A 72,089-nucleotide genomic window follows, 5' to 3' on the forward strand; every position below is an offset into this window, starting at 1 on the left:
AGACTGGATTTTTGTAAATAAGCTTCAGTAGCAATTAGCTCAGCAACTTAGTCCTTATCCCTCCCCTGAGGCTGGCTGAATACTACAGTTCCTGGCCAGTGCAGATTGGTCTCATTCTGGCAATGGAGACGGGAAGCACTCAGTGTCAAACTTGCTCCCTGGCGACAACCGAAAGGCAGATGGGTAGTCATTTGGATTGCAGAATGAAGTGGAAAGCAAGTATCAATGCTGAGTGTTTCTACACTGCTGTTGCTCTGTTTGGAAAATGCCATTAACTGAAGGGCTATGTGCCAGTAATTGAAATTCATCCTTTTGACTGCTATGTGAGAATGGATCTGGGCCCTTTAAGCATTATCCCTTTGCCAGCTAGTGCTGAAGCTTTGTCTATAGGGGGCACTGAGAGACTAGAGCAAAGGGTTTTGCATCTTGGTTCTAGTGTCCTGTTTGGCAGGATCCTGCAGAATTCATGATTTTCTAGCACCAGACTCCTGCACTGCATGGCAGCAAGCAACACCCAGTGACCAGCAGCTTTGCTGGCACCGCTCAGGCAATTTTATTAGCAAAGTGTCTCCAGTGAGACACCTCCCTGTGAACCCCTTTCCCTAGCACCCTAGTGGGCAGAGTCCCAGAGTCTATGGGCCACAGCTGTGCCCTGTCAGCAAGGTCTGAGTCTCAGCCCTGAGTGATGTGTGGTGGTGAGGGGGCTCTTCTTTGGGACCTCTATCTCAACCCTTGGGGTAGTGGCAGTTCCTTAAAACTACTGTCCCTGTGTTCCTCGGATTTTTTTTTTCTCTTTTTTTTTTTTAACTTCTTCTTAGCCAGACCACATGACTCTAATTCCATGTGATTGTTAATAATTCTTATCATCAGACTTTCCCTGTTCAAATGACTCTGTGGTTTCTCTCTCCTGATTGGACCCAGACTGATACAGGTGAGGAATACATGTTGTTTCCGGTTTTCCGCTTTCCTTGCCTTATTACCCTCAGAAACTCAGAAGCGTTTGGAGGAAAGCCCCAGGTTTGGGCAGCATGTGCTGCTCCTGTACCTGCCTGCTCTTTTAACCCAAACACTGTCCAAATGCGTGTTTCAGTGACCTCTGTTTGAGGTCCAGGACTTGTAACCTGGTACTTGTTTACATTTGTAAACATTTGCTTCTTGCATGCAAATTCCAACTTTTCCCATTTCCCATTCTTTGCAAGTCAATTTGCAAGTTTGGGTCCTAAGAGTTTACATAGTTTACAAAACATTTGCTGAGTGTTCATTTTATGCAAGGCACTAAGCTAAATGCTTTTATATGTATTATCTTATTGAATTGAAGCTATACAACTACCCCATGGAAAGATACTTTTATATATGTATATTTTTTGAATTTTATTTTATTTATTTTTTATACAGCAGGTTCTTATTAGTTAACCATTTTATACATATTAGTGTCTACATGTCAATCCCAATCTCCCAATTCATCCCACCGCCACCCCCCCAACACCCCCTCCCCCGGCACTTTCCCCCTTGTGTCCATAAGTTTGTTCTCTACATCTGTGTCTCTATTTCTGCCCTGCAAACTGGTTCATCTGTACCATTTTTCTAGGTTCCACATATATGCATTAATATACAATATTTGTTTTTCCCTTTCTAAACTTACAACACTCTGTATGACAGTCTCTAGATCCAATCACGTCTCTACAAATGACCCAATTTCATTCCTTTTTATGGCTGAGTAATATTCCATTGTATATATGTACCACATCTTCTTTATCCATTCATCTGTTGATGGGCATTTAGGTTGCTTCCATGACCTGGCTATTGTAAATAGTGCTGCAATGAACATTGGGGTGAATGTGTCTTTTTGAATTATGGTTTTCTCTGGGTATATGCCCAGTAGTGGTATTGATGGGTCATATAGTAATTCCATTTTTACATTTTTAAGGAACCTCCATACTATTCTCCATAGTGGCTGTATCAATTTACATTCCCACCAACAGTGCAAGAGGGTTCCCTTTTCTCCACATCCTCTCCAGCATTTGTTGTTTGTAGATTTTCTGATGATGCCCATTCTAACTGGTGTGAGGTGATACCTCATTGTAGTTTTGATTTGCATTTCTCTAATAATATGTGATGTTGAGCAGCTTTTCATGTGCTTCTTGGCCATCTGTATGTCTTCTTTGGAGAAATGTCTATTTAGGTCTTCTGCCCATTTTTTGATTGGGTTCTTTGTTTTTTTAATATTGAGCTGCATGAGCTGTTTATATATTTTGGAGATTAATCCTTTGTCCATTGATTCGTTTGCAAATATTTTCTCCCATTCTGAGGGTTGTCTTTTCGTCTTGTTTATGGTTTCCTTTGCTGTGTAAAAGCTTTGAAGTTTCATTAGGTCCCATTTTTTTTATTTTTGTTTTTATTTCCATTACTCTAAGAGGTGGATCACAAGAGATCTTGCTGTGATTTATGTTAAAGAGTGGTCTTCCTATGTTTTCACCTAAGTTTTATAGTGTCCAGTCTTACATTTAGGTCTCTCATCCGTTTTGAGTTTATTTTTGTGTATGGTGTTAAGGGAGTGTTATAATTTCATTCTTTTACATGTAGCTGTCCAGTTTTCCCAGCACCACTTATTGAAGAGACTGTCTTTTCTCCATTGTATATCTTTGCCTCCTTTGTCATAGATTAGTTGACCATAGGTACGTGGGTTTATCTCTGGGCATTCTATCCTGTTCCATTGATCTGTATTTCTGTTTTTGTGCCAGTACCGTATTGTCTTGATTACTGTAGCTTTGTAGTATAGTCTGAAGTCAGGGAGTCTGATTCCTCCAGCTCCATTTTTTTCTCTCAAGACTGCTTTGGCTATTCGGGGTCTTTTGTGTCGCCATACAAATTTTAAGATTTTTTGTTCTAGTTCTGTAAAAAAATGCCATTGGTAATTTGACAGGGATTGCACTGAATCTGTAGATTGCTTTGGGTAGTATAGTCATTTTCACAATATTGATACTTCCAATCCAAGAACGTGGTATATCTCTCCATCTGTTGGTATTATCTTTAATTTCTTTCATCAGTGTCTTATAGTTTTCTGCATACAGGTCTTTTGTCTCCCTAGGTAGGTTTATTCCTAGGTATTTTATTCTTTTTGTTGCAGTGGGAAATGGGAGTGTTTCCTTAATTTCTCTTTCATATTTTTCATCATTAGTGTATAGGAATGCAAGAGATTTCTGTGCATTAATTTTGTATCCTGCAACTTTACCAAATTCATTGATTAGCTCTAGTAGTTTTCTGGTGGCAGTTTTAGGGTTCTCTATGTATAGTGTCATGTCATCTGCAAACAGTGACAGTTTTACTTCTTCTTTTTCAATTTGTATTCCTTTTATTTCTTTTTCTTCTCTGATTGCCATGGCTAGGACTTCCAAACTATGTTGAATAATAGTGGTGAGAGTGGACATCCTTGTCTTGTTCCTGATCTTAGAGGAAATGCTTTTAGTTTTTCACCATTGAGAATGATGTTTGCTGTGGGTTTGTCATATATGGCCTTTATTATGTTGAGGTAGGTTCCCTCTATGCCCACTTTCTGGAGAGTTTTTATCATAAATGGGTGTTGAATTTTGTCAAAAGCTTTTTCTGCATCTATTGAAATGATCATATGGTATTTATTCTTCAGTTTCTTAACATGGTGTATCACATTGATTGATTTGTGTATATTGAAGAATCCTTGTATCCCTGGGTTAAATCCCACTTGAGCATGGTGTATGATTCTTTTAATGTGTTGTTAGATTCTGTTTGCTAGTACCTTGTTGAGGATTTTTACATCTACGTTAATCAGTGACATTGGTCTGTAATTTTCTTTTTTTGTAGTATCTTTGTCAGGTTTTGGTATCAGGGTGATGGTGGCCTCACAGAATGAGTTTGGGAGTGTTCCTTCCTCTGCAATTTTGGAAGAGTTTGAGAAGGATGGTGTCAGCTCTTCTCTAAATGTTTTATAGAATTCATGTGTGAAGCCATCTGGTCCTGGACTTTTGTTTGTTGGAAGATTTTAAATCACAGTTTCAATTTCATTACTTGTGATTGGTCTGTTCATATTTTCTATTTCTTCCTGGTTCTGTCTTGGAAGGTTATACCTTTCTAAGAATCTGTCCATTTCTTCCAGGTTGTCCATTTTATTGGCATAGAGTTGCTATAGTAGTCTCTTAGGATGCGTTGTATTTCTGCAATGTCCATTGTAACTTCTCCTTTTTCATTTCTAATTCTATTGATTTGAGTCTTCTCCCTTTTTTTCTTGATGAGTCTCGCTAATGGTTTATCAATTTTGTTTATCTTCTCAAAGAACCAGCTTTTAGTTTTATTGATCTTTGCTATTGTTTTCTTTGTTTCTATTTCATTTATTTCTGCTCTGATCTTTATGTTTTGTTTCCTTCTACTAACTTCGGGTTTTGTTTGTTCTTCTTTCTCTACTTCCTTTAGGTGTAAGGTTAGATTGTTTATTTGAGATTTTTCTTGTTTCTTGAGGTAGGCTTGTATTGCTATAAACTTCCCTCTTAGAACTGCTTTTACTACATCCCACAGGTTTTGGATCACCGTGTTTTCATTGTAATTTGTCTCTAGATATTTTTTGAATTCCTCTTTGATTTCTTCAGTGATCTCTTGGTTATTTAGTAACGTATTGTTTAGCCTCCATGTTTTTGTGTTTTTTATGTTTTTTTCCCTGTAATTCATTTCTAATCTCATAGTGTTGTGGTCAGAAAAGATGCTTGATATGATTTCAGTTTTCTTAAATTTACTGAGGCTTGATTTGTGACCCAAGATGTGATCTATCCTCGAGAATGTTCCGTGTGCACTTGAGAAGAAAGTGTAGTCTGCTGTTTTTGGATGGAATGTCCTATAAATATCAATTAAATCTATCTGGTCTATTGTGTCATTTAAAGCTTCTGTTTCCTTATTTATTTTCGTTTTGGATGATCTGTCCATTGGTGTAAGTGAGGTGTTAAAGTCCCCCATTATTATTGTATTACTGTCGATTTCCTCTTTTATAGCTGTTAGCAGTTGCCTTATGTATTGAGGTGCTCCTATGTTGGGTGCATATATATTTATAATTGTTATATCTTCTTTTTGGATTGATCCCTTGATCATTATGTAGTGTCCTTCCTTGTCTCTTGTAACATTCTTTATTTTAAAGTCTATTTTATCTGATATGAGTATAGCTACTCCAGCTTTCTTTTGATTTCCATTTGCATGGAATATCTTTTTCCATCCCCTCACTCTCAGTCTGTATGTGTCCCTAGGTCTAAAGTGGGTCTCTTGTAGACAGCATATATATAGGTCTTGTTTTTCTATCCATTCAGCAAGCCTGTGTCTTTTGGTTGGAGCATTTAATCCATTCACGTTTAAGGTAATTATCGATATGTATGTTCCTATGACCATTTTCTTAATTGTTATGGGTTTGTTTTTGTAGGTCCTTTTCTTCTCTTGTGTTTCCCACTTAGAAAAGGTCTTTTAGCATTTGTTGTAGAGCTGGTTTGGTGGTGCTGAATCCTCTTAGCTTTTGCTTGTCTCTAAAGCTTTTGATTTCTCTGTCGAATCTGAATGATATCCTTGCTGGTTAGAGTAATCTTGGTTGTAGATTCTTCCCTTTCATCACTTTAAATAAATCATGCCACTCCCTTCTGGCTTGTAGAGTTTCTGCTGAAAAATAAGCTGTTAACCTTATGGGAGTTCCCTTGTATGTTATTTGTTGTTTTTCCCTTGCTGCTTTCAATAATTTTTCTTTGTCTTTAATTTTTGCCACTTTGATTACTATGTGTTTCAGAGTTTTTCTCCTTGGGTTTATCCTGCCTGGGACTCTCTGCGCTTCCTGGACTTGAGTGGCTATTTCCTTTCCATGTTAGGGAATTTTTTGACCATAATCTCTTCAAATATTTTCTCGGGTCCTTTCTCTCTCTCTTCCTCTTATGGGATCCCTATAATGCATATGTTGTTGCATTTAATGTTGTCCCAGAGGTCTCTTCAGCTGTCTTCGTTTGTTTTTATTCTCTTTTCTTTATTCTGTTCCATGGCAGTGAATTCCACCATTCTGTCTTCCAGGTCAATTACCCGTTCCTCTGCCTCAGTTATTCTGCTCTTGATTCCTTCTAGTGTATTCTTCATTTCAATTATTGTATTGTTCATCTCTGTTTGTTTGTTCTTTAATTCTTCTAGGTGTTTGTTCTTTATTTCTTCCAGGTCTTCATTAAACAGTTCTTGCATCTTCTGGATCTTTGCTTCCATTCTCTTTCTGAGGTCCTGGATCATCTTCACTATCATTAATCTGAATTCTTTTTCTGGAAGGTTGCCTATCTCCACTTCATTTTGTTGTTTTTCTGGGATTTTTTCTTGTGCCTTCATCTGGTACAAAGTCCTCAGCCTTTTCATTTTGTCTATCTTTCTGTGAATATGGTTTTCTTTCCACAGGCTGCAGAATTGTAGTTTTTCTTGCTTCTGCTGTCTGCCCTCTGCTGGATGAGGCTATCTAAGAGGCTTGTGCAAGTTTCCTGATGGGAGGGACTGGTGGTGAGTAGAGCTGGGTGTTGTTCTGATGGGCAGAGCCCAGTAAAACTTTAATCCACTTGTCTGCTGTTGGGTGGGGCTGGGTTCCCTCCCTGTTAGTTGTTTGGCCTGAGGTGACCCAACACTGGTGCCCACCTGGCTCTTTGTGGGGCTAATGGCAGACTCCAGGAGGGCTCACACCAAGGAACACATCCCAGAACTTCTGTTGCCAGTTTCCTTGTCCACACAGTGAGCCACGGTGACCCCCCGCCTCTGCAGGAGACCCTCCAACACTAGCAGGTAGGTCTGATTCAGTCTCCTATGGGGTCACTGCTCCTTCCCCTGGGTCCCAGTGCACACACTACTTTGTGTGTGCCCTCCAAGAGTGGAGTCTCTGTTTCCCCCAGTTCTGCCGAAGTACTGTAATTAAATTCTGCTAACCTTTAAAGTCTGATTCTCTAGAAATTCCTCCTCCTGTTGCCAGACCCCCAGGTTGGGAAGCCTGATATGGGGCTCAGAACCTTCCCTCCAGTGGGTGGACTCCTGTGGTATAAGTGTTCTCCAGTTTGTGAGTCACCCACCCAGCAATTATGGGATTTGATTCTATTGTGATTGTGACCCTGCTACCATCTTATTGTGGCTTCTCCTTTGTCTTTGGATATGGGGTATCTTTTTTGGTGAGTTCCAGTTTCTTCCTGTCGTTGATTGTTCATCAGTTAGTTGTGATTCTGGTGCTCTCGTAAGAGGGAGTGAGCGCATGTCCTTCTACTCTGCCAACTTGAACCAAGATACTTTTATCTTCATTTAATAGATATGGAAACTACAGTTTAAAGTGGACAAGTAATTTACTCAAGGCATTACAGAATTTAAAATACAGAGCCTAGCATATTGTAAAGACTGGCTCCTTTCCATTCAAGTTTTGGGGGATGGAGCCTATTATCCTGTCAATGCATTCCCTGTTTCCAAAGTAGGGTTTAGTGTGCATGTATTTGTATATTCCTCATCTGTAGCATGGAGATAATACCTCATTAGATTTTAGGACTGATTAAGTGTACTAAGTATATAAAGTGCCCCTGGCACATAGTGAAACTCTTATAATGAACAGAATCTGATACATAAATAAAAATCCCCTCCATTTATTTACTCCTTTAAATTTACAGAGTGCACTCATATCACATCATTTCATCCTCACAACAACCCCTTCAGCTAGCAGATATTCTTATCTCTACTTGCCCATGCAGTTCATAAATAGAATGGCTCATTCAGCTGATTTATCTAGATTTACAATCCAGAGCTTCTGATTCACCAACTGGAGAAGCCAACAGAGTTTCCCTAAGTCCTGTGAGGCACAGGAGATCTATCAAATCTACTCATGTGGGAAAGTGCCCCTAGAATAAGATGGTCCCTACAGAATGCCTTGAGGCTAAATAAGTTCTCTTATTTAGTTTCTAATGTTCATAGGTTATAGCAGTCATTGAAGTTAAACATATTTGAAAGAAAAATAAATAATTGCAAATAATTCAATCTACTATCTTAATTTCTTAATGAAAATTTGGAAAGCACATTATTTTTTCAATATTTAACCGTGAAACACTTTGGTCAAGCTCCTGAATGAATGGCATTTTGAAACTTCCTGGTGTAAGGTGAGGTCACTGGTAGAAGTTGCCTTCCAGCAGGAGAACTGTTTCCTCCATGAAGAGGAAGGGAAAGGTTGAGACCTACTGCAGTAGTCACTTGGTCTGCTCATAGATACTATGTTCTTCTCCCATTTGGCACATGCCAGGATTACTTTTCCCTCCCTCCTCTAAAGTGAGTGTAGCCATATGAATTGCTTTGGCCAATGACATGTGTAATAGTCAACTGCTCATAATTGCCCATAACTAACATATTGACTTGAGTTGACCAAACTTTAGTTAGTCTTCTCTCCTCCCCACAGACCCTTGAACTGTGGTTTGATCACAAGGTTAAGCAAGTACTAAGGTGCAGAATATACCCCTCACCCCTCTCCTCTACACCCTTAACAGCTCGTTCCAAGAATCAATTCACCACAGGGAAGGAAGAACATTTCCTGTTGAACCACCACCATCATGCTGTTTGCTGGTCACCACTGATTGCTCCCTTCCCCAGTATGTTCCTGCTATCCCTGCTTTACTTCTCTATAAAAGAAAAGCCTTTTTCTGCTTAACTTTGAGATACTTGCAGATTCTGAGGTTGAAACAGAGAATGCTCTACTGCAACAGTCATCTTGAAAAAAGTCTCTCCTCAATTAAGCCTAGATTTGTTTTTCTGTTTGACAGTAACTTCCAGGTAGAAATGTTCAGGCAAGGAATGATAAAGTATAAGTGATAATTAATTCTTTTGTGACACTACATTACTTTTACTTATATGACTACATATAAAATGTCTGGTGTGTGTGTGGGTGTATATTTTGAGAGAGAGAGAGAGACAGAGAGAATGAATATATCTTATATGTCTTGGTACTTTCTTTTTCAACTGAAGAATAACAGCAACATTTGTTAGAAATTTACTACACTGAGCTGCTTAAAGGGCATCATCTCATTAAATTCTGACAAAACTGTATGACGCATGTCCCAGAAATATTTTCATTTTATAGGTCTTAAGAAACTAAGACCTAGAATATTTAAATGTATTTAGCAAGTTTTCACAATTAGTAAGTTGCACAGATGTTCAATAGTAAAGTTTATGCTTTTAGTACTCATTCTGTATTGCTTTTCTCTGATTGTACCCAGTTTGTTACTAAATTAGTTTTTTTAAAATCATATTTTTATTTAGAAAGAATGAATTGAATTAGTTTTATATACAGGATTTTAGTGGGGAGTTCAAAAAGATGAATGGACCTCAGAATGTTCTTTAAGAAGTTTACCATTTGTAGAGGAGATGAGATATTTATGAGTAAGTAACTCTAAAATGAGGCAGATTATTAATAACATAGAAAAGGATAAACAAAGGACTATGGGAGTCCAGAGGACGAAAATATTCTTCCTAGTGTTGGAAGAGAAACTTTTAATTGTGCTTTTATAGCGCATGGGATTTGGAGTGATGAAAAAAGGCAACAATATAATTGTGAAACTGAGACTCCAGGCAGAATCTTCAATATAATATTTAGAAATTAGGTGTGATCCATAAGACTGTCATTAAAAATGAACTCAGGGTAACTTATAAAATTTAATTTATAGGTGCATAATAGTTAAAAGGGTTGTGAAGATGAAATGAGCTGGTGCTGGAGAGATGACAAGAAATTAAGTACATTGCAAAGTGTACCATGCTAGATCAATGTCCTACGGGATGGATAAATTAGATGGCTGTGACAGATCCGAATCCCTGATGACATTTTTGAGGCAGATGTTTAAATTTTCCTGCTAGCTATTTTTAATGCATAGATACAGAATTTAGCATCTCTAGACAGTGCACAAAGAGGAAAATGTCCTCTGCAGCGTGTGATTTAAAATGTGGCTTCTCTGGTGGCGCAATGGTTAAGAATCCACCTGCCAATGCAGGGAACACAGGTTCGAGCCCTGGTCTGGGAAGAGCCCACATGTTGCGGAGCAACTAAGCCTGTGCGCCACAACTACTGAGCCTGTACTCTAGAGCCCATGAGCCACAACTACTGAGCCCATGAGCCACAACTACTAAAGCCCGCGTGCCTAGAGCCCATGCTCTGCAACAAGAGAAGCCACCGCAATGAGAAGCCCACGTGCTGCAACTAAGAGTAGCCCCTGCTCGCCGGAGCTAGAGAAAGCCTGCGCGCAGCAACGAAGACTGAACACAGCCAAAAATAAAAATAAATAAATAAAATAAATAAATTTATAAATAAAATAAAATAAAATGTGGTCTTACCCTAGGTTAGTTGCCTAGTGACTTTGGCACTCCACTCAGGGAAGGACTGGGGTTTTTCATGCGCAGGGCACTTCTATCATCTGGTGTCTTCTAGAAAATTACCAGCTCCTGTTAAGAATCTAGTTTTTCAGGACGCTAAGAGAATCTGATGTCGCTGTGAAGATGAGACTTTGTATTTTGATGAAGATGGTACTTTTGACTCATTGCTTTGACTGAGCTTTAAATATAATTTGATAGTAGTCCCCTGCCTGAGGCATGTCTGACATATAGGTTTGGAACTGCCAATGAAGCCACTGATTGGCCTTCTCTTTGATGGAAATGTTACTCCTTGGTGTCCCAATTGTATTATGTATTCCCATCTCTTCTCTAGTGACCCTTCTCTCGCCTCATTATGCCTTAGTGCTTTAAGTCTGAAAAAGGGTGATTGTGTTTTAGTGGAAGTGATTTTTCTCCAGTCCCTGACCAATATTAGTGAGACTCTGGGTTTAGGCTTCCTGGGTTAAAAGCCCCAAGTCACCTCTTACAAGAATGGGCTACATATTATTATTTGAGGCAGTGAAAGATAAATAGGCTTTGGGGTCAGGCAGACAGGCTTGTGTTAAAAACTCAGCTCTCTCACTTAATATATGGGTACCTATGTTTGGTGATCAATGTATAGATGAATTTTGTTGGTTGATGTTCTGGGAGAGTGAATATCATATGGGGAAATTGGTCACTTTGGCAGTGAGAACCAAATTCTTATATTCCTAGTGTTTCCACTTCTGACATGTGTCCACTAGGCCACTTCCAGGTTCTCAGAAACTACTTTTGTATCTAATACATGCCCCTTTACTTTGCTGTCTTTCTCCAAACCTGCACTTCCATGAGCATTCCCCAAGGGGAGAAATGTCCTCTCTAAACATTTTGAACAGCATCTTAACATATCTTTTTACTGATAATAGAAAAACTTTCCTTTATATTAGATTACTTTTTTTCTTTCTCTTGTCTTCCAGGATCATTTTTATAGCATCTGAAGTGGGCCTAAGTTTTTTGTTTTTTTTTTTAAGCAATAACAACAACAACAAAAAACACTGATAGTATAAAATGTACATATATAGGTGTCTTAGCTTGGGCTGCTATAACGAAATATCATAGACTGGGTGGTTTAAGCAGCAATAAATTTCTCACATTTCTGGAGTCTGAAAAACCTAAGACCAGGGGTTGGCAGATTCAGTGCCTGGTGAGAACTCCCTTACTGACTTGCAGATGGCTACCTTCTTGCTGTCTCTTTACATGGAGGAAAGAGGACGGGCTGGTATCTCTCCCTCTTCTTATTAGGGCACTAATCCCATCATGGAGACCCCCCCACCCTCATGCCCTCATCTTAACTTAATTACCTCACCAAAGCCCCACTTCCTAATGGCATCACTTTGGGGGTTAGGACTTTAACATGTGAATTTTGGAGAGATACAAACATTCAGTTCATAATGATAGGTAAAAAAATTAGGGCTGTTACTCATTTATCCAAAAGTAATTACTACTGGGTTAAGCGTTGATCATCCTGGGAGCATTTCAAATAGTATTTTAGTCATAAAAATGAGGTTGCCCACAGCCATCGAGGAGCACATCAATTGAATTGATTGATGTCTCCCTTTCTTTTCTCTGTTACTGAGCTTTATTCCCAAACAGCTGGGCAGCTTGTCTCACAAGATGGCTCCCAGGAGCTGAATCGCACCTTTCCTGGGAGCTAAGGGAATTAGTATGTGGAATCAAGGGTATCACACAGTGATAGGTAATTACGGATTAAAGAGATGAACAATCAAATTACATTGTGTGGCAAGGGCATGCTATTTAAAATGTTTCCAATTTATGGACACAGTGGCTGATGTAATTCTCTCTGCCTCCTATTAAAATTAGCTTGAGTTAAGTTCCAAAACCCCAACCTGTCACAGGGCAAGCCCTTCCCACTGTTTGCCCTTTGCAATTATCATTTCTATTATCTGTGAATTTAAAAGCTGGGAGACTGAGAATAGAGGCTTGGGGAAATTTGATCTTGCCTACCTACCTCTTTATTTTGCCTAATTACTTATCTGCTCTAACCTACTTTCTTGCCTAATCTAATTATCTACCTACTTACCATATTTACCTACTTATCAACTTTTCAAAATATAAAGATTATTTATTAATGAACTTGCTGACTTATTTTTTCACACATTTTTAAGTTTTGATTAGTATTTATTTGACCTTGAGTCTGGGACCATTTGCTCAGGTTTGTAGTTATTTCTGGTATGTTACTAATTAGGAAAAATTCTTAATTGAGATGGATGGGCAGACTTGATTGTGTCAAATTCTTTATGAAATAGATAATATTGTACTGATGATGATGAGGAGGAGGAGGAGGAGGAGCAGGACAAGGAGGAAGAAATTATTTCTAAGCTTGTGGCAGATTTTCTATTAACTCCATGCAGAAACATTCACTCATATAGTCATTCCTTCTTTAGTGTACTGATTTCTTCCTCCATATCTCCTATTTTATTTTTCTGTATCACTTATTAAATATTTATTAAATGCTCAATATGTGCTGAGTACTACTCAAGGTGCTATAAAAGAAAGCATAGTTGGATTCCAAAGAAATACACATCCTGACACCAGAAACTTGATGTTTAGCTCAGCAGAAAAAAGGGTACTCCCAAATTTTGTGTATTTTAATAACATATATAGAAAAATATACAATATTGGTAAAGAGGGAAAAAAATCACCCAAATTTCAATGTACCAACCTAAGTACTGTTCAATGTGTGAACCCAAGACTGAATTCCTTCCAATCTTTATCCAGTGATAATAGTTTTACTGGTTGTAACCATAGCAAAGTGTAATTTTGTATCTCTGGTGGATATTTGTTACAGTTTTTGAACACAAGATATCCAACCCTTGTCTTACTTCGGAGAATTTCATAACAGACAGGATCCTCCTCCCATTATAGTAGTTGAAAATGCCACATCCTTGCTTTCCTTACATCCTCTGAACCCAAAGTCCTGCCCAGAAACAACCAGACACCCTCACCTCAGGCTGAATCAGAAACTGGTGACTTGAGATTACAGGGACTGTGCAAGGTTCCATCCAATGGGGTGGTGGCGGAAATGTCATACAGTTACATCTAGTTTCCAGAGGAGCAGCAGAAGTGATTCCAGGCTCATGTTGAGACCCCAGCATTAGCACTGCCAGCACTGCAGGTGAGATGTTTGTGCCCAGTGACAAACAGCATAGCATCTTCCTTGGACTGGGTCTGTCACATTCCTGCCTGTGTAGTTTTCAGCCTTGTTTTCCCAGTCCCCAGTGACTAAAGTTGTTTAAATAAATTCCTCATATTGCAGAAATTAGCCAGAGTTTGTATTATTGATTGCAGGTAACGCCCTGGCTGTTAACGGTGTCCTGCTCTTTTATGTTTATTTATTTATTTATTATTTTTTTAATACATTTTTATTGGAGTATAATTGCTTCACAATGCTGTGTTAGTTTCTGTTGTACAACAAAGTGAATCAGCCATATGCATACATATGGGGATATATCCCCTCCCTTTTGAACCTCTCTCCCACCCTCCCTATCCCATCCCTCTAGGTCATCGCAAAGCACCGAGCTGATCTTCCTGTGCTATGCTGCTGCTTCCCACTAGCTATCTGTTTTACATTTGGTAGTGTATATATGTCGATGCTTCTCTGACTTTGCCTCAGCTTCCCCCTCCCCACCCCGCTGTGTCCTCAAGTCCATTCTCTATGTCTGCATATTTATTTCTGCTCTGCCACTAGGTTCATCAGTACCATTTTTTTTTTTTTTAGATTGCACATATATGCGTTAGCATACGGCATTTGTTTTTCTCTTTCTGACTTACTTCACTCTGTATGACAGACTCTAGGTCCATCCACCTCACTACAAATAACTCAATTTCGTTTCTTTTTATGGCTGAGTAATATTCTATTGTATATATGTGCCACATCTTCTTTATCCATTCATCTGTCAGTGGACATTTAAGTTGGTTCCATGTACTGGCTATTGTAAATAGTGCTGCAATGAACATTGTGGTATGTGTCTCTTTTTGAATTATGGTTTTCTCAGTGTATATTAACATTATATTATAAGCAAAATCCATGATGCTACATATTTCTGACCACAGTTTAGAATTACTGCATAATATACGTGTCAACATATATTGATAGATGTAGCTATTACCCTACTGTTAGAAAAGTAACATTTAAAAATAATCATGTAGTTGATATTTTGTGTTTATAACTTAAAAAAAATTATTGATGATTATAAGAAATGTATTTACTGTGTCAAACATCTCATGTTATATGCCTTATTATAGTGTCTTCTTGAAAGTTGATAATTTATTATGTTGCCAGCAGTGTATAGGAGTGACAATTTTATTGCATTTTTATATACTTTGGGTATCATCAATGGAAAATAGTTTTGTTAATATTCTAGGTGAAAAATTGTACCTGTTTGAGATCTATCTCTATCTATCTACCTGTCTGTCTATCTGTCTATCTATCTATCTATCTATATTTGTCTGTCTGTCTAACTATATTTCTATATATCAACATTTCTGGAGTTATTCATCTGGCTGAACAAATGCGCAATGATTTGAGAGATGAATTTCAGGAGGGTTAGTTGGAGTATATATCCTGAGTTTTTCAATTCTGGGATTTCTTTGAATCTAGTTAGAGAGAAAGAAAACACTGAAACATGTTATGTATGCAAGTGCTAAATTCAGAGTAGAAGAATCAATGATGGGATTTAAGTTTTTAAAGGTATTTCACCTAATTTGTTCAATTTTTTTCTTATCCTTCTTTTTTCTCCCCTCCCCAAAGGATTAGATCTTGATAACATTTTTTTAATGGTCACTTTCTGAGTACCACCTTTTGAGAACTGCCAAACTTTAACCTGGTGTTTGCTTTTTATGCATCTCTAGAGTCTCAAGATCCAACTTTGTGGTTCTCAGAACTGAATTTTCATCAGAGTGGAACCCTATTTCTTTTGGAGGCAGGTAGCACAGGAAGAGATACGTGTGTATGTGAGAAACAGGTTGTGTAAGAGATAACCCGAACTGTGGAGCAGATAAAGGCACTGGAAACTTTTGGAAGGCAGGATCAATTCAGCAGTTTACTTGACTAACTGCCTATGATGACCTGATAAGAAAGACCACATACTCCATGGGAACCCTAATGTTTACAATTATTCCTGGGAAATATTTGGGCCATCATAAAAAGAAAAAAGTTTTGTTTGATTTTCTCTCTAACTTCATGTATAGATTTGATTGCATGAAGGAAGAAAGGCATTTAGTATGTTTTTTGTTGTTTGCTTATTTCCAGGAAGCCATCACTCTGAACCAAATGCCAAGTCAATAACGGGATTCAATCTAAAATCCTTCGTATTAAGGACTAGGTTGCATAATGTTGCTAATCACTTTCCCCATGTTATTAATTATGGGTTTGCGATAATTGAGGACACATCTCTCTTAGTCCTCACAGGAAAAGATACTTCGATCTTTCTATCAAAAAAACATTAGTAGATCAGACAGAGTCTTTGTGCCTGCACATGTCCATCCAGTGGTCAGCAGAGTCAGCAAGGGTTTTCTACTCCAAATAGGCTTGGCTCAAGCCATTCTAAATGAAAATCAAGTAGCCTGATATCATGAAATGCATAGCAAATGAAGAGTATAAATATACCTGAGTTCCCGTCTGGCTGTACTACTGACTTGCTAAGTGACTATACATACTCCTTTATGTGTCTGGACACCAGTTTTCTCAACTGTAAGATGAGAGAGCTCAAATGGATAGTCTCTAGAAAAAAGTTCCCTCTAAAACTCAGCGAGGCAGCCATTTTCGTCTTAAATTCTTTAGGGATAGGAGGCTCATATTTTCCTCATTAAATCTTTCCTCAAACTTGGCTCAGGATACATCTGTGTTATACCCAAGCCAGAAGCTCATGTTACGGGTTGCAAAAGAGATGGATCTGAAGATTTTAATGCATACACTATCTCTGATTCTCTACCATATTTGGCAGTTGTTATGTTTTCCTAGTCCTTAATGAGTAGGTGGATGTGTGGTACCTAACTCTCTTGTTAATAATAAAAGTTAATACCTACATGTTATACTGCTTAGGCTGAATCATATGACCTGAGTTGGGTTCTGAATCACATGACCTGAGATGGACTTTTATTTCCCTAACTATTAAGATTACTTTAGTTGAGTTATTTAACCCTTTGAGACTTCTCTCCTATCAATCATAAAGTAGGGATTATGATAATATCAACCTCATCAAGTAGTTTAGAAAGTCAAATATGACAAGCCACATGTATAGTATATACTGGCAGTGCAACATAGTCATTATAGCTCTCCATCCAAAACCCTTAAGGAGCTGCACTTACAGTAACATCTAGAGGAATGGAAATATTAAGACTTTTTTTCTTTATATTTTTCTTTCTACTAGGGTGAATGTCAGCAAGTCTGGCTAGCACACAAAGACCAATGTTCCCTACCTATATCTTACTTTGTTTCCGAAGAATACTCCATTGATGAGAAATATATTGACCTATATAAACTTTTCACGCCTGCAGCAGATGTGAAAAGATTATATGGAAATTGTCAGCTACATCTATTTGTGATTAGACATATATATGTGTGCATATACACACATAAACAATCATACACATACACATATGCACATATGTATAACATATATAGTTAACATATTTAGTATATAAATAAATATTCCATATATACATATACGTCTATTATACATATAGTAACTTTTTAGGTCTTTGTTGGGTACAGAAAGTAGCACGCCATTGTGGAGTTATTGGCTGCCTCTCCTAGATGTGATTTTGCCTACTACTCATACTCTTGGTGGGCAGTATGAGAGGCAGGATGTTCTCAGCGGAAGGGTGTGTCAACTAAAAAATATATGCACGATGTTGAGAAGTTGTGAGTTAAGTTTTATCTGGGGCAAAATGAGGACTGCAGCCCGGAAGACAGCGTTTCAGATAACTCTGAGAAACTGCTCCCAGGAGGCGAGGGGAGGAGCCAGGATATATAGGAGTTTTGCAACAAAGCACAGGTGGTCAGGAACGTCAAAAGATAATTGTTAATGAAAGAAAACCAGACATCTCAAAGTTAAGGAATTAGCGCTTTTCTCTGTATGGGAAGATGCAAGGGTCCGGGCTTACTGAAATCATTCCTCTGATGTGCAGCTCAGCTATCTGGGGCCAGTATCCTGACACACCCTGAGTTTCCTCAGGGCTCACCGCCCAGAGTGGCTGCAGTCGGATGGCTGCTAGATGGCAGGTATTCTTTTCAGCCCTGAGTTTCCTTGGCTCACCGGCTCACGTTGGAGGGCTGCAATCCTTGATGACTGTGACATCCTTTGTTTATTGATATGGCAGGAAATATTCCATTTCTCAGGTACCATACCCCTTTTCAATAGAGAGTAGATCCTACTGGGAAATTTTCTTCATGTGAGCTCATAACCTTGGAGAAAACAAAAACGGGTGGCAGAATACCATAGTCAAATAATAATATTTAATTAATAAATATATACACACATTTACTAACAATTTTCATACCTACTAATACATTTCTCATATCTTTAATTTAGGGGGAGGGGGCTTTTGTAAGGGTGATAAAGATGAATAAAAGGGAAAGAGATGATTTTCTTCCCTTCCCCTTCATAGCACATCTCTTTGGGGGCCACTGTGGGCCTGAGCTGAGTCCTTTCTCTAATCTTTGCAACATGGAATAATTTCTCCAGGGACCAAAAAAAGTCTAGCCTTCAGTTTTGCAATGCGGAATTGTGTTCAAGGTCATGAGCCTCATTCCCTCTTGAAATGTGGAAACATATCTCTGGGAGCCTCTCTCAAGGTGTAACCATTTGTTTTTTCCAGGAGATTAGAGAAGTTTTATTATTCTTACAGAGGAAGTCAATTAACTAGACAAATAGCTACCTCAGATCCCAAGTGAATTTTATACTGCTTTGTTTAAACTGTATAAAATTTTATTCTGGCTTTGCAGTTTCTTGCAGTATACATGTATGCATGTATTGTGTTATGCTTACTCAAAATACTTTGTTTTTTAAAATTTCCATATTGTGTGATGATGTTTTTCTTTGTTGGTAGGAGTTTTATTTCTGCAGTATTTTAAAAGTGTGATCTCATGAGAATCCTTGGAACAGTCCATGAGATAGGAGCTATTGTTATCCCCAGTTTTTACAGGAGTGGGATCTAAGTTTCAGCAAAGGTAACTTTCTCTAGGTTACACAGCTAGTAAGTTGCATGTCTGAGACTATGTTTGACTTCAGAATCTGTGCTCCTCAGATCTCTATGACACTGAATCTATACCAATGAGATGTCATCTCAAAGGTGACAGAAACAGAGGATCAGGGATAAGGCATATTAGCAACCTTGGTCAAGGCTTCACAGAGTCAAATTCAAGTTTTGAATTCCAGCGTTCTGATTTCTGGATCCGGGGCTCATTACTAAAAGGGAATTCAGGTCGGGGCAAAGAAAAGTTTGACTTTGAAGCCAAACAAACGTTACTGGAAACAAAACAGTAATACCTCAACTATTCTAAAATAGAATTGGATTCTTAGAAGTAGTGGAGCTGGAGACCGTCTACTAATCTTTAACCCTTTGTTGGGGACTATGAACTGCTCTTTCTAACTCGCAGACTGTTGCCTTTTGAGAAACTCTTGGTGCACTGCTTGGACTAAGGTTCAACTTGACTTTGTAAGGCTGTTTGTTTGCCATTTTCTATGGGCATGAGTCTCACTCAACATTAAGGACACCATCTTGGTATTAGTGACTTGATATGGAATGTCTTTCCAAACCTCTCCTTAGAATCTTTAGTGTGGATCAGATTGTGTGTGCAAGGATGAAGGCATGATTACAAAGTTTTCTGTCAATCAAAACTATCAAGGATGTTCCAAGTATTTCTCTCTGTGATAGGTTATGGTGTGTTTCTATACTCAAGAACCTTACTTATGTTTTAATTGGGAAATAAATAGCAATAAAACATTTATTGCATCTTTAGAAACAAATAGATCAGAGGTCACAAATTTGGGGATAAATAGCTGTCTCCAGCCAGTAGATTGATATGTTTGATTTGGCCCTCAAAATGTTTTAAAAATATTGAACTATTGCCTACATGTAAAAATATTTAGTCCTAAGTTGTCATAAAAATAAATAAAATAAAAAATACAATATTATTATGTTTATATATTGTATTTATACCAATAACATAATATATTATACTTTTACTTTCTTGGTTTTAATGGCAGTAAACTTATTAATATTTTCAAAATCTACTTCTTTGCTTATCTCATTTTCCATTGAGGGAATTGTCATGTTTGACAATTTCTTTTGACCAAGTAGTGATCTTAGGTAAAGATGATTAACTTCATCTTTAATGAAGATAATTATTTGAATTAGTTGATTAAGCACATTAAATGAATTTAATGAATTTCCACAAAGGTAATTCTATGTGCCCATTTTCAATTTTCAAATATTTTTGATTACTTTAATATTCTGAAAAAAATAACCATTACAATACATAAAAGCATTTGTATGGGGGGGGGCACACATTTTTCTTCTGACTCAATCTCCATTATTGATCTTGACACTGATCTTTATTTAAAATTTTGGTATATTGTTCACCAGAGATTTTTTGCATTTGATTTTAAAAATATTGAATTAAAATATGATTTATCTTGATTACTGAGGTTTTTGGCACTTGCCTCACTTGCTTAACTTGCTTCACCCTGATCCTGGCCCCACCTTGGGGCAAGTTCTACTCCATCATTGAGACTTTCCATACTGCAGTTCAGTTCTGCAGGATGACAGGATGGCTCCCACATCCACTGCCAGTGAGCTCACAGGGTAGCCTTTCTTTCCTGCATTTTTAAATACTGCTTCTACTTTAGGAAATATACCCATGTGTTTGCAGTCATATCATTCCTTGTGCACAGCATACAGGCTTTGTATTGTACTTCACTTTGCTGTACTTTGCAGATATTGCATTTTTTACAAATTGAAGGTTGGTGGCAACCTGGCATTGGAAGAGTCTAACAGCACCATTTTTCCAACAGCATTTGTTCACTTTGTGTCTCTGTGCCACATTTTAGCAATTCCTACAATATTTCAAACTTTTTCATTATTATTATATTTGTTATGGTGATATGTGATCAGTGCTTTTTGATGTCACTATTGCAATTCTTTTGGGGCGCTAAGAACTGTGCCCATATAAGATGGCAAACCTAATTGATAGATGTTGTGTGTGTTCTGACTGCTCCACCAACCAGCCGTTCCCTCATCTCTTTCCCTCTTTTTGGGCCTCCCTAGTCCTCGGGACACAACAATATTGAAATTAGGCCAATTAATACCCCTGCATTAGCCTGTAAGTGTTCAAGTGAAGGATAGTTGCATGTCTCTCACTTTTAATCAAAAGCTAAAACTGATTAAGCTTTTAATCATGAGGAGGACATGTCAAAAGTCAAGGTAGGCTGAAACCTGGGCCTCTTGTGCCAAACAGTGAGCCAAGCTGTGAGCAAAGGAAAAGTCCTTGAGGGAAGTTAGAAGTGCTGCTCCAGTGAGCACACAAATGACAAGAAAGCTAAATAGCCTTATAGCTGATATGGAGAAAGTTTTAGTGGTCTGGATAGAAGATCAAACAGCCACAACATTTCCTTAGGCCAAAGCCTAATCCAGAGCAAAGCCCTACTCTCTTCAATTTCTGGAAGGCTAAGAGAGGTGAGGAAGCTGCAGAAGAAAAGTTTGAAACTAGTGGAGGTTGGTTCATGAGGTTTAAGGAAAGAAGCCATCTCCATAACATGAAAGTGTAGGGTGAAGTGGCAAACGCTGATGTAGAAGCTGCAGCAAGTTATTCAGATCTGGCTCAGGTAATTAATGAATGTGGCTATACTAAACAACAGAATTTCAATGTAGATGAAACAGCCTTATTTGGGAAGATGCCATCTAGGACTTTCATAGCTCGATAGGAGAAGTCAATGGCTGGATTCAAACCTTCAAAGAATGATAGGCTGACTCTCCTGTTAGGGGCTAATGCAGCTGGTGACTTTAGGTTGAAGCCAATGGTCATTCTGAAAACCCTAGGTCCCTTAAGAATTATGCTAAATCTACTCTGCCTTTGCTCAGTAAATGGAACAATAAAACCTGGATGAAAGCACGTCTGTTTATAACACGGTTTACTAAATACTTTAAGTCCATTGTTGAGACCAACTGCTCAGGAAAAAGATTCCTTGCAAAATAGTACTGCTCACTGACAATGCACCTGGTCACCCAAGGGTTCTGTTAGAGATAAACAATAAGATTAATGTTGTTTTCATGACTGCTAACACAACATCCATTCTGCAGCCCCAAGGATCAAGGAGTAATTTCAACTTTCAAGTCTTATTATTTAAGAAATATGTTTCATAAGGCTATAACTGCCACACATAGTGATTCCTCTTATGGATCTGGGCAAAGTCAATTGAAAACCTCCTGGAAAGGATTCACCTTTCTAGATGCCATTAAGAACATTTGCGATTCATGGGAAGAAATCAAAATATCAACATTAACAGCAGTTTGGAAGAAGTTGATTCCAACCCTCATGGATGACTTTGAGGGGTTTAAGACTCCAGTGGAGGAAGTAATTGCAGATATGATGAAAATAGAAAGAGGACTAGAATTAGAAGTAGAGCCTAAATGTGTGACTGAACTGCTGCCCTCTCATGATAAAACTTGGACAGATAAGGAGCTGCTTCCTATGAATGAGCAAAGAAAATGGTTTCTTGAGATAGAATGTATTCCTGGTGAAGATGCTGTGAATGTTGTTGAATGACAACAAATGATTTAGAATACTACATAAACTTAGTTGATAAAGCTGTGGAGGGTTTGAGAGGACTGACTCCAGTTTTGAAAGAAGTTCTACTGTGAGTAAAATCCTATCAAACAGCATTGCCTGCTCCAGAGAAATCATTCATGAAAGGAAGAGTCAATTGATGTGGCAACTTCATTGTTGTCTTACTTTAAGAAGCTGCCGCAGCCATCCCAGGCCTCAGCAGCCACCACCCTAGTCAGTCAGAAGCCATTGACATCCAGGCAGGACCCTCCACCAGCAAAAAGACTGACTCACTTAAAGGCTCAGATGATGATTAGCATTTTTTAACACTAAAGTATTTTTTAATTAAGACATGTATGTTGTTTTTTTAGACATAATGCTATTGCACACTTAATAGACTACAGTATAGTGTAAACATAACTTTTATATGCAGTGGGAAACCAAAAAATTCATGTGACTCACTTTATTGCGATACTTGCTTTATTGTGGTGGTCTGCAACCAAACCTTCAATATCTCTGAGGTATGCCTCTATTTGACTCATGGTTGCAATGGCACATGAAAATGAAGTCTTGGTGGGAAATTCTCTCCAGAGGAGGGTGGGTGTTTTGTACTGAGCATATTTTCCTTGGGATTCCAGCTGCTTGCTTATGAAAAACAATCTGGTGAGCACTACTATAGCAAATCTGATGTGTACCTAGATGTGATAAATGTATCGTGACATTCTCACATCATTTTATAGTTATCAACACCCTTTTATATTATTTTGCCATTTTCACTTTGTGAGCATATTGGGCACATTTTATTCCATCCATTTTCAAGATGAAAAACTGAGTGTCAGAGGATTAAAAGACTTGCACTCCATCTCCAATCATCTTCCTTACAGCTGCTGATTTAAAGTCCATACAATATGAAGCTTACTCTGTCCCACCCTTACTTAAAACTTCGGAATTAGTACAAAACTCCTTAGTGTGACCCATGAGTACTTCTGTGCTCTGGCCATTTGCCCCTCCCTCAGCCCAAACACTTACTACTTCATATTGTGAACTCTTACCCTACCTATCTATCTACTTACTAGTAATAACTGACTTTGATGAACACTCACTATGTACTCCATGCTGTGCTAAGTGCTTTATACATTGTATGTCTTTTATGGCAAGATATGAAAAAGCTAATATTATTCTTCCCACTTTATATTTAATTTATTTATTCATTCGATCATTCTTTCAATAAATAGCAATTATTCTAGGTGATGGTGATACAACAGAGAACAAGAATCACATAATTCTGCCGTTGTATGGGAGGAAAAATAATTTCCCTTCTACCCTTCTAGGTTACAGAGACCACCCTGTAATAAAAGACAGATGTGCAGGAGCAAAACAGAAGTTTAATAACATGTGTACTTCCTGTATACATGGGAGAGACCCAGTAAAACTGAGTAACTCCCTGAAATGGCCCAAGCCACCACCTTAAATACTATCTCCAACTAAAGACAAAAGAAGATGTAGGGGTGGGGGAGCCAGTTATGGGATGTTACCAGGAAAAGCACAGTAAACAAGTATATGGTTGTTATACGGTGCTTGCCTTCTCTATTGCTAAGAGTTTCTAGAGATTTAGTCATCCTGGTACAGAGAGGGAGACACCTTCACAAGTAGAGATTTCTCTTATAAATGTAAATATCTCTTACAAAAGAGTAACTTCTACCTGGTTTTCAGAGTTTCTCCTGTGTCTGCTGTTTCTTAAAAATAATCAGCCTAAAATTATCCTTATGCCAAAGAGGCATTTTTGGGGGTGGATAATTCTGCTCTCCTTTACCCTCATGTTGCTTACATTCTGGTGGGAATCAAATAAATAAGTAAAGTAGGTGGTAAATTAGAAAGTGATAGAAAAATAAAGCTGTGGAGGGGATTAAGGTGTGCTATGAAGTGTTGACTTAGAGGTAGACATTAGAGGGTTTGGGGAGATATTAGGCAGGCAAGATCTGTAGAACACATGGTTAGATGGATTGCGCAGTAGTTGAGTAAGGAAAAGCTGAGTGTTGGAGATGATTCCCGGATTCACAGCTTGCATGACTGAGTGGAAAGTTGCACTATTCATTAAGATGGGAGCACAAGTTGAGGAGCAAATGGCAGGGGCAAACTCTGAGTCCATTTGTGAAGTATGTGCAAGGCGTCCAGCATGGGTGGTCCATATCTATGGAGTTCAGAGGAAACACCTGCGCTGGAGATTTAAATTTGAGAGCAACAATAAGAAACTCTTATTTACTGTAGGGTTCTCAAAGTTGGCTTGGAGCGCTTTTATCAGAAACCCCTGAGTATCTCCCCTGTAGCTCAGTGGTCCATAGACCTTCTTTTGTGTCAGATTCCCCTGGGTATAGTCCAGTGGGGAAGGTGTAGGCTCTGCTGTGTTTTAATCCCAGCTCTTCCATTTACTACTGTAAATGTAAGCAATTTATTTAACCCCTCTGTGTCTCAGTTTCTTCTTCTGTAAAACAGAAATACCATACCAAGCTAACAGGGCATATAAAAGTTAAACAAGTCCATTCATATCTTAAGCTCTAATAACACTCAATACAAGTTAGCTATCATAATTATCCCAAGAGCTTGCTAAAATACAAGTTTATGGATCCTGATCCAAGATACTTTATGCACATCACATTACAGGACAGATAAGCATCTGAGTGTGGGTTTGGCTGAGTTTCTGTTTGCAGGTGAAGAATGGAACATAATCTGTGATTCTGGGCAGGGAGCATCAGAATCCTGGTAGACTCCTTAAAAATACTTTTCCTTAGATCTTAACACAGACCTCAGAATCACAGTCTCTGGGTTCAGAGCCCAGGAAATCTCTAGTTTTTAAAATAAACCCCCCAGGGTTTGGTAGTGATGATCATCAGCCAAGTCTGGGGACACTACATTAGATGATGTGTTATGATTCTTTTTATGTCCGAGATAACTATATATCCACCAAAATCTGTGTTTTGCTTTCAAAGTAGAGCTTTTATGCTTAGAATTGGCTGTCCATCTTTCAATGGACATTTCCAGGCCGGTGCACAGGTGACTGGTTTTGGATAATGGCATGTAAGCAGATCCAAAGCTTTTAAGAAGGTGTCCTGCCCTTTCTGCCTGCTACTTATCCTTCAGCTCTAAGGATGGTGTTTCGACAAGACGGAAGGAATTTAGGATTCCTTGAAATGCATGAAAAGAGGGTGGTCTATCCCATGAACAAGAAAGAAACTTATAATGTATTAAGTCGCAGAAGTCGTGGGGGTTCTTTGTTACAGCAACTAGGGTTACACTTACTGCTCTTCTACATGAATCTCCTCTAAGGGATTAGCATACGAAACCCTGTGAGGAAATGTATCACACCAGCAGCATCAATGTGCTAGACAGACCCCGAGAATACAAAGAATAAGTGTTTGTCATTTGGCTCCTATAACATGAAACCATGTCTAAATAATGCCAACATTTCAGTTGTTATTCCTCTTTATTTTATGTTGATTGAGTACATAGTAATTAGAAAATTGTGCATTTGGAAGACATTTCTTGATCCCCAAATACCATTTGAATATAAATTATTGAAAATCAGCAGCTTTCAGATCAGCCTCACCTTCTTCTGTATTAGCTCAGATGCGGTTTAGTGGTTTTGTTTATCTTTAAATAGGAGATGGGTCGGTATTCTGTATCTCCTCAGCCAATCACCTAGCTCTATAAAATACAAAAAAACTGCTTCCAAACCATTAATTAAAGGCATGAACCTCTCACAGATTAATGGCGTAAGCATAAATATTCACAAATTATTTATTTTTAAAGCAAACTGGCTAAATTTACATATAGATTACATTTGAAAAGTGTGAAATATTATTTTCTTTCATCCTGATGGCTTATTTTTAATGGTTGTAGTCCCTGGACAAAGTGCCCCTGGTCTTTCCATCTACCTGGATATGGGAGAGCCCTAGTCCTGGGCAGAACTCACAGGGTTAAAATGCAAATTTCTTCAAGAAGGCAGGGAAAGAGTGTGTTGGAGAGATATTAACGAGTGTGAATCAGAATGAAGTGGAATTGATTTATGGGGCTTGAGAAAGTCATGCTAATCCTGTCCACTTCTCCTTTCAGAAAGAAGTTTATAGATGGGGTGGGGAGACAGTTATCAGGGCTTCATATTTGGTACCAACCTTTGGTTAGCATAATCTCATCTTGATCTTTGCTTGGGAAAGATAAGTATTTCCTTTCCTGGAGGTTCACTATACACACACACACACACACACACACACACACACACAGAGACACACACACACAGACACACCCTTAGGCCAGGCTCTCTCACCCAGCCTGACTATGTGTAGATCTGAGGCTGAGCCCTTATGTTCTCTTTTTATCTCCTTAAAGCAGAGGTTTATAAGGACCATGGATGAGTGATATTAGCATCACCTGCGAACTTGTTAGAAGTGTGACTACTCACTGCCCTCCAGACCTACTGAATCAGAAACTTGGGGGTTAGGCCCAACAATTTGTGTTTTACACATCTGATTCTGATGTACCGTAAAGTTTATGACCTGTTACTTTGGATTATCATATTTCTTATATCTTTCATTTATGACTTTGGTGACAAAACCAAATGTCTTTGCTCCTTCATTTTTTCCGGACCATATTATTTAGCAGACTCAGCTTGTTGACATACATTGCTCCTTCAAGGAACAATCCTCCATTATGACCCATAGATTGAGTGCTCTATATCAGCAATTGACAAGCTTCTAATTCACAGTAATTTCCCCTCCCTATTTTTGCTCTTCCTGACTCTACTACAGCTCTGGTTCTCCCTTCCCCTTTATCTCATGACTGTGTGATCTTGGCCCAGTCACTTGAACTCTTGGAACATCAGTTTCTTCAACTATGGGATGGGTTGTATTATCAATGTTCATATAACTGTGATAATTAAATGAGACTGTCATGTCTTTTTTGCTCTGGGTCTGCATTTTCTTCTGTCTTATCATGTTATTTCTCAGAGGACCAGGAATGGGTGTTTTTAGACTTATAAAGTGTGATGATTAATTTTATATGTCAACTTGACTGGGCCATGGGATGCCCAGATATTTGACCAAACGTTATTCTAAATGTTTCTGTGAAGGAGTTTCTAAATGAGATTAACATTTGAATTAGAAGACTGAGCAAAGCAGATTGCCCTTCCTAATGTGGATGGGCCTCATCCAATCAGTTGAAGACTTGAATAGAACAAAAGGGCTTAGTAAGAAAGAATTCCTCCCGCCTGACTGCATTCAAACTGGAACATCAGCTCTTTCTGGGTCTCAAGCCTGCTGGCCTTTGGACTGGAACTACACCATTGGCTCTCTTTTGAATCTTTAGCTTGCAGACTCATCCTGTAGTTCTTGAGACTTGTCAGCCCCCATAATTCCACAGGAATTGGCATGGTCCAATTCCTTATAATAAATTGCTTTTTATATATTTATGTATACATTAGTTCTGTTTCTCTGGAGAACCTCAACTAATGCATAGAATAACCTGTCCAGCATTAGGTGTTGTATGTTTGGCCATTCCCCCAAACCATAGGGTGGGAATCCCTCCCTCACCAATGGGGTGAATAGGAGGTGATTAAAAAGGGGGGTGAGGTAGCTTGGGAGTAGAAAAAAGAACAGGTGATACTGATTGATCAACACACTATGAACAGAATGTTAATCAATCAGTTGGGGAATATTATTCATTATGCTGTTTCTCAAAATGTGGATCCAGCCTACGAGACACTTCTCAGATTCCTAAGCCTCACCCTGGCCAATTGACTCATTCTTGGAGGTGGGGTCTGGGAAGTTGCTATTTTAATAAGATTCTCAGATGATCCTGAAAATTCTTGGTCGAGTATGTGCCCAGCTTTAGAGTAGCTTTGAAAAAATTGATAATAAGCAGAAGACTCAACAATTACCTGTAATGAGTTTTTAGTCTTGAAATAGAACTGATAATTCCCATCCTTGTTCCCCACCTGCTATCCCCACCCTCCTGCCCCAGCCCCATGGCTGCACTGGGATGGAATGAACAGACCAGCTCTGACTCTCCCCTGCCTGGGTCAGTGGTAGAACACAGCCTTGGTACAGAAGCAAGTGTGCTTAAATCACTTTAGATCCTTCTTTGCAAGAAGGCAGGTAATAACTTACAAATAAACATTTGAAAAAGGGAAACAACAAAAGCACTTTAAATTGAGCTATGGACCTCCAGCCTTCAAAGCCAAGGATAGTCAGTGGGGAAACTCACAAATAAGTAGCAAACCCTGCAAATAGTCCCTGGAATAGCGCCAATGCCACAGAGCAAGTGTGAAATAAAATCTTTCTGTTGGCTAATAATGTAATCTCTTTATTAGTTCCAAGCCACTAGCTGTAATTGAAGTTCTTGTTTATTTTCCCCACTTTTATATGTATTTTAACACAATTCTGTCTTAACACTGGAGTCCCATTGACTACTACATTTTGGACTTTTGATTTTGCACTGGATAAGAAACATGCAACAAACGAGCTCAAAAATGTGTTCTGAACCTGTCAGAGCATGAGCATTTATTCATGAATCTAATAATAAATGATATTTTATATCGTCATTAGAGACTGTTAGCACATCAATATGGTGTTTGTTGAAACTGACAAAGTAATAAATTACACTCTTGCTTACTATTTCTTGCCCGTGGTTGTTGGATATACTCATGAAGATGGATAAATATTTGCACTACTAAATTAAATGCTGGGTTTTCACAAGTACAGTAGACTGATTTGCTGACTCCTATGCCCAGTGCTAGAATACTGACATTGGACTCAGAATGATCGGAGTTAAAGCTAACGAAAATGTAGGTGTTCTCATAGGAAGAAAGGGGTGCTAACCATACTACATGGGAGTCTTTTCCAAACCCTCTTCCACTAGAATCTTGGAATCCTGATGAGATTCCTCTAAGAGCAGCTTGTCTACAGCCCTTCTGCACCCATGGAGACTCACTGCCCACAATTCATCTTTTCTGAGATGTGCATTTTCAATCATTTCATCATATTTATGCCAGAAAAATAATTGAGAACTATCAACTTTCTGAGCCCAGTTTTCTCATCTGAGGAATGAACATCTCATTGTGATTGTGAGGACAATTCACAATGCCTAGAATCTGTGCTCAGTTGATTATATTTGCTTTTTTGAACCATTGGTTGCCCAAGGCTCCTACTGCATCCCAGTTGACTTATTCCATTAAAACCACCTTACCTCTTAATGCTCATTTTCTCACTTCTAATTTTCCTATCTAAACCTATTCTTGTAAAGGACTAGAATCATTCCCTTACATTATATCTAAACGTCTTTCATTTTCAGAGTCTTTTTTTCCCTTTTCTGATTTTGTTTTTTTAACTTCCTGGCATTAGAAGGAAAGCATAGTTTACATTTCTATATGTGGTGCTGGACTGTGCTCCTCTAAGGCATTTTCAGTATATGCTCTCACCAGGGTTTAGAGCTAATTTATTTCCCATTATTTTCATCAATAGTTAGACTTTTTTAGTTGTTCCTTTCCCCCCCCCCCCCAATTTAATGTCTATCAGTTAGTTGTAAAACACCACCACCTACTGAAAAGCAATGTTTTTCCAGGTTGTTAGCAGTTTGAGTCTGGTCAAGAAGGTAAACGTGTGCAAGGTGGTGGAGGTTCTGCTGGTGAGTGGAATGTGGGGACAAAATAATTTTCTGCTCAGTAGTTGGGTCACAAGTGGGGAAATAAGATCAAATGCCAGTTGGCCCTCTGACAAGGGCAGAATGCAAGGATGCAACACAATGATTTATTCTCATTTGGTAGCTGTAACGGGTTTGCTCTGTTCTAGGATGGGGGTAGCCAATCTCTGAGCTTGTCGGGTCAGTCAGTTTTCTTTGGAGCCTGCAGTGAACCCCACATGGTTCTGGGGGCTGTAGGAAAGACAAAGGAAGCAGAAGACAATCTCCTGTTTTCAAGAGTCTGTGGCTCATTGAAGCAAAAACTAACAGAACTTGGATAAATTTGACTGATGGCTTTTTTTTTTTTTTGCCTATAGAGTGTTTGCATTACTGTAATTAGTTACTCATTTAAAAATCAGCGTTTCATTAAAAATGCAGATTACTATCATATCTTGGCAGATGGGAGATCTGGCATTACAGTAAGTCCCCTACATACGAACGAGTTCCGTTCTGAGAGCGTGTTTGTAAGTCTAATTTGTTCTAAGTACAACAAAGTTAGCCTAGGTACCCAGCTAACACAATCAGCTCTACAGTACTGTACTGCAATAGGTTTATAATACTTTTTACACATATAATGCATAAAAAACACACAAACAAAAAATAAAGAAAACATTTTTAATCTTACTAGAGTACCTTGAAAAGTACAGTAGTACAGTACAACAGCTGGCGTACAGGGGCTGGCATCGAGTGAACAGGCAAGAAGAGTTACTGACTGGAGGAGGGAGAAGAGGTGGGAGATGGTAGGGCTGAAGGATCGTCAGCAATATGAGATGGAGGGCAAGCTGTAATTTCACTCACGACTGATGTTGATGGCGCAGGTTCTGGGTACTTGCTGGATTCAGTTCTATCTACCCTCTTGAAAAAACAATCCAGTGATGTCTGGGTAGCTCTTTTTTTCTCATCATAGATGACACAGTAGCACTGGATTGCATTCTGAATAGCTGTTGCAACCTTCATGTACCGTTCTATATTCAGGTCTTGTGCCTCAAAAACTAACAGTGCCTCCTCAAATAAAGAAAATCCCCTTGCCATTTCCTGCATCGTGAATCTCTTCAGTTCTTCAGTTACTTCTTCTTCCTCTTGTCTCTCTTCATCCATTCTCTGGGCCTCCAATTTCATCAGGTCTTCATTAGTAAGCTCCACGTGTCCATCTTTGAAAGTTCGCAACTTGAAAGTTCATATGTAGGGGACTTACTGTATTGGGCTTAAATTCCTCTAATGATTACCTGGAGCTGAAAAGCCCACATGGGTATGAACTCTTCAGTTTTTTACAGTCCCCCCCACCCACAAATATCATACTCAGTCTGCCTCATTCTTATTCACTATCTGTGAGGACAGAAGTTTCGTTATATTGGCTTAGATACTCGAGTCAGATGCCTATTCGGAGGTCAGTGTTAACAAGAAGGAAAAGATAAAACTGACCTGGATTCTAATTGACTTATAAGTCTTTCAAATCAAAATGATGTTAATGAACCTTTTAAAAGTCTGGCATTTAAATGGGATCATATTATATACAATATTCTGAATCATGTTTTCTTTATTTAACAATAGACAGTAACAACATGTAATAGTTTTTCAATGTTTTTTCTTCTGTGAAATGAAGTCATGTTTCTTCTAATATGTTTCCTATTGCTTTTTAAAAGTTATTGTTATTTTGGTTATAAGATCCCATCTTTTCTACCCTAAAATTTTCACTCATTATGTCTTGTCTGTCCTTTTCCCATCTACCGCCTACGATTTGGGACTTGGGAAAGCAGTATGGACTCAGATCCAGACTGTCCAATTTAAATCCCAGCACCACCACTTAGTAGTAGAATGACCTTGGGCAAATTATGTAGCTGAAGTTTCCTCATTTATGGGGTGGAGATAACATTTTGCCTACCACATCAGGCCATGGTGGGGATTCAATGAGTTAATTCATGTAACACATTTTGAACAGTGTGTGATATATAATAGATCTTATTATTCAATTATTCAATAATTATTCAGTAAGAAGATCTATTATCACTTATTACAACAAGTTAACTATTTCTGTTATTTTTAGGGGTGCAAGATATTTTGGAAATGTTAAATGTAAGAATTTTAATAGTCACTATTTATTGCTCATCCTATATAATGGCAGACACATCGCTTAGCTTATTTCATTTTATCCTCATAACACTAAATCACTCCATTGTCATTCAGTATATTTATTGAGCATGTACATTGTAACAGACATCCCTTAAGGCACTAGAAATTCAGCAATGAAGTCATCAGACAAAAAGCTGTCCTCTCACAAAGCTTACATTTCATTAGAGGAACACAGAAAATTTTTGTTTTAGTAAAGAAATAAAATATCATATTAGGAGTTTATGAAAAAATAATAAAGCAGATATGGTGGATGACAGATCTGATTTTCTCCATTGCTGTAGAGAAACTAGCACAGAGAGAGAATGTTATTAATTGTGATCATGCTTCTTTTTAGGGCATCTGCCCCGGTCCTAAAGATCTCTCTTGTTTTCTAGAGTGTTCAAAGAAAGACAGGACATTGGCTGTCTTTGTGTTCTATGTGTTATGCCTGGTCACTGTGGACTGGAATAGAAGAGGATGTTTGTTCCTAGCTAGGCCAATCATATTGTTTCTCTTGAGAATTTTGTAGTTGGAGTCAAAACACTCATGTATTGCAAGTTGGTAGGGGTTATGGACAGTGCCTGTCTGAGAGTGAATGCAAATGATTGGGCTCACACACATTAGCTTAAGTGAAGAAATTATAACTGAAAGAATATGTTAACAGAGGTGTAGAAGATATTGACACATCTACTGCAGCCTGAGTGTCCTGCAAACCCATGGAACTAGCAATGCACCAAGGTGCTGCAGTTGTCCATTTAGCACTTCTGGGTGTGTGAGCCTCGCGTGGTAAATATAACACAGCTCACCTCAACACATCAACTCAACAAGACTGTCCTCAGGAAGCTGAGCATATGAGCATGCCCTCCACATAAATTCCATGGAGCCCACCAATAAAAACTGAGACACTTTGATGCCACAGTCTCTAGTTGGTAAGATATTCCAGTACCCTTTCCTATTTGCTTGCAGTGTTTACTATTACTTGAGAACAAAAGAACCTAATTAGAATACACATATATATATATGCACATATACATACATACATGTATACATACATGGACACATACATATACACATATACGTATATATGCATACACACAACTATTAAGTAGCTGTAGGAACTTGAACTCATATCTGTATGTTGTCTGTAAATACTTATTTTGAAGAGTAGGACAGATAAACATCGTTTTGAAGAATAAAATGAAGTTTATCTCATTAATATTTTAGGAGATTAAAAATTTTTTTCATTTCACATTTTTTAGTGTTAAAAAAGCCATCCTAAGAATTTAGAAACATTTTCTTTTCCTCTTCCTCACTCCCCAGTTACCAATGCCCCCATTCCCCAGTTCAAAAGACTTTCTTGAGTATCCTTGGATTCCATCCATCTTTTCCAGAGGATTTTTAGAAAGAGCAAGTTACCAACAACAGGCCAAGAGGAGGAATGAGCTGGTGCCTCCCTGCGACTGCCCACAGAAAGGAGCTGGCCTTCACATGCAGTTGGTTTCTTGTATATGCGTGATTCCACAAGAGTGACTGATGGTACTGGGCTTCTCTCATTTCAAAAGATCATTTTCCTCTGCAAATTAAAGTCAAGGACCCCAGCTCTCCAGCAAAATTCTGGTGTTCTTTGATAGTGCTGCCAGGCAGTTATTTTTGACTCTTCACTCTGCTCTGACATCTTCTGTGTAGTTGCCTCCCTGAAGTTGTTTATTCTGAAAATACATGCTGAAAGTCTACACTAAATAGTACAGATGTATCAAAAGCTACTAGCTAATTCATTGCTTTCCTGCACTCGAATGGCTTTTACTGATGGCTTCACCTGCTGATGGTCTAAGTATGTCACTCATTACGTTTGGGGAAAATGCATATTAAGGTGCTTCGGAAGTAGCTTGGGAAGAAACGTATTTATCTGTATTTTACAAGATGCTAATGGACATGCATTTCAAATCTGAATATTTTATTTGGAGGGATGGCTGTCACAGTACATGTTGCATTGCATCTCCCTTAGGAGCTTTAGGAGTGCTTCCTAGGAAAGTGATTGGTCTTAATGTATTCATTCTTTGCCCTGCTCAATTAGATGTTCTGTGAATGGTTGATTTTCCATTTTAATTCGCAGAGAAGGCACGCGGTACAATGGTGCTGGAGCAGCCAGATCAGAGTAGTGCACTGAAGTGAGTACTGGACTGAGGCACTAATAGCTGTGTGACCTTCCGTGAGTCACACAATCACTCTAAGACTCAGTTTTCTCATTGGTAAATAAGATACCTACCCTCATCTCAATGCAGGTTGTTGTGATTCTTAAAGGAGAGGTTGTATGTGAAAACACAGCTTTATTTAAGGGATTAAGTAAATTATTAGATATTTTGTTTGATTACAATCATTTGTTATTTTAAAAAGTCACTGTATATCTTTCAGTTCATGGCTTCATGTTTTTTTGAAAAAATATTGTTAGGGTAAATTCCCAGGAAAAAGATTTCTGCATCAAAGATTATGAACACCAAACAAAACTTGTTATATTGACAAAGAGTGTTCTCTAATTTTTAGAGGTTAACACTCAAGATGTCCTGGAGATGAAAAAAAACATTTTAGTTCCTCTAGTTTATAGATAGAAAAACTGAGGCTAAGATGATTCAATGGCTATTCAAGGCCAGATGGAATACAAGAAGCAAAGTGAGACCTAGAACTCTTTGCTGGCCTAGGGATTTTCTCAATCTGGGGAAAATAAGGAGGTTGTTTCTGGGTGTTTTTTAGTTTTCATTTTTTTATTGATTACTTTGTATTTTATATTAATTCAGTATTTATTTACTCATAGAGGAAAGATAGCAAAGGAGGAATGATTGGTACTCTTTGTTTCAATGGATTTAGATAGACATTCATGATACAACAATGGAACAAAGCTACAAAGCAATAATACTAATGTTCATTTATAAGAAGAGGAGGAGAAAAAAAAGAGGAAGGGTGCCTCCAGCTTTGTTCTTAATTTTTAAGATTGAGCTGGATATTTGGGGGACAAATTTTAGGATTGTTTTTTCTATTTCTGTGAAAAATGCTATTGGAATTTTGATAAGGATTGCATGGAATCTATAGATGACTTTAGGTAGATCGGACATTTTAACAATATTAATTCTCCTGAGACATTAATACATCTGTGAGGGGACTGCCAAGGATAGGGCCCTTTCAGTGGTCTTATTGCTTCGTGGAAGACTGGCTTTCTGAAAATAAATTTGGTAGGAAAAATCATATTTCTCATTGAACCGATCTCTGAAGAAGTTGTGTAATTATAATCTCTTATATTTTAAAATACCCTTATATAGTTTTAAGAGTGTTTTAGCAATCATATTGAAAAGAAAATCAGGCAGGTTTAATTATTGCTATTGTTATTATTCCCGTATTCCTGAGGGCCAGCTGAGGTCCAGCGATGTGAGATGACTACACAAAGTCATATAGCTTTCCAGTGGTAGAATAATTCAGGTCTTCTGGCTCTTGGGCTAGTCCTCTTTGCTTTTCACTATTACCATATCATATCCCTAGTATTCAGGAACCTTAATTGAGTATCATAAGATAGATATTGTGCCTCCAATAGGAAGTGGTTCCCACACTCCTAAGTTTCAGGGAAGGAAGCAGGAGGCAACTCAACTTTTCACTGCAATGTTCTCTATTCTGTGATATGAGATGGCCTAAAATGTCACTGTCCATCCAGTGCAGAAATCTTTCCTATAGCAACTGTTACTGAAGCCATCCAGTCTCTGATGGAATGTTTCTAGTGATAAAGTGATTTGTTTCATTTGGGGATAATTCTCAGTTATTAGAGTGAATTAAAATGGGTCTCTCACGGCTTCAAATTGGTTATAGGATAGCCATCTGTATTTTCATTTCATATGCTTGCAGGTGTCAAAAATTTTTTTTGATTAGATGATTTAAAGTTTACTCTAACTCGAAAATTTTAACTAGAAACAATTCTTATATTAGAAATATATCATTTTATTTTTGCTAACTATTTCCACATAATAAGTCTTGACCCTCTAGCATATCATCATATGTCCTATACTCTCATGTTGGCTAATTTTATTTGTCAGCACCTTTAGTATTTTTCAAAATGTGCAATCGACAGATCTTCTCAATATATCTGCCTAGTGGAGAAATGCTTGAATGTTACGGTGAAGGGATGGGAACATGTTCAGAGCACCTATTTGGGAAATTATTGCAAAGGGCTTCATTCTTTACAAGGTTTAGTTGAAACATCATTTGTGTGATAAAGGTAGAAATTAAAGTTGGTCCATAGATGTGGAGGACATGTAAAGAGAATGATAAGAAGTTGTGTTTTACCTCCAAAAACAAACATTTAGTAGGCTGTATTGATCAAAAATAAAATGCATTATCCTAGTTGACAGAAAAAGATCAAAGTTGATAACTAGAAAAAAAGAAAATTGTATTAATAAGTTTAGGGGAAAAGCCCTATAAACTGTATAATGATCATATAAGAAATTGACAAAATAAGATTTCTATATTAACCCTTCTTGGTACAATAAGAGTGGAACAAAAAAGACCTCAGTCGGAGCCCAACCAAATAATCTGAGGACCTGATTCATGATAAACTGTATGTGCCCCACTCTCTGTTACTCTCAGTGACCCCTCACATGCAAATAAGCAAAGCCATGTGCAAACATCAAAAACATAACTCGGGTGAGTAAAACTCTTATTCTGGCTAACTCCGCATTGGGAGAAGGTCTGGAAAGAAATTTGAGAGACTTGAAAAGAACCATCAATATTGACAAACCTTTACCTAGACAGACAAAGAAAAATAGGGAGAACATAAAATAATACCCAAATCAGTAATTAAAGCGATGTCATTACCAATCCTACAAAAATTAAAAAGACAGTAAGGATATTTTATGAACAACCTTATACCAAAAATTAGACAACTTAGATGAAATAAACATCTAAGCAGGCATAAAGAAGCATTGCCAAAAGAAGAAAAAAGGAAGATCTGAGTTGACCTATAACAAGTAAGAACATGAATTAGTAATTATATATCCTCCCACAAAGCAAAGACCAGGCTTAGAGGACTTCTCAGATTGAATTCTATCAAATATTTAAAGAAAAAAATAACATGAACATTTTACAAGCTCTGTCAGAAAAAACAGTGTAAGAGAACATGTTTAAATTCATGAATTGTTGAATAAAGCCAATTAGATTTTCAAATTTACATGGTTGAATTTTGTTTTTTAACAGAGCTTGGTGTCGATTTTAATGTCAAAACAAACTAAATTTCCTAGTGTAAGATTTCAAATATAAATTATGATATATAAAGTAATGAAATATTATCAATCCAATAAAAATAATTCAGAATCTTATTTATTGATCTGGAAAGATGCTCATGGGTAATTGTTGCTTGACAAAAGCAGATAGAATAAATTGCATATACTACATAATATACCACTTGTACTTCTAAGTACAGAGAAATGTCTAAGGATATTCAAAGAGTTAACAATAATTATCACTGAGTTGTGGGACTGGGTATCATGTTTCATCTTTTTCTTTGAATTCTGGGGCAAGGGGTTATGATTTGAACTCTTTAAATGAGTATATATTGCTCTAAAAGTAACCCAAAGCAATGTACTTTAAAAGATAAAGATACAGATTTTGATTCCATGTGTCTCCTTTGGCTATATTAACTGGGTTTTTTTGTTTGTTTGTTTTTGGAATACTCCATCTGGCCTTCCTCTCTCTCCCTACATGTGTAGTTTCTGGCAGTCCTGGCCTGGGATTCTTTGCCTTCATTTGTTAGTTCTGCATCTTGTCTTACTTTCTAGGTGAATGGAACTCTGAAGTTTTCTTATCCATCATTGCAGTTAATAAACATAAGGTTAGAGGACATTGTCTTAATTTCAAAGCACACCAGCTGTATGACAGGGAATCAAATTAGGCAGTTTACACTCCCTTCAGATAAATTTAAATTTTATATTCTTGACTGAGCTGCTCTCTGATTTAGTGGCACTGATTGCCTCTTTAAATGTATGAATGATGGGGGAGTAATCATGCTTCTCAGGAAACAAGGATTGACAGGCTACTCAGCAAGGAAAATGAGGTCTTAATGTGAATGTTAATTTTCAACACATTTCCATTGTGTATATGTTTAGGAATAAGATGTCAATGTTAAGAAATATTTTATTTTTTAATTAACTTTTAATTTTAGAGTAGTTTTAGATTAACAGAAAATTTGCAAAGAGAGTGCAGACTTCTCATCTACTCATACCTAGTTTCCCCTATTACTCACAACTTGTATCAGTATGGTGAATTTGTTACAATTAATGCACCAATATTTTTACATTATTATTAACTAAATTCCATATTTTATTCAGAGTTCCTTAGTTTTTAATTAATGTTCTTTTTCTGTTCAGGATCAACCTAGGATCCCTCATTACATTTAGTCATATGCCCTGATGCTCCTCTTGGCTATAGCAGCTGTTCAGATGTTACTTTTCTTTTTAGGACTTTGAAAACTTTGAAGAGTACTGGTCAGGTATTTTGCAGAATGTTCCTCAGTTGAGGTTTGTCTGATGTTCTACTTATGATTAGCTTATGGATATGGGTTTGGGGAGGAAGCCACAGAGCTAAAATGCCACTCTCATTTTATCGTATCAAGGATATATTCCATCAATATACCTTATTACTCTTGATGTTAATCATGATCACCTGGAGAAGTAGTGTTTGTTAAGTTTCCCCACTGTCAAAGTACTTTTTCCCTCCTCTCTTTCCATGCTGTATTCTTTAGAAGGAAATCACTATGTACTGCCCACACTTAAGGAGAAGGGAGTTATGTTCTACCTTCTTGAGGGCAAAGTATCTGCAAGAATTATTTGGAATCCTTCTGATGGGAGATTTGTCTCTTCTACCCATTAACTATTTATTCAATCATTCATTTATGTAAGTGTGGACTTATGAATGTTTATTTCATACTTTGGGTTACAATTCAATGCTGTTTAATTTTGTGCTCAAATTGTTTGAACTTTGACCATTAGGACCTTTTCCAGTTGGCTCAGTGTCTCTTTGAAATGCCCCATCACGTGTGTTCCTTACTTTCTGGTACTGCAAAACGCTCTGGGCTCATCTTGTGCATTTCCTGCCCCAGCTCTAGAATCAGCCATTTCTCCAAGGTGTCCTTCTTTCAGTGGTGGCCATGGCATCAATTACACATATGTAACCTCTTTAGGTATTGTCCAAAGCTCTTGGATGTTTTGTTTTCTTTTTTTCTTTCCTCTTTGCATTTCAGATTGGTAAGTTTCTATCGATCTACCTTCAAACTCACTGATCCTTTCCTTGGCTGTGTTGAATAGACTGATGATGGCCACTTCAGAGTGTGTTCTTTCTTACTTTTCGGCGCAGCTTGTGATTTTTGTTGATATCTGAACATTTTTAATTGGGTAACACAATATGATGTAAATAGGCCTCTAATGTGAGGATTTACATTAATCTGGCTATGAGTTGGTTGTATTTAATGCTCTTTGGAGCTGTAAGTGCCAGAGGCTTTACCTTCCTCTAGTGTCTTTGGTTTTATCTCCCCCATTGAGTCTGTGGTTCCCTACGTACTCTAGTCAGAGAGAGAGTCCTTATCCTGCAGTTCTTTCAACAATAGTCCACTGTTATTATACTTTAACTTTGCTGGTGTGATGGTATGGTACTGGGGAAGGGTACGGTCTATAGTCTCAGGTTAATTCTTAGCCTTTTAGTGGGCCCGTCTCAGGGCTGTGACCTTCACAAAGGTTTCTATGCTGGTATTCAGTTGTATAGCTTCTTTCCCCCTCCTCCTCACTTGTTCCTCTGCCTGCAGTGTTCCCCATACTTATTTGAATGTATTTTTCTGGTTGACTAGGTTTTTTCCTCTCTTATATGAGATAAGAAGGCTGTAACAAACTGACATGAGGAAGGATTCCTTTTCCCCACCTGAGATTAGGTTTCAGAATTGCACTGTGGCAAAATCTTTTTTCCTGGACAGTAGGTTTTGTTATGGAGAAGGCTCTGCATGCATTGCATAATGGTCACACTTCCCTGTCTGCTGCCTGAGTCAAGACGGAATCTTTCTTGGATCTTCACCGTAAGAACTCTGTGAGGTTCCTGGTGGAAGGGCCTATGACAGTGTGTGGACTCCCCGAAGACTGAATCCACCAGGAGTTCCTCATTCTCAAGTTAGTCCATGCTTAGGTTCCAGCATTTTGTCAAAATTACCATTTAAGTGTTCCTACCAGTTTATGGCTCCAGAAGCTTCCGCTCCAGATAAACAGATCCCAGAAGCTGTGTCTCTCCGGATTTTTAAGGGTGGCCGTTTGCCTTATGACTTCAGTATTTTGATGGAGCTAAGAAAAGTGGTTGATTTTGTTTGTTCACCACCTGACAAGTATGGGAGTGACAACTTCCAAGCTCTTTACATGTCAGAGCTGAAGCCAGAAGCGAAACTCTTTATTTTTCAAAGTTAAGGGGAAGAGTTGAGATATTTAAATGTTGCTTTAGAAAGATCCTGAAGAATGACTAGGCACAGAAATGGTTTAAATTTTCTTTAATGGAGACAAGATGAGTAAAACCCAGAAATTTAGGGGAAAAAAGTTGTTTTTTTTGGTTCTAGCCTGGGCTCATTAGATAAGTATCTTTCATCTATATTCATTCCCCTCAACTCCTAACCCCCATACACCAAAATGTTAATGAGAATGACAAAAATTAATCTTAATTGTATTCTTAGTATGCTCCAGGTAGCATGCTGTTTGCACTCATTGTCTCACTTAATCCTCACAATATAAGTTGCTATTTCACTTTTTTTTTTAGATATTTTGCTGATGGTTACAGAAGTTTAATGATTTGCTCAATATCATTCAGCTAGGGAGTGGTTGACATTCTACTTTGAACCTGGATTCTCTGACTCCAAAACACAAATTCTTAACCACTGTATTATAATTGTTATTTAATAGATCATAATAATGAAAGTGGTTTTAGAATTCTCTGGAATGACATAGATCCCTTTTAAGAGACGAGGATGAGATTGCATATGCCCTTGAATTACTTTGAATTGACCATGGACTAGAATTTATGCTTTGGCTCTACATTTGGCCATTAAAAGTCTCTCCTAAACAGCCATCTTATCCAATCTTGTAAAGCAACCTTATCTTCAATTTCATAGAAAACTGATCTTCTAATTTGTCTTCCATGGCAATGGAAGGCAACTTGCCCATCCCTGTGTTTGGATTAGTACCAGAGTAGTGGGTCTGCCACAGGAAGTCTCTAATATTGTCAGATAATTAAAACTTAGAGAAGGGAGGTGTTGGGAAAAAGAATTTCCCTGAATTTATGTGTTCTTCTGTAAAGCCTCTTGAGCCACAGAAACATAGCTACTATGAAATTAGAAAATGTTTGCTTTCACTTCTCCTATAAATATTTTCATATCATAATGATTACATCTGTAGTTATTCATTTAAAACTTTCCTTATGTACCCAAAATCCAAAAGGTTTCATCCACATATAGGCACCTAGGTTATCTCTGAAGGTACAGCGTAGACTGGAGCGCTATCTTCCTAGGTACTACATTTTAAGGAAGTATGAGGCCTGGGGACTTGGAGACATCTTTAGCTTACAAAATCCAAGACTTCTGTGTATGTCTGGCTCCTGGAGAGATTTTCTTTACATTCCAAAGGGTTGGAGTTAGCAATCAGGCCCATTACATTTCCAAGTAGACCCTTTCAGGAGGGGAGAGTTATAGCTTCCTCCCACTCCCCACCTTTGTAAGCAGAGAAAAATCATTTCTTCCTTATCTTTCTTCTGTGAAGTGTCTGGCCACTCATGTAGGAAAAATGTTCAGTGGCTCTCCTCTTGTCACCCCAGGGGGAAGGACTGGGGGAAGAAGTGGGAGGGGGAGAGGCAGCACACTTATTATTTACTGTGAAGTAATTAATAAAAAAAATCTGTCTCCGATCCAGAACACCTTGTGTGTGCGTTCAGGGTAAAGTTAATGAAGATGAATATTAAAAACCCAACAGGAGGAAAGGAAGGTTGTTGTCACAGAATGGCAATGAAACTAAGGCAATTTTAATTGGATTAAGTTTCCTTCAGCTAAGCAGTGTGAGACCACCAAGACCTCTAAGGCTAGTTGAGGGGTCTAGTGCCCCATCCAGGGCTGATCTTGGCAAATACAGGGACAAACAATTGATCGTACAGTATTCCCATGCTCTCTTTCTACTGCGCCTCCTTCCTTTGTTCTATCTCCATCCTCCCCTCAACCCTCAGGATCCTGCTGCTTTCTCCCAGGAATTATCACCACTCTATGCCTTGAACTCTGCTGGATGCAATATAATCATTCCCTCTTCCCAGCTAAGTAAGGTTTAAGGGACTTCCCTAGATTACATAGCTAATGAAGGGCCAGCCTCAAGTTTCTGTTATTTTCTGCCTGATCATAAAGTCTGTGTTTTGTCCACATTGTATGCTCTCGTTTTTCATGACACTCTCACAATTAATATTTATTTTCAGAAGAGACATTGTCTCAGGTGTTTATACCCAATCATGAAATTGTAAAAGGAAAATCAAAATGGAGTCAGTATTGCTAAGAGAACTCTCTAAAATGGAGCTGGGAGGCCACGGAGGAAGTGTGACATGTACGTCTCAGCTCCAATGGAATTTGAACTTGAACCACTTACTGTCGTGACACAGGCATCCAGAAAGGACATCTGCACAATATTCCAGAATCTCAAGATACTTACTGGACCCTTCCCCTACATAACTCGTGGTAGGCTGTCCCATAAGGACAAATATTTCCTTTCCTGTGTTAGAGTCAATCATAGTTCTTACCAGGCAACTTTAATAAACTTGTGGCTTTTGCCTTTATAAGCCCTTGCCTCTTTCTCTTCCCTAGAACACATGTTTGGTTTTACCCGAATCTGTGTCTCCTGAATTGGAATTCTTAAGACCCCAAATAAAGCTATTTGTTCTTTGCATACTTGATACTGATTATTGTTTGACAAAATTCGGTAAATGTTTTCCTCTTCTTAAGGGTATTAATTTTAAGTCTTCTATCTCAAAGTTAAATGAAAGTTTCGACTCCTTGGTTTAGATATTTTAAACATTAGAGAAGGATGATTTAGGTGCTTGGGCTCAGTAGGTCTTTTCCAGCTGTCTGAAGTGTCTTCACATAGGTAACTCCTTCTTTCATTTTATACAGTTTTATTAGGTTTGTTATAACAATCAAAGAGATAGGGAGGCTTGCAGTGGGCTTGTCTTTTTCCATAAAGAAGGATCTTTTACATATTTTGTCACCTATACAGGGTTGAAAAGCTTTGAGTCAATTGCAATGGCTATTTGTTTTTTTTTATTCAAATAATACAGAGACACCCAGAGTTGATTTTGCTCCAGATTTGAATAATCACTTTCTTTTGCGCAAACCAAGGGTCTCCAGATAATCTTGCTCAGGTGGGTTCTAAAATTTTTCATTTGGCTGAAAACTCTTAACCTTTCCTTAGAGGCAAAATTACAAATGACAAACATGACAAAAATTCCCAGTTTATCCAGGAAATTCCCAGTTTAATCTTTGTTTGACCCAGCATCCTGTTCTATTAGCATCCCCTTTCTCTATCAGAAGGGTTCCAGTTTGGCTGAATTGTATTACCAATCAACATATCTTTTTTCCGTGTTCTCCAGTAATTCCCCAAAGCCTCAAACAATCATGGTTTTACAATACATTCTAGGAAGAGATTTGGAGTCATAACAGAAAGTATCTCTTTTCTTGCTTGCTGTAGTTAGATTCTCCTGCCAACACAGACATTTTCATATACTCAGAAGCCTACTGAATATGATATTTGCCTTATTGCTTTATAATGCAGAGTGTGCTGATGGGGCCAGCAGAAATAAAATAAAAATAAAGCTCAGTTGCATATCTAAATGGATTCCTACTTCCAGGAATCATGGTAGCTAAACATTATGTGGCTATAAAGAGCAAAATGGTTGAAAACAACACACCAGACCATTCATGCCTTCCAGGTTGCTAAGTGTGGCTGCCTCTCCCTGGAGTGGGAGCCCTCATTTCTCCCCACAAGAGCAGGGAGGCTCAAGCAATAATTTCAACAACGAAGCAGGGTCTGCAAATGTTGTTTCTTAAGAAGACAGCATTGTGTTTAAGAGAAAGGGCTTTGAAATGACTCAGATCCAGGTTTGAATCTTGTGACTAGAAATAATTTCTAAATAATAATTTGCACCTCAGTTTCCTAATATCTATGAAGTAGACAATGACTCCTCTCTTCTAGAGTTGTTTTGAGATAGTGAACACAGAGTGTCAAATGTATCTGACAGCTAGTAGAAGCTTAATGAGCTCTTGAGTTTGGGACTGCAGCCCTCTGTTGCCGCTGTCCTTACTCCTTGCTTTTCATTTTTCTTTCTGGTTTTAGCCATGTCCGGGCTACCCATAGACTTTTTTGCTGTGTGTAGCTTCAAAGAATACGTGGAGCTCTTTGAAAAAGTCTGTGTTTATACACTGTGTACTAATGCAGCCTCTCTGCTTCTTTTTCATTTGGTGCCTCATTTTGAATGCTTAGCACAATTTATTGGGTATTTTCAACTTTCTTGATTTATGGGAGGGGGGTGTGTATGTATTTTCTATTCAGCAGTCATGCTTCAAATATTTGTCTCATGCAGAAAAGAACGGTAGTATTATATACCTGCAGCCCTTTGGTTTGTTTGTTGTTTGCTTCTCATCTGAAAAATGCCTCAGACCTTCTCCTTATCCCCCTTTGTTTGGAATGCAAGCAAGCTTATATCTGTGATCATCACTATAACTACCAAACTGAGTTTTAGAACATTTTGTTACTGTTTTGGGAAGCACTGGGAGGCTGGATTTAGAAATCAGGGGCTCTCCTTGGGCAGGAATGGAGGCCCTATGAGTCTCTCTTTGGAACATAACTATATATCCAAGCATCCCTGTACCTGAAACTGTAGACAAATGGAGTGAGAGGTGTCTGAGGAAGGAGGCAGCGAAATGATGAACCCAGTCAGAGGGGTGACCCCTTTGGGTAAAGGTGCTAAATATTGATGGCTTGGGGAAAAGAATGGTAAAGAAAAATTGAGATAAGAAAGAGCTCTCCGAATATCTTACCCCTCCCGACCCCCCCCAAAAAGATGCCAAAAGGCAGAGAGAAATAGGTTAGTGAGAATGATTAGGAGAAAGTTGAAAATGTGGCAGGCTAGGGGATAGGTAATATATTGGAGTCTTGCTATAACGCAATCTAGTTCAGAGCAAAATTCAAGACAGAGTAAGTTTTTTTGTAAATCCAAAGGTGAGGGAATTAGCATACTAGTGTATGGAACATAGAATAGATTTGTGTTTATATTTCTATTTCTGGACTCAGAAAGATGAGAGTTGACATCCCAGCTCTGCTGCTTTCTGCTTGAGTAACTGTGTGGGCAAGTTAATCCTAATTAGTCTTGGTTTTCTCATCTGTGAAATGGGGATTCTAATAGTTTCTACTTCACAGGATTGTGATGGAAGGAGACAGTGCATGGAAGGCAATTGACACCCAAGTGCTTGAATTATAGAGAATCGTTAATTACTTGTAGTTATTATCATTTTAATGACCTTCTGTCCCAAATACTATGACAATGCTTTACATACATTAGCTTATTTAATACCCACCACATGAAAGTAGGTGTTATTGCTAACCCCCTCCATTTTATAGAAAGAAAGGTGGAAGACGTGAAGAAGTTCAATGATTTGTTCAAGACCAGATGCCCAGTAAATAGCAGAGCTGAACTGCATCTCTAGTCTGCATGCCTCCAAATCCTGTTTCTTTTTCCACCACATCATACGGTATTCAATACAAGATAGTTAAGTTTATAGTATACTGATAACTCCAATTATGACTGTTTTCTAAATAGAATATATCATCAATATAGGTAGAAAATTTAAATAATGCAAGAAAACAATACAGCACTGTAAGTGCTGGGCATATTTAAATGAAACAAGCTCTAATGACATCTCTTTATTATACATATTGCCATGCTAATGCACAAAGATACCCTCTTCAAAAGGTGTAATGTATTGAATATCCATTTCTTTTACAATTGCCCTTTCTCTTAAGACAGAAGAACTGTGAAAGGATCCTAAAAATTCTCTGCTTGTTCATGTTCTCTAGTAGACAGATGCTCATCTATATGACTCAGAACAGCCAGTATTCCTATCTCCATAAACCATTAGGGATGAAGTTTCACTTAATTCTTATAAATGGTATTTACTTAATATACGAATCTATAATTGGTTTCTCAACATGAAGTACCTTAAAAGGAGTTTTCTTACATATCAATTCTTTTCATATTCACTCATTGTTTCAACAAATATTTAGTAAATGCATAATTCCTTTCAGTAACTGTTCTAAGTGCTGCAGACAGAACAGTGAATAAAAAATAAAACAAAACACACACAAAAACTCCTCTGCTCTCCTGTAGCTTGTATTCCAGTGACAGGAGACAGATAATGAATGGTGGGGACACAATAAATATGTGCATTTTACAATGTGTTAGAAGATACCTGAAATGGGAAAAATAAAGTATAGGGATCAGCAGTGCTTTTTTGTGGGGGTGTCACGTTTATAATGGGTTGTTCAGGAAATGCCGTGTTAAGACGTGGCATTTAAGCCAAGACCTGAGGAAGGCCAAGGAGTGAGCCATGAGGATGTCTGTGGGAGGAACATTATATTCAGAGGGAAGAGGTGGCAGCAGTGTGTATTCCATCCAGCTTGGTTGGGACTGAATGAGCAAAGAGAAAATTAGTAAGAGCTGCAGTGAGAGATAACACGTCAGATTGTGTAAGGCATTGTTGCTCATTTTAAAGACTTTAAGGACATTTTACTCTGAGAAACAGGGAGCCCATTGGAGATTTTGGAGCAGAGAAATGGCATGATTTGATTTACCCTTCAGAGAATCTTCTGAGCAACTGTGTTCACAGTGGACTTCATTATGCAGCTTTTTCTCACCTCATTGCTTTTCCCACATCTTTTCAGTATTTAGCTGAACCATTTAGATACAGAAAGTTCTTCTGAATTTTACAAGGACAATCTTTTTGAAGAGACAATCTCTTCTTCATTATATATTCTTGCCTCCTTTGTTGAAGATTAATTGACTGTAGGTGTGTTGGTTTATTTGGGGCCTCTCTATTCTATTCCATTGATCCGTATGTCTGTTTTTGTGCCACTACCATGCCGTTTTGATTACTGTAGCTTTGTAGTATTGTCTGAAGTCTGGGAGGGTTATGCCTCTAGCTTTGTTCTTTTCCCTCAAGATTGCTTTGGCAATTGTTGCTCTTTTATGGTTCCGTATAAATTTTAGGATTATTTGTTATAGAACATTTTAAATTAATGTATATTTTCTGTAAATATAATTTATTGTAAAAATTTTGCTCTTTCTTTTTGCTGACTTCTTAAGACTGGAGATTCATTTAATTTCCTCCCTCCTTCCCTCCCTCCCTTCCTTCCTTCTTTCTTCCCTCCCTTCCTTCCTTCCTTCTTCCCTCCCTTCCTTCCTTCCTTCCTTCCTTCTATAGATTTAAATGCCATTGGAGTTACTTTGATGAGATAAGAATTTCAAGATGTGATAATACAACCTGAGTGTGTAGTTTCCTTGGCTTCTGTGCAAGGAATAAACTTTCTGCACAAGCTATCTGCTCTCTCCTTCAAAAATGAGGTCTTCTCTTGCTCCCCACCCTGGAGAAGTCATTCCTATGTGTGAAACAATATTAGAGAAATAAAAATCAAGGTTACTTTGCAACCTTTCTTCCCTTTTTTTGGTGCCAGGTAAAGTTTCTATAATCTTATATTAAAATGAAGCTTTCAACATAATACTATCCTCCCTCCATCATTCTATCCCCATCTGCAATGCAGTTCTCTGACATTTATTTTCTAAACATTTGCTGACTCTGCTCTCCAAGACTTATAGAGGTGGGTGTAAGTGAAAAGATTTACATGGATATGGAAATGACTCTGAGAAGATTTTTGGCACTAAGGGTTTTAAAATATTTCATCTCAAGTTAAGCTGATTTACTTAAGGTCTTTGGAGAGTCTGCTTGGTTCTATTATAATGGCAATCTTAGACTTATTAGAATAAGTTGAATAGAGTGATGCATTATATAATGACTTGAAATGCCATGAAGATAAACAGCTTTTAAAGAAAAGAACAAAGTTGTTTAAAATTATTCTTAAGCTTTGGGATCAGGGGTAAGAGTATAATTGCCGTCCACATGTAAATACAATTTTTAATTGGAGTAGCATGGACAAAATTAAGGCCACAATTATAATGAATACTCACTGCTAGGAAGATAAGAGATAATTGTTTATGTTTGTGTATCAGCCCTGCTATTGGACATCTGTCTAAAGAGGCCAACCCAATAAAATTCTCTTATTTGACATTGTGTGTGTGTGTGTGTGTGTGTGTGTGTGTGTGTGTGCGCGTGCACGTGTCTTAGCATATGCTTTAGGTGGACTGATCCCTGATTATTATGGCAACCTCTCAAGACTACTGATATCCCAGCTATTGTAGACACACACACACACTATCTGAGACTTCTTTTTCTTTGTCCCTCTTGAGACTGATTAATCATTTCTAGCATGAAATGCCTGGGTTTGCAAGCACTGAGATAATGGTAGTATCTGATTTTACTATCACTGTCTAACACCTACTCTGCTTTACTAAGTCCCCAATTATGTGATGGTGTTCAACATTTTCATGAGGGACTTCAACTGACACAGTGTTACTGATCTTACCTGATTCCAATCTTTTAATGAAAAAGGAAGAAACTTTTTGATAACACCAGCATCAAAGTCTCAGAATTTTGGAGAAGATAGTGAACTTTTAGAAAACAGACTTCAAAATACCAATTTTATGTTCGGAATCATTAAAGATTATTGTGTTTCTGTTTGTGCATGTATGTGGGTTCATCTTCAAGCCTTCAGTGAAAGTGAGACCGGGTATTTTCTTCTGATGTATCAAATGATTTGAAAACCCTTCCAGTAAATGACATAAAACAATATAATGAAATAATTTAGTACATTGAGGTCTTTTCCTCCCTTTGCTTTAAACTATCTGGTTTACTTCTCCATTGAGCATGGATTCCACACTTGAAAAGCAATAATAGAGTAGAGTTTAAGGGTGAAGACCCTGGGGCCAGGTGACCTGGGTTCAAATCTCAGGTCTGTCCTTCAGTTGCGCTATGACACTGAATAAGTCAGTTATTTCTCTGTGCTTTTGTTTATATAGCTGTAAAAATTGGATAATAATCTTATTTCCCCCATAATGTTGTTTTGAAAGCAAAATGAGTTAATATACAAAAAGAGTTTAGAACAGTGCCTGGCACAGGATGAGTACCCTATAAGTGGTGTTAGCTATTATTGTTATTATTCTGCCATAACCATCTGCAGTAAATATGTGTTGTTTATGACAGCCAAGCATCCCTTTTTCTTCACTTTGGGAAAATCTCTTTAATTTTCTTTGGGAACCATGCCTTCTGCATAGTGTCTGGTCTGGCTTGGACTCTTGCGCATTGTGGCAATACCACCGTTAGAGTCAAGTAAGAGGGATCTATGCCTCAGGAGCCCCCAAACTTTAGATCCTCTATGGTGCCTAGGATCAGTGAACATGGCAATACCATTCAGACAAGGTCTGAACCAATGTGTGATTCATAAAAGAAAAATTTGATAAACTGTACTCCATCAAAATTAAAAATGTTAATTATGCAAAAGATTGTATGAAGAGATGAAAAGATAGTCTACAGACTAGGAGAAATATTTGAAAACCATATATCTTAAAATAGATTTTAACCAGAGTATATAAATGACTTTCAAAAATCAAAAATTAAAAAACAAATTTAAAAAAAGGACTAGTGTCATGAACACATACCTCCACAAAGAGGATATAAAGAAGACAAATAAGCACATGAAAAGGTGTTTAAAGTCATTAGCCATTTAAAATTAAAATCATGATGAGATACTACTATACATCTAATAGAAAGGCTAAAACAAAACATTCAATACCAACAACTAACAAGGAATGTATAGCAACTGGAACTCTTCATAGATTGCTGGTGGGAATGGAAACTGGTACAGCCACTCCGAAAAATGGTTTGGCATTGTTTTGTAAAGTTAACCGTACTTCAGGGCTCAGCAATCCTGCTTTTGGGAATGTATCTTAGAAAAATGAAAATATATGTTCACAGAAAAATCTCTACATGGATATTTATAACCGCTCTATTAGTAATAGATCTGAACTGAAAACAAACCCAATGTCCTATAACAGAAAAACAAACCAAATGTCCTATAGTAGGTAAATGGACATCCACACAATGGAACACTCAACAATATACCAAAACAGAATTGTGATACACACAACTCGTATGAGTCTCAAAGACATTGTAGTGAGTGAAAGAACCTGGTATCCAAAGGTTACTGCTGATTGATTACACTTACATAACATTCAAAAATGATGAAGCTGTAGGTCTGGAGAACATAGCAGTTATTTCTAGTGGTTATGACTGAGAAAACAGCATGAATATAAAGGGATAATACAATAATTTTTTGGAGTAAATGAACTTTCTATGCAATGATTATTGTGGTTTTTACATGGACCTATAAACATATGTTAAAATTCACAGAACTGTATGGTGCCAAGTCAATTTTCTTGTATAAATTTAAAAAATAAAATAAAGACATTGTTAAGTAAATAAAAAGATAAGACATAAACTGAGAGAAAATATTTTCAAAACACATGTCTATTAAAGGTCATGTGTCTAGAATATATTAAAACTTCTCAAAAATTTATAATATGAAATATTCAAACCAATTTAAAAATAAGATGGAACAATGTTTCCACAAAGAATACAAATATGCACATGAAAAGGTTCTCAGCATCATTCATGATTAAGAAATTTCTATTTGAATGGCTTTTAAAAAAAGCTCACAGTGCTACGTACTTGTGACTATGCAGAGTTTAGACAACTCATACATTGCTAGTGGGAATATAAAATGTGTTAGTCACTCTGGAAAATAGGTTTATAGAATATATATATATATATATATAAAGTTAAGTAGCACTAACCAATATGACCCAGTAATTCCATTCCTAGGTTTTTTATCTGAAAAATAAAAACTTATGTTCACACTGGCTGACAGGGTCTTGGTGCTCCGGCTGGTGTCAGGCCCGAGCCTCTTAGGTGGGAGAGCCAAGTTCAGGACATTGGTCCACCAGAGACCTCCTGGCTCCATGTAATATCAAATGGCAAAAGCTCTCCCAGAGATCTCAATGTCAATGCTAAGACCCAGCTCCACTTAACAACCAGCAAGCTACAGTGCTGGACACCCCATGCCACACAACTACCAAGGCAGGAACACAACCCAACCCATTAGCAAAGAGGCTGCCTAAAATCATAATAAGTTCATAGACAGCCCAAAACACACCACCAGAAATGGTCCTCCCCACCAGAAAGACAAGATCCAGCCTCATCCACCAGAACACAGGCACCAGTCCCCTCCACCAGGAAGCCTACACACCCACTGAACCAACCTTACCCACTGGGGGCAGACACCAAAAACAACGGGAAATACGAACCTGCAGCCTGAGAAAAGGAGACCCCAAACACAGCAAGTTAAGGAAAATGAGAAGACAGAGAAATACGCAGCAGATGAAGGAGCCAAGTAAAAACCCACCAGACCAAAAAAAATGAAGAGGAAATAGGCAGTCTACCTGAAAAAGAATTCAGAGTAATGAGAGTAAAGATGATCCAAAATCTTGGAAACAAAATGGAGAAAATAAAAGAAACGTTTAACAAGGACCTAGAAGAATTAAGAGCAAATAAACAATGATGAACAACACAGTAAATGAAATTAAAAATACTGTAGAAGGAATCAGTAGCAGAATAACTGAGGCAGAAGAATGGATAAGTGACCTGGAAGATAAAATCGTGGAAATAACTGCCACAGAGCAGAATAAAGAAAAAAGAATGAAAAGAATTGAGGACAGTCTCAGAGACCTCTGGGACAACATTAAACGCACCAACATTCGAATTATAGGGGTCCCAAAAAAGAAGAGAAAAAGAAAGGGACTGAGAAAATATTTAAAGAGATTACAGTTGAAAATTTCCCTAATATGGGAAAGGAAATAGTTAGTCAAGTCCAGGAAGCTCAGAGAGTCCCATACAGGATAAATCCAAGGAGAAACATGCCAAGACACATATTAACCAAACTATCAAAAATTAAATATAAAGAAAAAATATTAAAAGCAGCAAGGGAAAAGCAACAAATAACATACAATGGAATCCCTATAAGGTTAACAGCTGATTTCTCAGCAGAAACTCTGCAAGCCAGAAGGGTGTGGCAGGACATATTTAAAGTTATGAAACGGAAAAACCTACAACCAAGATTACTCTACCCAGCAAGGATCTCATTCAGATTTGACGGAGAAATGAAAAGCTTTACAGACAAGCAAAAGCTAAGAGAATTCAGCACCACCAAACCAGCTTTACAACAAATGCTAAAGGAACTTCTCTAGGCAGAAACACAAGAGAAGGAAAAGACCTACTATAACAAACCCAGAACAATTAAGAACATGGTAATAGGAACATACATATAGATAATTACCTTAAATGTAAATGGATTAAATGCTCCAACCAAAAGACATAGACTGGCTGAATGGATACAAAAACAAGACCCATATATATGCTGTCTACAAGAGACCCACTTCAGGCCTAGGGACACATACAGACAGAAAGTGAGGGGATGGAAAAAGATACTCCATGCAAATGGAAATCAAAAGAAAGCTGGAGTAGCAATTCTCATATCAGACAAAACAGACTTTAAAATAAAGACTATTACAAGAGACAAAGAAGGACACTACATAATGATCAAGGGATCGATCCAAGAAGAAGATATAACAATTGTAAATATTTATGCACCCAACATAGGAGCACCTCAATACACAAGGTAAATGCTAACAGCTGTAAAAGGGGAAATCGACAGTAACACAATCATAGTAGGGGACTTTAACACCCCACTTTCACCAATGGACAGATCATCCAAAATGAAAATAAATAAGGAAACACAAGCTTTAAATGATACATTAAATAAGATGGACCTAATTGATATTTATAGGACATTCCATCCCACAACAACAGAATAACTTTCTTCTCAAGTGCTCATGGAACATTCTCCAGGACAGATCATATCTTGGGTCACAAATCAAGCCTTGCTAAATTTAACAAAATTGAAATCATGTCAAGTATATTTTCCAACCACAACGCTATGAGACTAGATATCAATTACAGGAAAAAAACTGTAAAAAATACAAACACATGGAAGCTAAAAATATACACTACTAAATAACCAAGAGATCACTGAAGAAATCAAAGAGGATATCAAAAAATACCTAAAACAAATAACAATGAAAACATGACGAACCAAAACCTATGGGATGCAGCAAAAGCAGTTCTAAGAGGGAAGTTTATAGCAATAGAATCCTACCTCAAAAACAAGAAACATCTCAAATAAACAACCTAATCTTACACCTAAAGCAATTAGAGACAGAAGATTAAAAAAACCCCAAAGTTAGCAGAAGGAAAGAAATCATAAAGATCACATCAGAAATAAATGATAAAGAAATGACGGAAACAATAACAAAGATCAATAAAACTAAAAGCTGGTTCTTTGAGAAGCTAAAATAAATTGATAAACCATTAGCTAGACTCTTCAAGAAAAAAAGGGAGAAGACTCAAATCAATAGAATTAGAAATGAAAAAGAAGTAACAACTAACACTGCAGAAATACAAAGGATCATGAGAGATTACTACAAGCAAGTATATACCAATAAAATGGACAACCTGGAAGAAATGGGCAAATTCTGAGAAAAGCACAACTTTCTCAGAGTGAACCAGGAAGAAATAGAAAATATAAACAGACCAATCACAAGCACTGAAATTGAGACTGTGATTAAAAATCTTCCAACAAACAAACGTCCAGGACCAGATGGCTTCACAGGTGAATTCTATCAAACATTTAGAGAAGAACTAACACCTATCCTTCTCAAACTCTTCCAAAATATAGCAGAGGGAGGAACACTCCCAACTCACTCTATAAGGCCACCATCACCCTGATAAGCAAAACCAGACCAAGGTGTCACAAAAAAAGAAACCTACAGGCCAATATCACTGATGAACATAGATGCAAAAATCCTCAACAAAACACTAGCAAACAGAATCCAACAGCACATTAAAAGGATCATACACCATGATCAAGTAGGGTTTATCCCAGGAATGCAAGGATTCTTCAGTATATGCAAATCAATCAATATGATACACCATATTAACAAGCTGAAGGATAAAAACCATATGATCATCTCAGTAGATGCAGAAAAAGCTTTTGACAAAATTCAACACCCATTTATGATAAACACCCTCCAGAAAGTAGGCATAGAGGGGACTTACCTCAACATAATAAAGGCGATATATGACAAACCCACAGCCAACATCATCCTCAATGGTGAAAAACTGAAACCATTTCCACTAAGATCAGGAACAAGACAAGGTTGCCCACTCTCACCAGTCTTATTCAACATAGTTTTGGAATTTTAAGCTACAGCAAGGAGAGAGGAGAAAGAAAAGGAATCCAGATCAGAGAAGAAAAAGTAAAACTGTCTCTATTTGCAGAGGACATGATACTATACAGTGAGAATCCTAAAGATGCTACCAGAAAACTACTAGAGCTAATAAATGAATTCGGTAAAGTAGCAGGATACAAAATTAATGCACAGAAATCTCTTGCATTCCTATACACTAATGATGAAAAATGTGAAAGAGAAATTAAGGAAAAACACCCATTTACCATTGTAACAAAAAGAGTAAAATACCTAGGAATAAACCTACCTAAGAAGACAAAAGACCTGTATGTAGAAAACTATAAGACACTGATGAAAGAAATTAAAGATGATATAAACAGATGGAAAGACATACCATGTTCCTGGATTGGAAGAATCAACATTGTGAGAATGACTCTACTACCCAAAGCAATCTACAGATTCAATGCAATCCCTATCAAACTACCAATGGAATTTTTCTCAGAACTAGAACAAAAAAATTTCACAATTTCTATGGAAACAGAAAAGACTTCGAATAGCGAAAGCAATCTTGAGAAAGAAAAATGGAGCTGGAGGAATCAGGCTCTGTGACTTCAGACTATACTACAAACCTACAGTAATCAAGACAGTATGGTACTGGCACAAAAATAGAAATATAGATCAATGGAACAGGATAGAAAGCCCAGAGATAAACCGACATACGTATGGTCACCTTATCTTTGATAAAGGAGTCAAGAATATACAATGGAGAAAAGATATCCTCTTCAATAAATGGTGCTGGGAAAACTGGACAGCTACATGTAAAAGAATGAAATTAGAACACTCCCTAACACCATACACAAAAATAAACCCAAAATTGATTAAAGAGCTAAATGTAAGGCCACTCTAAAACTCTTAGAGGAAAACATAGGCAGAACACTCTATGACATAAATCACAGCAAGATCTTTTTTGACCCACCTCCTAGAGAAAGGGAAATAAAAACAAAAATAAACAAATGGGACCTAATGAAATTTGAAGCTTTTGCACAGCAAAGGAAACCATAAACAAGATGAAAAGACAACCCTCAGAAAGGGAAAACATATTTGCAAATGAAGCAACTGACAAAGGATTCATCTCCAAAATATACAAGCAGCTCATGCAGCTTCATATCAAAAAAGCAAACAACCCAATCCAAAAATGAGCAGAAGAGCTAAACAGATATTATTCCAAAGAAGATATACAGATTGCCAACAAAGACGTGAAAGGATGCTCAACATCACTAATCATAAGAGAAATGCAAATCAAAACTACAATGAGATATCACCTCATGCTGGTCAAAATGGCCATCATCGATAAATCTACAAACAATAAATGCTGGAGAGGGTGTGAAGAAAAGCGAACCCTCTTGCACTGTTGGTGGGAATGTAAATTGATACAGCCACTATGGAGAACAGTATGGAGGTTCCTTAAAAAAGTAAAAATAGAACTACCATACGACCCAGCAATCCCACTACTGGGCATATACCCTGAGAAAACCGCAATTCTAAAAGAGTCATGTACCACAATGTTCATTGCAGCTCTAATTACAATAGCCAGGACATGGAAGCAGCCTAAGTGTCCATCGACAGATGAATGGATAGAGAAGTTGTAGCACATATATACAATGGAATATTACTCAGCCATAAAAAGAAACGAAATTGAGTTATTTGTAGTGAGGTGGATGGAGTTAGAGTCTGTCATACAGAGTGAAGTAAGTCAGAAAGAGAAAAACAAATACCGTATGCTAACACGTATATATGGAATCTAAAAAAAAAAATAAAATGTTTCTGAAGAACCTAGGGGCAGAAAGGAATAAAGACGGAGACGTAGAGAATGGATTCTTGAGGACATGGGGAGGGGGGAAGGGTTAGATGGGACGAAGTGTGAGAGTGGCATTGACATATATACCCTACCAAATGTAAAATAGATAGCTAGTGGGAAGCAACCACATAGCACAGGGAGATCAGCTCGTGCTTTGTGTCCACCTAGAGGGGTGGGATAGGGAGGGTGGGAGGGAGACGCAAGAGGGAGGAGATATGGGGGTATATGTATACGTATAACTGATTCACTTTGTTATAAAGCAGAAACTAACACACCATTGTAAAGCAATTATACTCCAATAAGATGTAAAAAAAAATTTATAGATGGAGAAACTAAAAAAAAAAAAAAAGAACTTATGTTCACATGAACACCTGGGCATCAATGTTTATTTCAGCTATGTTAATAACCAGCCACAATTTCAACTTGTGAATGGATAAATGAGCTGAGGCACACCCTTGCAATTGGATACTGTTCAGCAATAAGAAGCATGCTACTTATACAAATAATGATATGGTTAAGTCTCAAATGTATTATGCTAAATTGCAAAAGCCAGATTCAAAGGGCTACTACATTCTGTATGATTGCATTTATATGACATTCTGGAAAAAGCAAACATACAGGAAGAAAAACCTACCAGTGCTTGCCAGGGACTAGGGTGTGAGGGGAATGTTTGATTATAAAAGAGAAAAGGGAACTTGACAGTGTGATGTAAAGCCCTGTACTGTGACTGTACTGATGGTTATACAGCGATACGCATTCATTAAGGCTTATAGAACTGTACACTAAAAGGGATGCATTTTCTAGATTTAAATGGTATCTTAATAATCTGAGTTAAAATATAAGGTTCCAGAGGTGGTAGGATATTCACAATTGATGAAACCGGGCAATGGGCATTTGAGGGCTTATTACAGGATCATCTTTATTTTGCATACATTTGAAAAGTAAAAAGCAAACAAAAATCAAGAAGGCTAACACCTATTGCTGGCAGGAATCTGAGTAAAAGGATGCTCCTAAACTGCTGATGAACATGTAAATTGTCACAGATTTTTTTTAAAGCAATCTTGTAACAGCTGTTAGAACTTGAAACTACATAAACCCTTTCTCCCAGAAGACCCACCATCTGAATCTCTCTCACAAAAATAAGAGGTCCAGGTTTTTAAAGGTGTATGTACAAGGATGTTTATTATAGCATTGTACTTAGTGGCAGGCAACTGAACACAGTGAGTGTGCGCTCTAAATGGAGTGCTCCCAAAACACTCCCTTGTGAGATCCCTTTATAGTTACCCACTTGTCCCAATGGCACAGCAACTTACTTAATTACAGAACAGCTGCACCTTGGAATATTATGCAGATAATAAAAAATAATGAATCAGAGTATTAATTTACAAAACTAATAAATGACAAAGTCGTGTTTCAAACCTTACTCTGCCTGACTCCAGTGTCTGTATACTTAACCTCTATGTGCTACTACATTTTTTAATTTTCCCAATTTTTTCCCTGGTATGTTCTTCCTGGCCTTCACTTTATCTCATTTAGGTGGTAAGGAGCTGAGTTTAGGGTTTGGGGCTAGAATAAAGGGCGGTTGGGGTAGCTGAGCTTCTTCTTGGAAGCGGCAGTCCTCACTGCTCATCTGGGCAACACCAGCTCACAGGCACACTGCAGTGAGATTCGAGAACAAAGCTGCAGATGTTGCTCTGTACCCACCTTTGTCCCCCTATGCTCCTGGGGACGTTGTGACCGTGGACCCAGCTGCTTAGAGTTCCTGGTGCTCAGCCATCTCTCCCTTTCTCCTTGTACTCTGTGACATGAGAAACCACTGGCTTTATTATAGAGGATGGAGATACATGCTCTGGGGACTGCAGTTTGTGGGACCAAGTCCAGTATGGGGGGGTCGTGTTCTTGCCTTAGGAGAGGTTTGTAGTGGTGACCCGTTCAACTGCAGTCTCATGATTCCATTTCTATGATGTAGAAAACTAATCCATGTTGTTGGAAGCCAAGATACTGGTAACTCTTCCAGGCTAACACTCTGCAAGGGCATGAGGGTGGCTTTTGGGGAGCAGATAATGGTTTTTTTCTTGATATTGGGGTTGGCGGCATAAATGTGTTCAGTTTGTAAAAATTCATCAAATTGTACACTATGATTTCAGCCTTTTACTTATGTATATGTTATACTTCAACAAAAGGTTGAAAATAAATGAAAAACAACATACGATGTTAAACAAGGTAATAAATAATAGTATATAACTGACCACAGAATATCAATGGCTTCATATAATAACATTTTATTTCTTACTCATGTTTCTGAGACTGTTGCTGTCAGGGAATACTTCCGAGTAGCTCTTCTCTAAGTCTTGACTTAAGAATCCAGTCTCCTTCATCTTTGGACACGGATATCCTCAGTGTATGGGTCTCTGTGGAAAAAGGAACAATACAGGAAAATCATGAATGAGTAGATTTTTAGGGGTCAGGCTTGGGAATGGTGAATATCACTTTCTCTCACATTCTATTGATAAAAGTTATCAAATGGCTTCATCTAGAGGCAAGAAAATTGTCTTCCATTTTTTTCTGTTAGGGAAATAATACAGTTTGATAAACATATAACATTATTTTGTCTTGTGTCGACTCTAAAAAATATAATGCAATCCATTGGGAGGAAGCAAGGTTAAAATTTGAAACGTGAATGAACAATGAATAACTAAATCATTTGAGAAGGCTTCATGGAGAAGGGAGAGCTTCACTTGTGCCCTGATGGATGAGGGTGATTGGAATAGGTGAAGGGATAAGGGGAGGCTTGGTCCTGGAAACCCTTTACTCAATATAGATATACCTACCCAAAGAGCAGCACAGCAGCATCACTACTATGTAGAAATTGATACATGTATCCCCATTTTCCAGAGGACCATTTGGAATTAAAATTAAATTTAAAATTCCGGAGTTGAAAGTTGGGGTTGCCTCTACAGTACCTAGGTGCCAGCTTAATCAACTTTTCTTTTCCCATCAGGAATGAAATCATCTTCTGTATGACTTTGTTCAGACAAGCAGGTTTACTGATCTGGTTTAAGAGCGTTTTGTTATTATCTCCCTCCACTCAAGACATTTTCTGACAACTTCAGCTTGTTTTGTGTTCTTTCACTCTATTTTGAGTCTTTTTTCTCTATATTACATATATTAAAGTCTTGCCTTCTCTGCTAGACTATCCCCTTTGAAAATAGTTTTGTCCTGAGGCACTAAGCACAGAGTGGAGGACATAATAGTTGTAAAAGTCTAAGACATTTTGGTTCCTTGATTCATTGGGTCTTGGAAAATAACTGGCATTATAGGGTTTTATTTCTTAATTTCTCTTTCCAGATTTTATACAAGAACAACAAAACACCAGTATCATGAATTTAAATCTTCTTATTGTTTTCCTCTTTGCAGCTAGTCAGTGAGGGAGCAAGATGCTAGGTTGCAATGTTTACCATCAGGAAGCTACACTGGTTCCTCATCTTGTGAGGTGAGGTGCAGAGCTGAATTTTATGAAATGATGGATGCCTCACACCCTGCCTGTTTCACACAGCCCCAAATAATCCACAGTGTGATGCATATTTTGTGCTCTGATGCATTATTCATTTAATGCTCTCCCACATTTACTAGTTGGAGCCATGTGCCTGTATGTCCACTCAAGATTGGCTTCAAGGGGCTTCCCTGGTGGTGCAGTGGTTGAGAATCCGCCTGCCAATGCAGGGGACACGGGTTCGAGCCCTGGTCCGGGAAGATCCCACATGCCACGGAGCAGCTAAGCCCGTGCGCCACAACTACTGACCCCACATGTCACAACTACTGAAGCCTGCACACCTAGAGCCCGTGGTCCACAACGAGAGAAGCCACCACAATGAGAAGCCTGTGCACCACAACAAAGAGTAGCCACCACTCGCTTCAACTGGAGAAAGCCCATGCGTAGCAACAAAGACCCAACGCAGCCAAAAGTAAATTAATTAATTAATTAATTAAAAAAAAAAGATTGACTTCAAGTTCTAGTGCTATCACTTTCAAGACTTAAGGCAATTTGGTGCAAGTGTGATTATATCCTGGGATCTCCTTTGCCGAGTTGGAATCTTGGATGAACAAAGAAATAGCAATAAAATGTCACATAAAATCCAATACATATCCAATTGGTGTATTTCCAAAAAGCATCTCTCAACAAAGAATCTTTAGTCTATGTTTAATTGGCATCTTAGGTTAATTATTGATTCTCTTAAATAGCTAACTAAATGAGAGAAAAACAGACCAAACTAATTTTTGCTTTCTAGGGTGAAACGTAATCTCTCTACAGATGTGAGTAATTTGGTTTTCATTCCCATTATCTTCAAATTATTGCATCATGAGGCATCTTGGCAACAACAATAACAAACTCGGAAGGGCAATGTTTTCCTTGCTGAATCATCCCAGTTCTTCACTGGAGTACTTGGCTTAAATGCTGGGGCCAGGTTTCGAGAATCTATTGTATTTGTCAGGGACTTCCATAATTAAGCATAACATTCATAATTAAAGGTCAGGCCCTTCTATGATTAGGACCAAGGACAGAAAACCCAAGGAAGGGTTTTAAGACATTCTTGACTTTCCAAACAAAAAAAGATGGGTTGTTGTCCCAACCCTCACAGGTAGGACTAATGACAAGCCTGACAAGTCTTGTGGGATCCTTGAAAATTCAAGCCTTCTGTTTCTAGTTTGCTCAGTACTGGAAATGCCCAGGAAAATTTTCCCCTATAAACACACTGATCTTCTCATACCTTCTTACTTGAATCAGAAAATAATGACAGCTAAGACACTTGAAATCATGCCTCAGATGTTCTACAGGTACCCAAGACCTTCAGCAGTTGTGAGCCTTGGATGTTCTGCTTTGCAATTTCTCAACTGCTGCCCTTTAAGAAAGCCGGATCATCCCAGCATTGTTGATGCCAGGAGTCACTGTTACTTTTGCCTTCTGGCAGGACTTTCAAACTGATGGAGATAATCCCATTAATTTCAGATTGTGGATAACTGACAATATCCATTAGTTTTGGATCCACAGCCTTCTCTGGATCAGCCCAGCATTGACTGAAGAATGAACTGGCTGACTCCAAAGTCAAGGTCAAGAGGAACACAGATGTGAGCATTAGACTGATGTGGAACAGGAGGATAACATGAAGGAGGAGGGGAGCTAAAATATTACCTGAGGTTGAAAAATTGAGTTGGGGAATTAAATGTTTTAGGGCCAGGAAAAAAACAAGACAGTCGGGAAGTTAAGCATTAAGGAAATGTCAAAATATCGAGATTTATCAAAGAATGTTCTGTCTCCAGCAACAGTGAGGACCATGGGGACGATGGTGATGATAATTAATTGATTATTGAGTGGTTATCACACAGAAGTCTTCGTATTTGTCTTTCTCTCTCTGATTTATTTCACTTAGCATAATGCCTTCAAAGCCCATCCGTGTTGTTGAAAATGGAAGGATTTTTTTCTTTCTCATGGCTGAGAAATATTCCATTGTATGTATATAACATATCTTCTTTATCAGCTCATCCACTGATGGACACTTAGGTTATTTCCATACCTTGGCTATTGTAAATAATGCTGCAATGAACATGGGAGTGCAGATATCTCTTTGAGATCCTGTTTTCATCTTTTTAAATATATGTATCCAGAAGTGGGATTTCTGGATCATATGGTAGTTCTATTTTACAGTTTCTGAGGAACCTCAAACAATTTTTATACTGTTTTCCATAGTGGCTATACCAGTTTACATTCCCACCAACTGTTCCCTTTTCATCACATCCTCACCAACACTTGTTATCTCTTATCATTTTGACAACAGACATCTGACAGGTGTGAGGTGGTATGTCATTGTGGTTTTGATTTGCATTTCTCTGATGATTAGTAATGCTGAGCACTTTTTTAAAAACCTGACCATTTGTATGTCTTCTTTGGAAAAAAGTCTATTCAATTCCTCTACCCATTTTTAAATTGGATTGTTTGTTTTCTTGCTATTGAATTGTATATGTGCATTACATATTTTAGATATTAATCCCTTACCAGATATATGACTTGCAAATATTTTCTCCCATTCCAGCCTTTTCATTCTGTTGATGGTTTCCTTTGCTGTGCAGGAGCTTTTTGATCTGACTAGTCCAATTTCTTTATTTTAGCTTTTGTTACTTTTGCTTTTGGAGTCAGAACCAAAAAAAAAAAAAAAAAAATCATTGCCAAGACCAATCTCAAAGAGCTTATTCTCTATGTCTCCTTCTAGTTTTATAGTTTCAGGTTTTACATTTGAAGTTGATGTGTATGCTGTAACATAGGGTCCAGTTTAATTCTTTTGCATGAGGCTGTTCAGTTTTCCCAACACCATTTATTGAAGAGACTGTTCTTTCCCCATTGTCTATTTTTGACTCCTTTGTCATAAATTAATTGACCATATATGCATGGGTTTATTTCTAGGCTCTCTATTCCATTCCATTGATCTATGTGTCTGGTTTTATGCCAATACCATACAGTTTTGATTATTACAACTTTGTAATATAGTTTGAAATCCAGACGTTTGTTGACTCCAGGTTTGTTCTTCTTTCTCAGGATTGTGCCTATTTGGGGTCTTTTGTGGCTCCATATAAATTTTAGGATTGATTTTTTTCTGTTTATGTGAAAAATGTCATTGTAATTTTAAAAGGAATTGCATTGAATCTGTACATGGCTTTGGGTAGTATGGACATTTTACCAATATTAATTCTTCCAATCCATGAGCATGAAATGTCTTTCCATTTATTTGTGTCTTCTTCAATTTCTTTCATCGCTCTCTTGTAGTTTTCAGTATACAGATGTTTCACCTCCTTGGTTAAATTTATTCCTTGGTATATTATTCTTTTTGATGCAATTGAAATCATTTCCTACTTTTCTATCCATGTGGCTCTAATGGTGTTATCTCCATTTCAGCAAGCTGGGTACCACATAATCTAGACTTGGACAAAGTGACATATTAACATGGAAAAAATAACTGACAGAGGTATGAGCGCAGGACCCCATCAAACCAATCAGAGATGATGATGTTCAATTCTAGAATTTTTTTCTGCATTATTAATGTCCTGATGATTTTGGGTTCTTCCCTTGATGTTTCTGGTAGCAAAGTATATACTCATATTCAGAATGCTCTCTGTGAGTCAGTCTGTAGATTACCCTGCACTTATTTGTTTGTCTTGTGTTTTTTATAATAGCCTTTGGCCAAGGGAATGCAACCTGACATGGCACTGTTCATTTCAGTAGTAAGCAGATCAGTAAAGAGTAAATGTCACTAAGAAAAAAAAATAGTAAGCATCACTAAGAAATAAAAGGAAAAGCAGCAAAAGTTGTGTGTGGGAGTGGCAAGTATAGCCTTGAGCTTTGGAGGTAGAAGAGAGAGATTGTATAACAGATGGAACATTCTCTAAGCCTAAAGAGAGTTTTCACATATGGAAGAAATGAGGGAAATAGAAAAAAGAGAGAGGCAGAGCTACTTGGGAGCAACCTCTATAGCCCACAGATCTTAGGGGTTATAACATGGAGAAACCTAGGTTCAAAATTCCAAGCTTATTCACCTCTCTTTCAGAATTTTATCCTAACATCTACCTTTCACATCAAATCACAAAATAAATTTTGAGCAGAGGAGTAACTTCAGCCTGGGCAATATATCCCTTCTATAATCAATCATATTATTAATGGCATTTTATTTGATAAATCCTTTTGTTTCAATGACTCATGTTTTGTACCAAAACCAATCTCCAAAAATTGCAAGAAGTGTGGTTTTGTCATTACTGTATGGAAGACATTTACACAACATAATGTGAGTGAAGGTTCTAGTCAGAAGCCAACCTCTTCCTCAGGCTTCTCTGCCCCACACACCACTCAGCCATAAAAAAAATCTCAGACCATGAATTTAGATCTAGAAGAAATTATATTGCGGAAGTTGAAATTATGCTCATAATTGTAAAGGATTAACTTTTTTTAAGATTGCTTCCTCTGTCCTTTCTGAATACCCTGAATGCATATACTGAAATGTGTATTTTTTCCCTATCACATGAAAGGGTGTGTACACATCAAATTGGTCCTAGGTACTTGGTAGAAAATATATTTTTGTTGAATGAATGATTGAATGAATGAAATGAGAGTAACTGGAAGGCCAAATCAACATGCTGAAGAATCTCTAAGGTTTCTGCATTAGCTGTGTTCAATTATGATTTCTTATTGCCTTTCATTAAAGTGGGCTCATTTGTAGTGTCACGTTTAGATTGAGACCAAAGCAAAATTGTCTTTGTTCAGATTCCCCAGAAGTGGGCACAAAGACAAGGATTTGTGTGTGATTTATTATGGGGATGCTCCCAGGAGAAGCCAAGAAGGGAGTGAAAGAAGCAGGAAAGAGAAGGGGAAGAAGGCAAGCTGGGTTTTAGACATCATATTAGCCTTCACTTTAGTGCTTCAGGGGCACTGGAGCACAAGTTACACCGCACAGTTTGTAGCTGGGCTTTCATACTCCTTCAGGAGTGCCTCACAACTCTCCATTTGGAATTAAACTCCCAGGCATTTCTGGCCTCTAGTATGTCTGTTCAAAGTAGTTCCATAAGCCCAAAGGTAGTCCTCTAAACAGTTTGCAGGTGCAAACCGTTAGGAGAAGCTCACAGAAATGCAGGATTTACTTGCAGAAGTGTAAAGGAGATCTGGGGGACATCAGCAGCATTTGCTACAATATTTTTTAAAAATGAGGAAAAAAATGAAAGCACCTACCGTATTATCAAACAAAACTGAGTTTAAGTCTTACCTGAGCACTTACTACCTGTGTCACATTATGTCACATTAGGCAAGTTACTGCATCTCCTTGATCCTTGGCTTCCTCATATGTAAAATGCATGTGATAGTAATGCCTACGCTATTGTTATAGGACTAAACTGGAAAACATATACAAAGTCTTTGTATTTCTCTTAGTATCACTTATATGTGGAATCAAATAAAATCAAACTCATAGAAACAGAAAGTAGGGAAGTGTTTGTCAGGGGATGGCATGTGGGGGAAATAGCGAAAGGTTGGCAAAAATTCTAACAGGATAGGAGGCAAGGGAAGGGGGTAGATTCCCAAATAATAATGGACATGTTATCAGAAGTTTGGTATGGAAGATAGATCTTGGGGAGAGAAGAGGGTTAGAAGCAAGTGGCTGTTACAATTGTCCAGTCAAGGGGTAAAAAAATATAAACCAAGGGAACTAAACTGAGATGAAAGGGAAATAGTGATAGTCAAGAGGTATTTTGGAAGTATAATTGAAATGATTTTTATGTTTGATTGTTTAGAATTAGGAGAAACAAAGAGCACTGTTTCTAGCTTTTTAGCTGTCATATCTGCAAGTCCAATATTTAAATTTAGGTGTAGCTAGATTCCATTTTCCCTGTAATATTGTGGAGGTTTCTCTTTTTTTTAAATTTTTAATCAGTCATCAGTTTTATACACATCACTTTATACATGTCAATCCCAGTCGCCCAATTCAGCACACCACCATCCCCAACCCACCACAGTTTTCCCCCCTTGGTGTCCATACGTTTGTTCTCTATATCTGTGTCTCAACTTCTGACCTGCAACCCGGTTCATCTGTACCATTTTTCTAGGTTCCACATACATGCGTTAATATACGATATTTGTTTTCCTCTTTCTGACTTACTTCACTCTGTATGACAGTCTCTAGATCCATCCACGTCTCAACAAATGACTCAATTTCGTTCCTTTTTATGGCTGAGTAATATTCCATTGTATATATGTACCACAACTTCTTTATCCATTCGTCTGTTGATGGGCATTTAGGTTGCTTCCATGACATGGCTATTGTAAATAGTGCTGTAATGAACATTCGGGTGCATGTGTCTTTTTTTTTTTTTTTTAATTTTTATTTATTTATTTATTTATTTATTTATTTATGGCTGTGTTGGGTCTTCGTTTCTGTGTGAGGGCTTTCTCCAGTTGTGGCAAGTGGGGGCCACTCTTCATCGCGGTGCGCGGGCCTCTCACTATCACAGTCTCTCCCGTTGCAGAGCACAGGCTCCAAACACGCAGGCTCAGCAATTGTGGCTCACGGGCCTAGTTGCTCCGCGGCATGTGGGATCTTGCCAGACCAGGGCTTGAACCCGTGTCCCCTGCATTGGCAGGCAGATTCTCAACCACTGCACCACCAGGGAAGCCCCGCATGTGTCTTTTTGAATTACAGTTTTCTCTGGGTATATGCCCAGTAGTGGGATTGCTGGGTCATATGGTAATTCTATTTTTAGTTTTTTAAGGAACCTCCATATTGTTCTCCATAGTGGCTGTATCAGTTTACATTCCCACCAACAGTGCAAGAGGGCTCCCTTTTCTCCACACCCTCTCCAGCATTTGTTGTTTATAGATTTTCTGATGATGCCCATTCTAACTGGTGTGAGGTGATACCTCATTGTAGTTTTTTTTTTTTTTTCACACACACACACTGTATTTTATTTTTACAAGAGATAAATAGACTGACACCAAGCATTGTACATGGATGACCACAACAAAAGCAACAATGATTGCAATTACCAAACATGAAACACACTCATACTATGTCATAATATTGACATTCGGTCCAGTAATCCTCCACTGTAACAGCTCCTTTACTTTGTAGTGAAAATTGATTTGTATATTCTTTGCCTCTGAGTCCTTGTGGGATTTTTTTTTTTTTTAATTCAGACAGAAAGTCACAAAAATTATACTCATCCTCATCAGTTCACTCAGTCCCATGTAATTAATTTTTTTTTCATCTTGATCTTTTGTTAGCACTTTTATGAGTTCATCAGTTTTTCATTAGAATTCTGAAAATGCTTATTCATTCAGTTCAGCAGTACAGTCAGTTACCAGAAACCTGTACTTGTCAGAGTCTTTTCCATGAATTTCTTGGAGATGAAACTCTTTTATAGGAACATATTTGCAAAAGCATCAGAGTACACCCAGAACTATCTGTAAATGACAAAAGACTTAAAAATGACCACAGTTAAAGATTTGATGAAAGTTCATAATAATGCAGTTGACAAGAAAATTAGTTATTTCTGAGATACACATTTTAAAGTAATAACTAGGATTATGACTTATAACATTATACCAGAACATATAAGGTTTTTAGAAATTTCATGTAATGTCTGAAACATTTATATTAACATATTTCCATACAAATAACCCAATGAAAGTTTAGTATTAGTTGTTTTGTTTGTTTGTTTTTTTATACTGCAGGTTCTTATTAGTCATCAATTTTATACACATCAGTGTATACATGTCAATCCCAATCGCCCAATTCAGCACACCACCATCCCCACCCCACCGCAGTTTTCCCCCCTTGGTGTCCATATGTCCATTCTCTACATCTGTGTCTCAACTTCTGCCCTGCAAACCGGCTCATCTGTACCATTTTTCTAGGTTCCACATACATGCGTTAATATACGATATTTGTTTTTCTCTTTCTGACTTACTTCACTCTGTATGACAGTCTCTAGATCCATCCACGTCTCAACAAATGACTCAATTTCATTCCTTTTTATGGCTGAGTAATATTCCATTGTATATATGTACCACAACTTCTTTATCCATTCGTCTGTCGATGGGCATTTAGATTGCTTCCATGACCTGGCTATTGTAAATAGTGCTGCAATGAACATTCGGGTGCATGTGTCTTTTTGAATTATGGTTTTCTCTGGGTATATGCCCAGTAGTGGGATTGCTGGGTCATATGGTAATTCTATTTTTAGTTTTTTAAGGAACCTCCATATTGTTCTCCATAGTGGCTGTATCAATTTACATTCCCACCAACAGTGCAAGAGGGTTCCCTTTTCTCCACACCCTCTCCAGCATTTGTTGTTTGTAGATTTTCTGATGATGCCCATTCTAACTGGTGTGAGGTGATACCTCATTGTAGTTTTGATTTGCATTTCTCTAATAATTAGTGATGTTGAGCATCTTTTCATGTGCTTCGTGGCCGTCTGTATGTCTTCTTTGGAGAAATGTCTATTTAGGTCTTCTGCCCATTTTTGGATTGGGGTATTTGTTTCTTTAATATTGAGCTGAATGAGCTGTTTCTATATTTTGGAGAATAATCTTTTGTCCGTTGGTTCATTTGCAAATATTTTCTCCCATTCTGAGAGTTGTCTTTTCGTCTTGTTTATGGTTTTCTTTGCTGTGCAAAAGCTTTGAAGTTTCATTAGGTCCCATTTGTTTATTTTTGGTTTTATTTCCATTACTCTAGGAGGGGGATCAAAAAAGATCTTGCTGTGATTTATGTCAAAGAGTGTTCTTCCTATGTTTTCCTCTAAGAGTTTTATAGTGTCCAGTCTTACATTTAGGTCTCTAATCCATTTTGAGTTTATTTTTGTATATGGTGTTAGGGAGTATTCTAATTTCATTCTTTTACGTGTAGCTGTCCAGTTTTCCCAGCACCACTTATTGAAGAGACTGTCTTTTCTCCATTGTATATCTTTGCCTCCTTTGTCATAGATTAGTTGACCGTAGGTGCGTAAGCCTGCCAGCATCTTAATCTTGGACTTCTTGCCTCCAAAAGTGTGAGAAAATAAATTTTTGATGTTTACCACCCGGTCTGTGATGTTTTGTTATGGCAGCTCTAGCAAACTAATATACTGCCCAACAATAGACCAATCACTGAATAAAGCATAAGGGGTATGGGGCACTCTTACTGGCCAGGTTGAATCAGGTGCTCACCCCTGAAGCTGGAAAAGTAGGGGATGTATGATTGACAGTCCCAAAAGAATCAGAAAGATTAGAAGAGAAAAATTTTGAAAAATGTCCCCAAAACAATCGTTTCTGAACTAATGCTTCTCAGTTTGATAACAGTCTTCATTGGGATTGATCCTAGACAGCCACAGTAATAGAGGAGTAATAAGCATACCAAAGAAATGGAAAGATAAAGGGAGAGACAAAAATCAAAGCTTCTTATTGAAATACACATGCCAGGAGATGCTAAAGTTGTGTGCCAAGCCAAGAAATAAGAGGCACACACATGTGAGTGATGTATAGTACCACTTGAGCTTTTAAAAGAAGAGACATATATAAATGTGCCTCACTAATGAGAGATATTCCAAATATATATACACACACTATATGGCAGCAAGAGATGTCTTTCTTCTAAAGCACTGACTCCCAACACTGAGACTGGGATTTCCAAGTCCTCGAGTAGAATCATGAAATTAACATAGGTTCATTTGGGTTATACTCAAGCTTAGTGATCATTTTGCTCATTGCCAACTTATCTGTGTTCACATTCTAAAAAAGAGAGGTTTTGATTAGTACACTTGCTTCCATCTAATTCGCCCTACTCCTGTTAGGAGGAATTTCATACATATAGACTCAGAGGTGGTTTGCCTTCGTCATATCTGGCCAATGTATCGTTGCTTTCAGCTCACAGCCAAGCCCTGGTCCAACCATATGTGATCAGAATTGTAGAGATGGTTTTATTTACTCAGAACATGAAGCATACACCATAGCAAAACATCTAGGAAATAGAGTTGGTGCTACTTTCCTGAGGTGATTCCTCCACCATGAAATCAACACTGAATAGCTTAGAATCCACAGTTGATGATGAATGACCATTACAATGATAATGATGGTGATGGTGATGGTGATGATGATGATAATGTGATAGTTTCACTAAAATTTCTTTCTAAGCCAAACTCTATTATAAGTGTTTTATTTTATTTACTCATTTAATCTCCAAAACTACCCTACCAAGAAAGTAATATTATTAACCAATTTGGTGAACATGGAAAATAAGCAGAGTTTAAATAGTTTGCCCAAGTCTTCAAAATTAGTAAATATTGAAGAAGGCAAAATAGTACTCTAATCAAAAACCTAGTTCTAAAAGTGCTTTAGCTGTTTTGAATAGGCTCAATAGACCTTGATAATTTCTTTGGTGTTTTCCCCAAAATTACTTCAGAACTTGACCAAGGATCGTTTTTAGGAAGCATACCATTCTGAATTCAAGGAGGGATTACATCCTGCAGAGAGAGGGAGTTGTCATGAGTCCCAGAGCAGAAGGCTATGATTCCAAAGCGCTCCTGCTTCTGAGATTTTGCTGAGTGGCTTTCACCATTCACTTAAAATGGAACATTTCAAACTCAGACTGTAGTAACCACTAGCTTAACCATAAGGGTGATGAGTTTGGGATTTCCTTTTTCTTATGAAAGTGCTCACTTTCTCACTTTTGCTGGAGAAGTGTATAAGAACTCCACCCTCCTTACTCAGCATTCCAAATTGCTCATTTGGTGACACTGCATATGTATCTTTGAGAAGTTATAGCTTTTAAAAAATATAACTTCAAAGTTCTTGTTCTTCTGAAACCACGTTAAGAGACACACTTGAGCAACATCTCCCTTCAGGTGACAGAAGTTTCCACCAACATGTGTTTCCAAAACTATTGAAATCACTATCTCACTTCTTACTTCATAGCTAGGTTAATCACACAACAATAAATGTAATACCTCCATATTATTATAGATAGTGTGTCAATGAGATCTGGCAATAACGATGCCATCCAATAAATCTGATGAATATGGTTAAGTTTCTTTATTATGCTAGCATCAGAAATGTTGGTTGACTGAAAAATGACTTGTTTTCATAGGAGTCAGAAGGAGAGAATAGTTCAAGTTCTCATGTCAATTAATAACAAATAGCAGGTATTATATATTGTCAAATAATCACAAATAGTTCTACACAACAGAGCTTGAGTACCCTGTGTGCTGTAGCTGAATAAATCACTAACCTTGACTATATCCTTGACTATTTGTTGAGTAAATAACTAATGAAGGGAGGAGGCTTCCACAGGGGTCTGTGAGGCTCTTGGAGATCAGTGTTCCTGGTCATTGAGCTTCATCTTTGCTCATTACATCTTCCTTTTTTGTGTGTGGACTCTGAGTAGAAGCTCCAGCTCCTTCAGTTTCATCGCAACCACTGGCTGTTTCTGAGCAGGGTCCTTCCTTTCCTGAATCTCCTGTGGAACACAAAGGGTTCTCATAGATTCTCTTATCTCCCAGTTCCTAATGTCAGCACAGTAACTACGGAGAGTTTCAAAGATTTTTGCTCTGTTAGTTACCATGCGAATCCGATGGGGAGTAAAATGGGGCCGGTTTCACCTGCTCACCATATACACCAAAACATATTTGCTTCTCGGCAGTGGAAATAGGCACTTACAGATGAAGGGACTAAGAGCAGGAAAGACTGTGGGCTTGCAACAAGTGAGCTGTTCCCTCTACACTAAGTACATTACTTAGGCGCATAAAGAGCTTTCTTCTGCTTCCTAATGGCACTGGCAGTCTCCATGCATTGCAGTCCCTGGAGGCCTCAGCAACTGGAGTATATGGACACTGCCATTAAGGTAACAGCTTCAACCAGCTTCAGTCTCTCCATTCAAGTTTCAAAACTTGGTACAGCTTTGATCAGTTGTCTCCCCCTAGGAGGTGGCCAGACGTCAGGGTCAAGTTGCAAGGACACTGCACATCATTACTTCAGGTCCACCTCTGTGGCTGGGGCTGTTC

At 37.8% G+C, this 72,089-nt stretch overlaps 1 pseudogene; it reads left to right on the forward strand.

The window, feature by feature from the left end:
- The first annotated feature begins 17,662 nt into the window (after positions 1–17,662).
- LOC118882906 lies at positions 17,663–40,533 on the forward strand (annotated as a pseudogene).
- Positions 40,534–72,089: the final 31,556 nt, after the last annotated feature.

The sequence above is a fragment of the Balaenoptera musculus genome, chromosome 16 (assembly GCF_009873245.2).
Source record: "Balaenoptera musculus isolate JJ_BM4_2016_0621 chromosome 16, mBalMus1.pri.v3, whole genome shotgun sequence".
Classification (NCBI taxonomy): Eukaryota; Metazoa; Chordata; class Mammalia; order Artiodactyla; family Balaenopteridae; genus Balaenoptera; species Balaenoptera musculus.